This window comes from Indicator indicator, chromosome 16 (genome assembly GCF_027791375.1).
Source record: "Indicator indicator isolate 239-I01 chromosome 16, UM_Iind_1.1, whole genome shotgun sequence".
NCBI lineage: Eukaryota > Metazoa > Chordata > Aves > Piciformes > Indicatoridae > Indicator > Indicator indicator.
Window position 1 is genome coordinate 9,198,923 of NC_072025.1, and position 71,241 is coordinate 9,270,163.

The 71,241-nt window shown below is 38.9% G+C and overlaps 3 protein-coding genes across 3 annotated transcripts; 2 read left to right on the forward strand and 1 right to left on the reverse strand.

The window, feature by feature from the left end:
* Positions 1–2,591: 2,591 nt before the first annotated feature.
* On the forward strand, positions 2,592–25,697 carry CCPG1 (cell cycle progression 1). Its single transcript, XM_054388258.1, has 9 exons — positions 2,592–2,659; positions 5,825–5,896; positions 11,608–11,722; positions 12,569–12,648; positions 12,894–13,098; positions 17,680–17,934; positions 21,014–21,132; positions 22,187–23,589; positions 25,508–25,697. Exons 2-9 carry the CDS (start codon positions 5,837–5,839, stop codon positions 25,686–25,688), a joined length of 2,418 nt encoding a protein of 805 aa, XP_054244233.1. The 5' UTR covers positions 2,592–2,659; positions 5,825–5,836; the 3' UTR covers positions 25,689–25,697.
* Positions 25,698–26,563: 866 nt separating this feature from the next.
* Positions 26,564–35,230, reverse strand: PIGB (phosphatidylinositol glycan anchor biosynthesis class B). Its single transcript, XM_054388259.1, has 12 exons — positions 35,119–35,230; positions 34,903–35,035; positions 34,482–34,602; positions 33,836–33,940; positions 33,529–33,659; positions 32,844–32,984; positions 32,395–32,446; positions 31,770–31,981; positions 30,529–30,593; positions 28,179–28,389; positions 27,251–27,431; positions 26,564–26,694 (listed from the first exon to the last, which is right to left on the reverse strand). The coding sequence occupies exons 1-12, from the start codon at positions 35,228–35,230 to the stop codon at positions 26,578–26,580; spliced, it is 1,581 nt and encodes a 526-aa protein (XP_054244234.1). The 3' UTR covers positions 26,564–26,577.
* Positions 35,231–60,465: 25,235 nt separating this feature from the next.
* Positions 60,466–67,115, forward strand: RAB27A (RAB27A, member RAS oncogene family). Its single transcript, XM_054387773.1, has 5 exons — positions 60,466–60,625; positions 62,259–62,344; positions 62,731–62,834; positions 63,587–63,710; positions 66,043–67,115. The coding sequence occupies exons 1-5, from the start codon at positions 60,473–60,475 to the stop codon at positions 66,239–66,241; spliced, it is 666 nt and encodes a 221-aa protein (XP_054243748.1). The 5' UTR covers positions 60,466–60,472; the 3' UTR covers positions 66,242–67,115.
* Positions 67,116–71,241: the final 4,126 nt, after the last annotated feature.

Sequence of the window (71,241 nt, forward strand, 5' to 3'; positions counted from 1 at the left end):
TTTAATTTGGAAAGCCAATGAAGGAATTAATTTGTCACTTCCCATCAGCAGGCAGGTATTCAGCCATCCCTAGGGAAGCAGGGTTTCATTACACATAATGGTTACTTGGGAAGACAAATGTCATCACTCTGAATGTTACATTCTTCATCCTTCTTCCCCAGCTTTTATATGATGATCATGATGCTACATGGTATAGAACATCCCTTTGGTCAGTTGGGGTCAGCTGTCCCAGCTGTGTCCCTTCCCAACTTCTTGTGCATCCCCAGCCTACCTGCTGGTGGGGTGGTATGAGGAGCAGAAAAGACCTTGGCTTTGTGTTAGCACTACTCAGCAGTAACTAAAACATCCCTGTGTTATCAACACTGCTTCCAGCACAAATCCAAAACACAGCTCCATAACAGCTACTATGAGAAAATTAACTGTCCCAGTCAACACCAGCACATGGTGACAACCTGAAACACTGGACTTGAAGTGGTTCTGTTGTGTGAAGCATTCTGTCCACGTTGTGGCCATTTCAACTACACTCCTTTCAGTAGCAGTTTTAGTGATGAATTTTCCACATCTGTCTCCTGAATACCATTTATGACAGATTTCTATCTTGAGAATATTTATTATGCAGATACATGTTATTCTGTGTAATTTTTACACTTTTGGAACAGGGAGAAGGTGGCAAGTGTTGCTTCCATTTGCTTTATTGACAGCCGTTCAGTGCTGAGGTGAGTCAGAAATGTCTGAAGTAGCTGCTGTTCCTTCTTTCCTACAGGTACCTACTGCATGGCAATGGGAGAATACTGTGTTTGTAGCAGATGGAAGGAGGCCAATGCAGAAACTTCAGTGCCTCAGTTGTGAGGGTACTGGTATGTTTGCCAAAACATGGCAATTTTCTGAGAGGTAGTGGGGGATGAGGAGGGGAGGCTGACAATGGCAAAAAGAAGATTCAAAGAAGCAGATGTTGATTGGAAGTTCCTGATTTTCTCTTTTGGTTCCAGAGCCTGTTAGAAAGTCTGTGAATGTCTGCATAGGCTAGTTGTATTGTAGTAATTTGTTGTAATTACTCAAAGCTATTTTTGATGTAGACAGGCGTATTTTCCCACTGCTATGAAATAGAGTGACTTCTTCAGATGTTAAGGAAGCAAATATGAATGGCATGAACAGTATCTGCCTGTTTAATTGGATTATACTGTGAGCAAATGGATGTTAAACTTCTGACTTCAGTACCTGAGCTGATTTGGTGTGTACGTTGTATCAAAGTTACATGCATTAAGTTGGTATTAGTGTCCTGAAATACAGGAATGTGGAGACTTGACTTTTAAAACCAGAAAATACTTTAATTAAACCAAATAAGCTTTCAGGCCTATGTCTCTTGCACTTAACTCTTTTAATAAAATTAGAGTTTCACATTTATGATAGTAGTTTTGAAAGTTTTATGGGTTTAGGTCTGATTGAGAAAAGTGTATCATCAAATGGTCTTTCTCAATCATGTTCACATGTGTGCATTTTTTTTTCTCTCTGCAGGGAGATAAATAGCATGACAGCCCATTTAGCTTAGTAATCATGGAAAGTGCTCTAACGCGGTGTTGATGAGCATGTGCTAAAACTGCAGTGAATAAGGTACATCCCTTAGTTTTGCTGAGCAAGCTTCAGAGGTGCAATGAAATCTTTTTTTCTGTGCTTCTCAGTTGTGGAAGAGATGAAGACAGCCAAGTTGCTGGTTTACCAAAAAAAAAAAAATCAGGTAAGGCATTCTGACTTTTCCTTTGCTTTGCTTATTAATGAGCCTGTTCTGTCTGAATACGGAGAAAAACATCTTTCTTCTGAGGGTGCCCAAGCACTGGAACAGGCTGCCTAGAGAGGTTGTGGAGTCTCCTCTGGATTTTCAAACCCACCAGGAGGCGTTCCTGTGCAGCTTGCTCTAGGTGATCCTGCTTTAACGCGGGGAGTTGACGAGGTTATCTTCAGAGGTCCCTTCCAGCCCCCACCAGTCTAATTCTGTGTGCTTCTGTCCATTGCTGGTTAGCTAGTTGGGGATGTCCCTGCTCACTGCAGGGGGGTTGGAGTAGATGACCTTTAAAGGTTCCTTCCACCCAGTGCATTCTATGATTGTGTGATCCTGTGATTACACCTGAAAAAAATCTTTCCCCACGCGGTCGGTGCCTCCGAGCTCACTCCTTCATGAACAAGCTCCGTCACCGACCGGCTCGCAAGCCCGCTCTGCAGCCCTCGTCCCTATCCAGTTGCGCCCGCGCCTCCTCTCCACGAAGCTCCTTCGCTCCCTCCGCCGTCCGCTGCTCAGGCAGGCCAAGCTCGGCGCTACTGTCCCAGCCCGGCTCGTCCCTACCGCCTGCTGGTGTGCAGGGGCGCCGTGGGCGCTCGGCCTAAGCTCAGCGGCGTGGCGTTGCCATAGCAGCGGGAGTCCCGGCCGCCCGGCGGGGCGGGGCGGGCCGCCCGCCGCGGCGCACTCTGGGCGCTGTAGTTGGCAAGTGGAGAAAGGCCGGCGGGCGGCGGCGGGGCCTGGACTACGCTCGCCAGGGTGCCGCGGGACGCCGCCGCCCTGCGCAGGCGCCGCCGGGGCGGCCCGGGGTTGTTTTTAACAGCGTCACCGGCGGCAGCAGCCGGTTGCTCCTCGTCTGTGTGGAGCCCCGCTGGGCACCGCACTCAGGTAGGCGACGGGGCGGTGGGGCAGGCCCTGGGGTATCTGTCGTCTTCCGGCCGGTCTTGGTGCACCGCAGCCTCCCGGGGAGCGCGGCGGACGAGGGTGTGGAGAGACTGCCTGGAGCGGGGCAAAGCTTGGGGACGTCGAAACTGAGGCAGCCGCTGTTGGTCGCAGGGAGCAAGTAACTGGGGCGCGGCGGGATGGCCGCGACTCTCTGGCGACCAAGCGGGCACCGCGGGCGGCCTGCCCGCCCGCCCTGACCCTGGCCGAGGCCCTGGCGCTGGTGTTTGCCAACTTCCTTCTCTTTCATCATCTGCCTCAGTCCCTCCGGCTGATGCAAGGTGTTCTGTTTCATAAATGGTGTTATTGTTGTTTTAACTGTTACGGCACCCTGCTGCTTGCTGATGCAGTAACAGCAGTGAGAGAGAAGCAATGGGTGTTGAGCAGGGGATTCCCAGCTTTGGGATGCATTGGCTTTTAGAAGCCACATTTGCCTTGCTGGAAATTGTAGCAAGGAAATAGTCTTTATGTGTTGATAAACATATTAATCAAGAAGAATATTACTTTAAGGAAGAAATTGCAACGCTTAGCAGAAATAATAGATTTGCATGAAAACCTTCAAGTACAATAGCACTGTAATATTCTTTAATTTCTAATGTGCAATAAAGAAGAAGACAACTGCAAGGTTTTACTTGGAATGACAACTCAGCAAACTGTAAAGAGCACTGTTTCCCATTGGTGCCTTGTTATTCATCTTTGCCAACACTTGTGTGTTTTTTAAAAAGTCTAGGATTACCTGATTGAAGACACCTAGGTTTGGTTAGACTGGAATGGTTACTCTTTTGAGACTTGTATTTTTTCTGCATCACAGTGGATGCATAGGATGTGGTATTTATTTTTATATAGATTTGTAGGATGACTTGGTATTACATGATCATCAATACATATGGCTGTAAACGTTTACACCTTGGAGTTCTGGTTTGCATTTTGCTAAGGTTAGAAAAATAATTCATAGTTCTGACTCCCTGGCCACGCTCTCCCTCCCATAAATGCATAACTGTTGAACTATGAAAATACAATAATACTTATCTAGGTAGAAATTGAAAAGAGGATGTCACTGAGAACATAGGACATACATGGGCCTAGAATCAGCTTTGCAGTTTAAACTGGAGTATAGAATTTGAACTATAACTTTCTTTTGCAAAATAATGTCAATAAAGGTAGTGAGAAGGCAGAGCAGTGTTGCTAGGTGTGTGGGATGATGTTTTCTTTGTTTCTTCCAGTCTTTCCTGCTGTCTTGTCCTGACATACAGGAGATGTGGCGTGCTCTACTGTATCCTGAAGTTATCCCTGGTATTGTTAGACTAGAACCTGTTAGCATCCTTTTGATTGTAGGCTTCATGTCAGTTTAATGCTGAAAGCTACTTTTTTTTTTTTTATTATTACTTTTTTTCCCTTTGTTTTGTATCTGTTGCCAGTTTTGCAACATAGCTAGCAATGTTTCTCGATAGGTGGCAAGTTCTGCTGCTGGTAATTACTTTCTTCTGATAGGAATACTGTTGTTGAATGCTTGGTCAAATTCAAAACAATTTAATGACAGCAACAAGATGTTATTTCAGGAGAACTGTGGAATGCAGCCTTTGCCATTTGGGCAGTTATTTTGATGATTGAAGAAGTATGATTTTAAAGAAACCTCTATATATATGTATACACATTAAAAAAAAAATTGACTGAATGCAATAGGAGTTAAGAAAAAACAACAGATCTAAACCAAAAAACTCCCATCTCCCTACCCTACTGCAACCCTGATGTCCCCTAGCTGAGATTCCAGGAAAAGAGCTAGAAAGGGAGAAAAAAGATCTAAAGGAAAGTGACAGCCATAATGAATCAAGGGCTTTATAATGAATGGCAATCCGGTTTCTCTGAAAGTTTGATACCTATTTGAGTATAAATGAGTGTTTTTGCTGTGTCAGCTGTGGTTGATATTGTCACCATTGCCTTTTTTACAGAGGAACCTCACCTATGTTAATCAAAACTGATAAGAGAAAAGCATTATATATTAAAAAAGATGCTAACTGCCGTACTGCAGAGATATGAGACAAATGTTTACTGTATTTTGTTACTATGCTAAATGGAATTGTAAGTTGTGCATTTTGTTGTGCACGTTTTTAGGCACACTGGCATATTTACGTGTTCTGATTCAAGGTTTGCATATGTTTTCTATGTTAACAAATAGGGAGTAAAGACAGGATTGGTAATGATGTAAATAAATTTAAACAAATAGGTACCTTTCTCTGGGTTCTTACTGGAAGTAGCTACATATGGGAAATAAAGCAGCTGTCTCAAATTCTCAGTGTTTGGTCAATCATCATTTTATAGAAGATTTATTGAACCATGATTTCTTTTCCTTTTTTATTACGTTGGATGCACAATGTAACACACAACGGACTAGAAATGTTTCTATTTTGGGAAAGGTTTTTATTTTTCCCCCAAGATAAATCTGGCTGAAGCCAGACAGCTATCATCTGAAAATAACTACCAAAGTCACCTGGAAGTATTGCAACAAATAAAATTTGTAGCTTAAGGTTTTCTTGGTTTTGTAATCTCCAGGTGTTCTGTAAACTTTAGTCAGAATCACTATATTTGAGAGTACATGAAAGAAGTTAATGAAACATGAAGCATTTTTTGCCTGGTAGTTGAAGAGTGTTGGTTCCAAAAGATCTTACTTTATCTCTTCTCAAAAACCCCATGGTGTTCTTCTTAAATAAAGTGTAGCTTCTGTGCATGTAGTGGTTCAGAAATTGCTTCATCTACTGAACTGTGTTTTAAACAATGATGCTACGGACAAGTTTTAAATTTCATTATAGATTTATTGGCTAGCCTTGTGTGTGTGTTTTATTGAGGTACTCTTAAGAGCATTTTGTCTGGCTAAAATAGTTAAGTACCTACCAAAACTGTATTTGCTCCAAGTATGCAAAAATAAGAAATATGTACAAAAGAATATATTTTCTTCCTAAACTCTTGTTTTATCCTTTTTTTTTTAATTCCAGGTGTAAGTTAGCATAGTGTTGAGTAACGTGATATGGATCTTCTGCTTCCTTTATTTTTTTTTCAAGAGAGCAGTGAAATTAATGTATCTTGCATGTTAAAAGATTCTACTTTAACTTGCAGCGTGCTTTGAAAATGTCTGAAAATTCCAGTGACAGCGATTCATCATGTGGCTGGACTGTCATCAATCATGAGGTAATCAATCAATAAAAGTTCTGTTGGTTTAAGACTAGCTGTATGCAGTAAAATCTTATTTCAACTTTATAGTTTTTGTTTTGTGTGGAGCTGGCATATCAACTGAAAATATAGAAGAGAGATTTATAAACAAGACAGCTTAAACCTACTGTTTAAAACCATCTGTCTTTTACTATTGTATTGGGTTTGGCTGAGCTGGAGTTAATTCTCCTCAGAGCATCTTTCTAGTGCTGTGTTTTGCAGTGCTGTACCTGGGTGTTGATAACACACCAGTGTTTTGGCTACTGCTGAGGGAGCACCCATGCTGTGCTTTTCCAACATTTTCCCACCCCAAGAGTGCGCTGAGGGGTGGGCAAGATCTTGGGAAGGGACACAGCTGTGCCAGCTGACCCACACTGGCCAAAGGGGTATTCAATGCCATATGATGTCAGCTCAGATAAGTAAGCTAAGTAAAAGAAGGAAGTGTGGGGATATTCATCCATGGCATCTGAACCCTGCTTCCCGGGAGTGCCTGACCACCACCTGCTGACGGCAAGTACAGAATAACATCTCTGCTTTTGCTTCTGTGCACAGCCTTTGCTTGTGCTTCATGTTATTAAAATTGCTTATACCTTATTACAGGCCTTCTGTTATATTTTCTCCTCTCCCTTGTCCATCTAAGAAAAGGGGAGTGATAGAGCAGCTTTGGTGTACATTTGGCCTCCAGCCAGGACCAAACCACCACAACTATAGCTGATAGAATTTTTGTTACTTAAAAGAATAGGGTTTTTCCTACAGCTGTTTTACTTTGAAGAATTGCTGGAATTTTAATGAGATGTTATTCTCTGTTCAATCTGTCCTGAAAACATTGACATCCAGTGTATCCTGTCAGTTACTGCTAATATATTTCTTCTTTTTTCTCCAATCCTCTCCCCTTCAAAGACCACCCCCAAAAAAAAACCCCAAAACCAACAACAGTCCCCCCCCAAGCCAAACAGCCCGCCCAAAACAAATGACAACCAAAACCTCAAACCAAACAATTAGGAATTATGGGTATTAAAAATATCTCATGCAGAAGGGAATGATTTTATGATTTTTTCCACATCTTTTCTGCCACTAAAGTATCTGATCCTAGTTTCAATAGCTACTGTTAAGGAGCAGCCTTCTGTCCTTACGTTCTGTCTGTCCTATTAGGAAAGAAATAGAGTAGAGACAAGTTTATACTCTGTAACTGGAATAGTAGAAGGGCTCATAAAAATGATAAAGGTTTGTGCCTAACTAGCTGCTTTGGTTCCTGACTGGAATAGTCTGTCTCTGAGTTAAGACCCTGACTGAGCTCAGGAGGTTGAGAACTGGCATAAAGATAGCTGTGAGATATGCTGCATCTGATCTTGTATTGCCTTGCTCTGCTTACTGAAAATATAGGTAGGTAGAGAAAGAAGCTCATAGGCCTATTGGTCTTACTTGTACAATTTTAAACACTAATTTCTGTAGTATGCTCTTCTGCATTGAGAGAAGGAAAGATACAGGGGTTCAGAGGTCTTCAGAAATCAAAGACTGGTTGGAAATCACTTGGGGATGTTCATTTTATAGAGAATATGTAATTATTCCATACCTGAGATGCTGAAGTTTTCCTGAGGTTTCTTGCCTCAAGTGGAATCAAGGGGAAGCTGCAGTGAGTAAAGGAATGCCATCATTTTATTCAGTTTCTAGGGAAATGAAGATGATAGTAAGGCAGGACAGCTCTCCTGGAATGTGAGGTCAGGAATGAGAACTACAGCCTTCTCTGAGCTTAAAATGGTGATGATTGAGAGCTTGCTACACTTGCACTTTGAAGGTCTGGAAAACTGTAACAGCCTTTGAAATGGTAAGGAATTCTGTGAAAAGGATTGAGTTTTGAAGTGACTTTCTTCTGTGTTTTCAGGAGACTTGCAGCAGCTTTTAGCACAAATTCACATTAGCATTTTCAGTTTCCTTAGCCCTTTTGTTCAAGCAGGCATAAAATATATAGAAATAACTTGGATGCTGGCATGTTTTGGAAGAGGACTTTGTAAGGCAGTGCAGAGCTGAGCTAGTGGTGGCAACTAAGAGAATGGTTTCTTTCCACTAGGCAAACTGTTGCTGAAGAGTGATCTGTTGTGTAAGGAAGTTGTGATGGTAGATTGTGTGGCAGTGGGTGGAAAGGGCTACATGCAAGGCATGCTCAGTTGATATGTGGAGCTTTATCAAATTTGTATGGCTTCAGTTGTGTTTCTGGCCATCTGCTGATCTCTGCTGTAGCTTCATTTATTATGCATGCTTTTATTTGGGATGAAGTGCTAGATTTCCCTCATTCTTTGATCAAGTCTGGGGGTATAGCTGTTTATGAAGTCACTATTTTGTCTATGTAGCCCTGGTTTAATTGGTATGTTTCTGTTTCCTGACTAGTTGTATGAAGTGACAATGGCTTTATTAAAATACAAGTAATTTTTAATTCATGATAGGATAAAGGTTGAGACCAAAGAAGAGAAGTGTAGCAATTGAAGGTCTGTTGGGATGGGATTTATTTCCAAGGTGTCTACAGGATAGGTGTCTGAATCTGATAATGGTTTCTGAGGTGGCAGTGTATGCATTAAATCAATACAATCAATGGAAGAGAGAGCAGTAATTCTTGTGCTGAGGTCAGCACTTTTATTTGATCCAATGACTTGGTGTCTTCATTCCACTGACTATATTGATTGTAGAGGTGCTTTAACAATTTGCCCGTGTGTACACACTTGAAGTTAGAGAAGATTAATGTTTTATCTTACTTCCCTTAGCAGTGAAAAAGGCTGGCCCTTAGAGGTCCTAACTGTTAGTGTAGACCTCCAATATTCTTTTCTCCTTTACTCCTGAGGACTTTTGTTATCTCTTCAGACCTTGGCTCTCATGTGGGTATAGCATTGTTTTGTAAACTGAGTGGTTTACTGAATCAGAATCCTCAGAGTAAATGGATTAACTGTTTCCTGGAATGACACCCACGTATTTGCTGTCTGTATCTTCTTATTGCCTGCCCCTAAATGTTTTCAGGGAACAGTACTTGAGATATTTCATTCCTAGGAGAAAAATAGGATATAGTGGGAAGAGATTGGGGTAATGATCAGCTGCTTCTCCTTCACTGCACACTCCCTTATTTGCAGAATATAATTAAAATCTGGGTGATTGAAAAGGCAAGCCATTACAAGCTGGTACTCAAGTTTTGAAAGCTCCATTTAGTTTCCAAAGCAAGATACATGGTTTGTGGCTTATACATGTTGGGCTATGGTTTAATTTCTGTTGGCAACAAGAGATGATTGAAGCTACTTCTTGTTTTGGGTTGGATAATAACTTGGGAATCCTGTCACAAAAAGAAACAGAAAACTCACTCATTCCAGTTCTCAAGACCAAGTGCAATGCAGAAGTGCACATTACAAACTTTTAACAAATGTGAAAGGGTTTAGGAGTTGGCTACAACAGTTGGGTTGTTCAGCTGTGAATTGCAGGCTTCATTTTCATACTTGGGATGGTTATTTTACACTGTATCTGACAGTGAATTACGTAGTCTAAATAAATTAACATAATACAATGTTACGAGAAGACAGGGGTTTGTCTAGCCAAAGCAGGACAGATTTCTGGAGTACAGAGGTTCTCTGTTCCTAGTTACTCTTCCCTGCTTAGAAGTATGAAGAAAGTGGAATGGATGGAGTAGCTAGGTATGGTTCTTGCTCTTGGTATCTGGGAAGGAGGTAACATGTAGACTGCGTACACTTTGGAGAGATGATTTGGATATTTAGGAAAGGGGTGGAGATGAGAATTAGGCAGACTTAGAGTACTACAGTATTACTGCAACTTGTATCAATGATGACCCAGCAGAATCAGTTTCTGGATTTGTTTTGCCATTTTACGAAGGCACTGAGTTAAGAGTGGCAAGAAATGGCAACTGGCTAGAGTGGTTGCAGACAGCTCTGAATGCAATATCTGCTTTGAACAGAGAAGTGATGCTGTGTATTGTTGGACTGCTCTTAAGAGCTTCAGTAATTTTGTGTAGAAGTGTACGAAGAGGAGTAAGGAAACAATATCCTTTCTCAGCCCCTTTATTGTTGATGAAATGGAAGGGTGATATAGATCTAGCCACAGATGAAGCAAACCAGAGACTTCAGACAACCACAGCAGGCTGCATGTGTTTTACAAAAGATGGCCTGCCTTGTACTCAGCCAATTCAGTTTCTTGGTATTTTAGCTAAAACATTAATATATTTTAAGCTGTATTCCTGTGTTTGCCTTGATGTAGAGCCTGGGCAAAGTAAGGTTTTTTTTTTTTTTTTTTTTTTTAATTATTCTTTTTCTTCTTTACAACTTAAAGTAATGGTTCTATTACACCAGAGAACAATTGTCATGTAGTAAATCCGTATGCTTCTGTGTAAAACCCAACCAAACCAAAGGCCTCAGATCATTTTGTGTTTTCTTTCCTGAGTTTTCACTCAGATTTTAATAAGTTACTTGTAATTGAACGGCAAATTTCCACAAAACCATTGAGACGAAAATTGTGTTTGTTCTGTAGTTTAAAGAAAAAACACAATGTCTTTGTCAAATTACTAAAGCAGTTAAATTTGGAAGCTCTTGTTAAAAGGAACATAACTCTCTAACATGGCTCTAGAATATGTCTTGTGCCAACTCATTTTGAGGTATCCAATATTCCTGAAGTACAGTCTCCTCTTAAAAACAAAAGTGTGCATGTTTGCTCAAGTCCTGAAATGAGGCATCTAGGGGAACTGATGTGAAAGTATTGCTACTACTGTAATTTCACACCTGCTGGTGCAAAAATAACTCTCTCTGTTTACAAAAACAGCTCAAGTTATTTATGGATCAGAGTGACTTAGTGTTTTTCAGTTGTTTTGCATGCTTGTAGTTTTCTAATCATTTTACATGTGTTCCATCAATTCTTTTAAACAAAAATGACAATGTGAAGATTAAGTATTTAGTGATTAACCATATTACTTGCTTTCAGTGCCCTGCATGCTCCAAGTGGTGTTTATCTTCAGTTTGTGTTTTGCTCTGAGATTGCTGCTGACACCTGACTAAATAACTGAGGCTCCTTTCTGGATTAAAGGCAGAAATCCAATTTAGAGATTGTATAAATATTTGTTTTCCTGGTGTCAGAGATGTACTGCTAAAACAGCCATTCAAGTTTGCTGACAGGAATTGAGGTGGAGTATGGTTACACATTTTTTTTTTTTTCGCTCTAGTAGTAATACTTACTGGTACTTCATTAGGAGTTCATGGTGGTACTCTTGAGATTCCATTTTTTTGTGGAAGGTGTGTATATTCAGATACAATACATGGACATGTGTGCAAGAAATAGATCCCATATTCAAAACTAACTTGAAAATCTCCTGTTTCTACAAACTCTATTTAATAAGGCTAATAGAAAATAGTTATTTAAAATATATAGCATAGTTGTTAATTGATGCCTAATTGTGTGTTGTTCCCACTCCCCACCTTGAGGGGCCTTGTTTTCAGTTGTGGTCATAAGTATTGCAAACGGTTGTTTCCCTGTAGTTAATTATTTGGTATTTCTCTTGCTTTTATTTGCTTAAAATTTTCTTCAGTTTTAAAGGTTATTTTTCTCTTCTCTTTCTATTATTAATATTCTGGATTTTTTGTAGCCTTTTCCTTCTGCTTTATTGATGGAGAATCCAGTAACCATAATGTTCTTTTAAAACTCTTCAACTCCAGGGTTCTGACATAGAGACGGTGACTTCAGAAAATGGAAGTACAAATGACAGCCAGGAGTTTGTTTCAGAAGAATATGTAGCTTTGCAAGAAGAGGAGCAACCAATTGATTTGCAAGGTAGGGTATTAAGGAGGGGCAGTTCCATACAATAGATACCTGTTGTTGCACTGGCATAAAATTTGCATTTTTACTGGAGTTTGTATACTTCATGTACTTGCTTCATCAGTGTTATGGAAAATACTCAGTCTTCATAGAAGTGTATTTTCTTGAAACAGATTAAATTGACAAAGTGAAAGGCATTCTACAATACTTTTGATGTTAGAGTAGTATGTACTGGTGTTGCTGGAAGAAAGTTTCTAGAAGTGCTATTTGTGAAAGAAATATTCCCTAATGATGTCATAGATTAAATAAGAGTAATTTGGAAGGAACCATAAATGCTAAAAAATAATGTAGTGACACTGTGCTTGAGTTGGAAGGGTACAACTGGTGCATACTAATAAAATGCAAATCCACTTATTTTAATTATTAAGCTTAATACTGCATTTATAAACATTGGTGTGAGAACACAGATGTAACCAGTTCAGTGTGCACTTGATTAAATTGAGCTTGCCTGTGTTTCTGCATGCATAACCTCTCCTTGTAAAAACAATCATAGGCACTCAAACACCAATGACTATCTGGAAAGTGTTTTAATTATCTTAGCATACAAATGTATTGTGGTATCAGCTTACAGTATAGTGCTGTTTTTTTATCTAACTGTGCTTTTCCTTTATAGGTTAGTTGCATTATGATCATTATGAGCATTTGAATTTAAGTGTCCTTCAAACCGTTGTATAATAGAATGACAAGTTGGATTCTAGTGTTTGTTAGAGTGCTATTAAAAATTTGGCATAATTTATGGTTACTAGTTTTAATCCCTTCTTCATTTGTTTGTTTTTTTTTTTTTTATCTTTTTTTATATAGCTCAGGCCAACAGTGATGGAGGGATACCAGTGGTAGATACTACTCTGTCTGCTTTTGAGGAGACACAGACAGTTCCAGAGGTAAATTTTGTTACACAGAAGTTTCTGTAAGCCCCATTTGACAATGCCAAGCAATGTTTTGAAGGCATTAAGAGACTGATGGGTTTTTTTCCTTTTTTTTGGAAGCATTAAGAATTCTTGGTAGGGTTTTTTTTGTTTGCTTGTTTGTTTTTATGTTTGTGTCTTTGTTGTTTGTTTGGTTGTGGTTTTTTTAGTTACTTTATATTGTATGTATCTGCATTTTTTTATGTTGTCCATTTCCCTAGGGAAAGAAAGTAGAAATCCTTGATGATGTGTCCTGCATTGGAACTGTTAGTGATGATTCTGATATTGTTACACTTGAAGCTCCAAAACCAGAAGAAACCCAAAGTCAGGAAGAAGCTCCAACTGAGACTGAAGAGGCTCAAATTTCAGATTTTAACATGGGTTCCTCCTCTAGCAGTCAGTATGCATTTTCCCATCTAGAAACTGGTAAGGTCAATGAAGTACTAGGCAACTGTGTGCAAAAATGTCCCCAAGAAAAAAAAATAAAATCTTTGCTTAGAGAACCTTCTTTTCTGTGGACAGGGGAAAAAAAAAATGTCTTGTTGAGTACATGTCCAAGTATTTTCAGTATCTAGGATAACGCTAGTTGTCTTAACTAAAACTTTGTCAAAAATATGTCTGCAATCTTCCATTTGGAAGCATTCTCACCCATAAAGTGTTTGCTGTTTTAAATATCTTAAATATATTTAAGATACTCCCAGTACTTGGCAGAAATATGCAATGCATGATATTCAGGAGAAAGGATATAAGTAATTGGCTAATTAAAAGCAAACACCCCTCCACAAACCCAAATAAAATTTACTGTTGTGTTACTCTTCTCTAGTTCTTTACTCTCCCTTTAAATTCTGTTTATCTCCTTATTTGTAATATTTTCTGTTCTCTTTATGCTCTACAACACTTTTTTGATACTGAAAGTAAGTTTATTGCAGGAGCAGGAGTTTTCTTAAAGTACGGTTTTATCATAGAAGTAGAATAAAGTAAACTTAAATGCTCATATCTATATAGTATCCACTGGAAACAGAAAATGACAGCTTAGCATTAATTATGATAATTATGATTCATAACGAAGCTGTCACTTTCTTTAAGTCTTCCAGATAATTTTTAATTGAGTTGACTTGCATTTTTGTTTTAGAGCTGATTTCTAAAAATGACTACTTTTTCCCTCCATGTTTTTGTATGCAAAAGTGAGTTTGCTGGAGAAGCTGAGGAAGATTCCTGATTGTGTAAGGGGATGGGGAAATGAGGTGAAAGAGCATGTGTCTCGCAGTCTTCCTTTCCAAGGTGGTGTGATTAAATTTGATCAGCTTGTGTGAAGCTGATTGCTTAAGGCTTGCATGGAGTGTTCGTAAAAAATTACCAGTAGCAATCTCACTTGGTCTTACAGTAGTGACATCCCAAACAGATGCTGAAAGAACTTGGCTAAAGTGTCTGTTTTGTAAAATGCTAAACTTGCATGTGCATTTGGAATGGGCATCAGTAAGGTCTGTAATGCATTTTAGTGTGTATCCTTAACCATTCACATGAATAGTTCTTCTTTCATTCCAAATCTGTGTGATTGGCAAAAAGAATTTCGTCCTAACTTAAGCTGATTTCAGCATGATCTTTAGTGCTATGCATTTGATAGACCAAGTAGTATAGAAAATATGTTCAGTATTTTGGCATTTAAAATAAAGTTTTGGCAGTCAAAATTTTCATACCACTTTTTGGCAATGGGGATCTTTGGCATTCACTTATTATTGGGTTTTCGGTTGTGTTGCAAGAGAATGAGCTTTAGATTTTCCTAATGTAGATACTAGAATGTTCTTCAAGGATTTTCTGCTACTTTTACTTACAAACCTATTTCTATTTAGGCTGTCTTGACCATGCAAACAGAAACAATCTAACAGTGTTTGTGAATGAAGATAACTAGCAGAAGTGCTCACATAGTGAAATATGCTGCATCTCGGCTTAAATTGTGTCTATGCAGAAACAGCAAAGGAAAAATCACGTTCTTAGCTGACATTGTTACTTCATCTGGCTTCTGATGTAGGTCTAACACTTCAGAACAGAAGCTAGAATTTTTGACTGCTGTTATGGTCACACTTTGTTTCATCTATGCTCCTTTTCATTCTGTGAATGTTAGTTCTGCTTTGTACTGAATTCTTACAGCAGCTGTAAGGCAGTAGTGTCATTTTTTTTGCCTCAAAGTGTCATGCTGTTGATGACTTACCAGTAAGTGTTTATGAACGACTCTTACGCGTCTTACAGATTTTTCTCTTGACTTTGACTGTCTAATTTTTATTTCTTTTCCTAGTCTTAGCTGCCCAGTCTGTATCCAAGTATTTCCCATTTGACTAGAAGCAGCTTGCTTCTTAACCACTTTTATATTCTATACCCATTAACTGCTTGGGTTGTTGAAAAAAGAAAAAAACCTAAAACCCCCAAATAAACAACAATAACACCTGTCTTACTCAGTACCTCCTGTATAATCCTTTCTAATGTCTGATCTCTGCATTCTAGTAAAAATGCCTCTCCTGCTTAATTTCTGAATGCTTGTTTTTATTGTCCAGGTTAGGGGAAGTAGTCATCTGCTTAAATGACTGATTCCAAAGTAATGTCCCTTTCTGCTAAGTTGTATAAATGAAGAATCTGCATGTCAAGTAGCTGGTTAGGTTGTTTGTCTCTATTGCAATGTATACTTGATCAGTCTGGTTTGACTGATTGGCTAAAATGGACTTTTTTTTTTGTAAGATGGGAAGTTATCTTTCATTACCTGACATACTGCTTGTCCGTGGAGTCAGATATTAAACATGTATTCAGCTACTAATTGGTAATCGTTTCTAGGCCTGATGTAATCACTTCTGTTAAGTTGGAATTTAAGTGAAGAATCTTAATTGGTAGTGCTTTTCATAGATAACAGCTGGTGGTGCTTAGCATTCTTGTCTGTGCAGTGATGTGTGCATGGCTTCTCTCAAACAAATGATTTTCAGTAGTAAAGTGTTCCAAGGACAGTAACTCTATAGGTTTACATTTGAGTGATGATCTCTGATACAAGAATGAACAACCATATTTCTAGAAGGGCCATTAGCACTGGGTAATTGCAGGCATCGAATTTAGTGTCCAAGCAGGAGCACTTTGTCATGTGCTGGAGGCTTCATTGATCACATCTGTTTCAGGCATGTGAATTAGGTAGATGAACATAGATACTTGAAAGTTTTTTCACCCTGCTGCTGCTTCCCTTGATAGTTGCCTTACACTGGAAAATGCTTTCAAAGGAGGGAGATTAAATAATCATTGCTTATATACTGGATTATATAAATTTATGGGCAGTATGTGGAGCAGGCATTTGTACTGGTAATAGCAACAAGCAATTACAGCTCTGTTGTTATTTTCCCAGCTAGAATATATGGCTTCTGGGCCACAGGAAAATCAACACACAAATGGCATCATAAATAACATTTTAGAAAAATGCTATAGAAGAATTCTTTTTCCTTCCCCCCCACCCCAGTTAGAATTTTTCTTAAAACATCAGTTCATTGAAGATACAAAACTGGGAGGGTTGGCTGACACCCCGTCAGGCTGTGCAGCCATCCAACGTGACCTGGAGAGCTGGGTGCAGGCAAACCTCATGAAGTTTAATAAGGACAAGTGCAGGGTCCTACACCTGGGGAGAAATAACAACATGCACCAGTACAGGTTAGGGGCTGCCCTGCTGGAAAGCAGCTCCACAGAGAAAGACCTTGGAGTGCTGGTGGACAGCAAGTTCTCCATGGAACAAGAATGTGCTCTTGTGGCCAAGAGAGCCAGTGGGATCCTGGGATGTATCAAGAAAGGTGTATCCAGCAGGTCTAGGGAAGTTCTTCTACCTCTCTACTCTGCCCTGGTGAGACCACACCTGGAATACTGTGTCCAGTTTTGGGTTTCCCAGTTCAAGAGAGACAGAGACCTGCTGGAGAGAATCCAACAGAGCCACGAGGATGATTAGGGGATTTGAGCATCTCCCCTACCAATAGAGACTGAGACCCCTGGGGCTATTTAATCTTGAGAAGACTGAGAGGGGATCCGATCAATGTCTATAAATATCTGAGGGGTGGGTGTCAAGTAGAGGGGGCCAGGCTCTTTTCAGTGGTTCACAGTGATAAGACAAGGAACAAGGGATTCAAACTTGAACATAGAAGATTTCACCTCAATATGAGGAGAAACTTCTTTGCAGTGAGTGACAGAGCACTGGAACAGGCTCCCCAGGGGGGTTGTGGGGTCTCCTTCTCTGGAGGCTTTCAAAACCCACCTGGATGCGTTCCTGTGTGGACCACCCTAAGTGATCCTACTCTGACAGGGGGGTTGGACCTGATGATCTCTTGAGGTCCCTTCCAACCTCCGATATACTGTGAGACTCTGAAATCTTGGCCAAGTCAATCTTGCAACACATGAGTCAGGTAATAGAAGGATTTAGAGTATCAGGAAGGGACAAACACAGAAGCAGCTTGGTGATTCTTTTCCTGTGTGAAAATGGCTTTTTTGAAAGGGCAGTAAAGATGTTAATAGGTAGTATATGGTAGATATTAAAAGTAAACTAGTTCTACTTCTTAGGAGCTTTCTCTTAGCAAGCTGTTGCGTTGCTCTTTACTGAGTAATAGAGTAGTTTCGATTTCTATAAGAGTGAGCTGAATTCTTAACCTTTCTACTTGATAAGAACTTGCAGAGATAGCACATCTAGATGCTTTGAGAGTCAGAATTGTCTGAAAGAAACACTTTCTAATGAGTGAATGATAAGGTTTCTGGAAGTGCTGTACTGTTTGTTGCTGGTAAATTCTTGATAATATTTTCCTTTAAATAATTGTAATTTTGGAGGTCAAGGATTCTTTCTATAATATCCAGCATAAACTACTACATGTTGAGAATTTTCGTTGAATTGGTATTTTCTAAGATAAAAGCCAAATATATTTTGTGTAAGTATGATGGATTTTGATACTCAAATTCAAAGCAATTATTAATGCATTTTAAAGACTGCTTTATGTTGGTTTTCAGTTTTTTCGTCTCAGGCTACTAACGATGAATCAAGTAGTGATGAAGCTAGCAGTCAGTCTGGTCCCACCATACGAAAACGTCGTGCTAAGAAGAGGCTGATCTCTAGCTCCGAGGCTGATGGTGGGTCATCTCCTGAACAGGAATCTGAATCTCCCAGAGAAGAGCAGCACAAACGCCAGTTCAGTAGTGGCCTTAACAGATGCATCATATTAGCTTTGGTGATTGCAGTCAGCATGGGCTTTGGACACTTCTATGGTGAGTTTGTAGAATCAGCATCTTAGATATCTAACAAGCACCACTTTATTGTGACTGGGTTTTTTTCTTCTTTGCTAACAATTGTCCTGGTTTGAGGCCAGACAGATCCTCTCTTGCCCCGAGAGGGACAAAAGAGTGACATTCATACAGATGGATTGAAGAGTGATGGAAAGTTTAAATGGAAAAGCAATTGGTGAAGCTACAAAACACTACGAAGCATAGTGGCAAAGAACATTCCAAAGCGTACAGAGCCCCTCACATAATTCCCAAAGCTTCCCAATCCTTCCCTTCTCCCACCTGAGGGTCTACCCAAAACCCCCAGGGCTCTTTCTTCCCCGCTCCCACTGCTAGGCAAGTCTCAGGCTGGCCAGGTCTGAGACTGGCCCCCCTCCATTCTCCTCCTGGCATTAGGTCTAGACAGGCCTAAGAGGCCTTGAGGATACTCCCCCACTGTTACCCGATAAGAGAGGATCTCCCATGGGAGCAGAGAGGGAAGAAAGAGAAAGAGAATGACTTTGCAGATGGATCTGTAGGGTGCAGGATTTATGGGTAGAAATACGCCGTTTCCTGTGTCCACCTTATTGAGTGGACATTCAAGACACCAGAGGTGTAACACGTGGCAGTAGCAGGGGGCACCCAGCCTAAACTGCCACAACAATCTAGACTTAAAATGAGAAAACGCAGCTGATAATTTATGGGTAATATGTAGGGAGGCCTTTCAGCAGTGCAATAGTATTTATTATCTACTACTTGAAAGTTAAAGTAAACAAAAAAATTTATTTTTGATTGTCCTTCTAGATAAAAATTTCTTGTGTGTACCCTTCATTTTTCACGTATTTTTTTTGGAGTAGATTTGTGATAGTGCTTACCATTCCTAAGGGCATTCAGAGAGTTATTTCAGCCTTTTGTCACATGTGTACTCATCTGTTAAATGTAAGAGCAAGGCATATTTTTTTACAGGAGTTCATTTTATCAGTAGTCTTTTCTCTCCTTTGAAGAAAAATATGCTTCAGTTGTCCTTGCCTGCAATTCTAGAGTGGCTTAGGGAATCCAGGATAACAGCAGTTTTTCAATGCATTGCCTGAAGTTAAGCACTACACAGATTATTACTAAAAACAGCAGAACTCATTCCAGATCTAAATCTACATTGTGCAGTCCTGATCTTGTAAGCTGCACGTGTTGTGATAAAAATGCTAGGGGGCATTTATATTTAGTCATTTTGTCTTGAGTAATGTTATATATGAAGGTATGCTTTCATAAGAAGATGTGATTCAATTTCAGACTGGGAATATGATTCTGAATGAATTTGATTTTTTGACTAATTGTGAGGGGTCTACATTTTGACACCTAATTTGACATTTAAACTAATTTTCACTTGACCCTGGTCATCTTTTGTTCTTAGGTAAACCTGAAGGTGAGTGTCATGAGTGATGTTTTGTGGATGCTCTGCTTTCCCTCAGATTTACTTTTTAGATTGTGCATGTGTATGTGTACACACACATCCGTATGTGTGCATACTTACATTAGAAAAAAATCCACTTGTGTGCAGGATTATAGGAATGACTAATACAGTTTGTAAAATACTTTTTACTTTGTATCTGCAGCTAGTGGTGGCTGGTGTAAAAACTGACTAATGTATCTTGCCATGCTAGAAGCAGAGGGGAGCACAATGACTAACCAGTCTTTGATAGTACTTTGTGGTGGTGTCTTGAGCTTTCAGTTGGCTTAATGATGAAAGCTGTCCTTTTAAAGAACTTTGAGATCTATGGATGAGAAATACATTTGGGCCATACTTCTATTAAGGGATTCGCTTTGACTTATTCAGGTGTACAGATTAAATGGACAAAAATTGGCATCACTGATGACAGTTACAGCATGCTCAGCAGAAAGAAGGCAACTCTGCTGCTTCAAGTGGAATTTTGTTGTGTTTATAACTAAGTTTTCTAACGGAAAGGATATTAAACTCTGCTTTCCATCTTCCTGAGTTTCATTTTGGTTTTGTGTGCTTTGTCTTTTTTGGTGTTTGTGTTTGTTGTTGTTGTCTTAGTTTTTTTATTTTTAAACACAAACTTGAAAAGAGAAATCATCTCCCTAGAGGACTACTTTGCATTTTTGTGATTCATCTTGAAACAAACGTCTTTCACAGAAGTCTTTTAATGCTAGGCTAATTATGTGGAAGGGTTACTTTTTATGAAATTACTCCCTTTTTTTGGACAGTTTTTCCATTTGTAGGGTGTCTTCTGTTTAATAAAATGTCACCCCCTCCTCGAAATACAAGAGAATCTTCAAAGAAATAAATTACATCAGTACTAGGATTTACAGAACATGTATAATACATGATAATATACATGTATACATGTATAATACATAATATGTATAATATATGTATGTAATATGTATAATACATAATAATGACTAATAGAATGAAGATTTTTAATTTAATTTATTTATTTAATCTGACAATGGAAAGGCACCATATTTGCTTCCTCTTCAGTCTTAACTGAATTACAAGATAGGACCTGAAAATACTTGCTGCTTTGTGAGCAGTCTGCAGTGACATTGTTCCTGCATGGAAGTTGAAATATTTTGCCAGTATCCTCTTATTCATATAACTTTAACAATAGTAGTTGTAGTTCTGAAATGGATAACGTGTGTCTTGAATAATGGTCTCTTTTTTTTTTTATCCTAGTTGACTTGCATATTACTAACAAAATTACAAAAAAAATTACACACATCCTTTCCTGCATAACTTTTGTTGGTTTGTATCTAATATATTTCTCTGTGTGCTCCAAAATCTCTTAATTTGTTATCCTCAAATAAAAGACAGTGTAACAGAGTGAATTTTTGGGTCTGAGAAATTGTTTGTTGGAAGAAACAGAATCAGTATGTAACAGTCTGGTTTTACAATGTTTATTTCGTTGCAGTGAAACAGTTAATAGTAAGTAATTGGCAGAAGCTGCAAGGTAAGACTGCTTTAGAAATAGAGAAAATGAAGATGTTTAGGTTTGTCTTTTCCTCTGTTTAATGTAAATCAGAATAACACAAGAAAGATTTTTTTTTTTTTTTTTCATCTTTTTAGGTACAATACAGATCCAGAAACGTCAGCAGCTGGTGACAAAGACACATGAATTAAAAGATATGAAAGATGACCTTTACCAGTGCCAAGAGCAAGGAGATAAAATGCATCATAAAGTGGGGGTAGGTATGAGCTTAGCTGGAAGTCATTTGGTTATACTATCATTATGTGGCAATTTACACAGTGAAATAAATTTATCACCCAAATCTGCTTGTTGAGGGTTTTTTGTGGTTTTTTTTTTTTAAGTAATTTCTTTATGAGAATGTAATTTTCCTTTCCCCCAAATTCTTGACAAAGATTTTATATTTTGATCAAATTTTATTATTGGAATGTGTTTAAACATGCTATTTGTTATGTATGTAGTAGAGAAGTTATCTGGACACAGAGCCTGTCTCTTGCCCAATGACATGCCAGCTTGTCACTAATAAAGACATTGAAGTATAACATGCTGGTAAAAATCTATTATAGGTTGTTACACACATGTTGTTTGAATTTGCTTTCTAAACTGTCAATGGTTATTGATTTTTATTTTATTTTTTTTTTAGTACTTTACCTAAAAATACTTTTTAGTATTTTTACTGTTATATCATTCAGAGAGATTATAGGGAGTGCTTCGTGTCTCTTTTTAATGCTGATTAGTAGCATTTATATGTAATTCTCTATATCTAGTTCTAGAGTTTGTCAAGGATGCCAACAGACAGGGGAGATCCTTGTCTCTTAGGATATAGTTACATGAACATGTATTTTCACCAGCAAATTTGATTCAAAATCAGTTCCTAGATTTCAGTCCCAACCACTGAATGTCTTCCTTCAGCTGATGTATTTGGTTTTGTAAACTGCAAACCCAGTTTGCTGAACATAAATCAACAGCGACCATGCACATTTTCCTTTTACGATGTTCCAGTTCATGTACTCAGTTTATTATCTTTCAGCGGGTCGTGCCAGTACAAACGAGGGGTGATGACCTCTGGTTGGAAGAGGGAGCCTATCATGTCATCTTTGTTGCCCAGAAAGTGTTAGCGTGCATACATGAGATAAACTAGTCCTATTTTTTCATCTTGCCACAACATGTGTCACTGGATCCAAAATGACAAGTAAATTCTTTCATGTTTCTAGCTGAAATGGTAATTTCATTAATTGTACTATTTTTTTGTTCCTTTTGTTTGTTTTTATTAGTTTCTCAAAGGAGATCTTTCCACGTGTTTGACCTCTACTGAAGTAGAGAAGAAATCCTTTGAATCTCAAAAAAAAAGTCTTGCTGCTGAAAATCAGCACTTGAGAGAATCTCTAGAAAGGGAAGAAAAAGCTTTGGCCTCCCTTCAGGAAGAATTAAGGAAGCTAAGACAACAAATTAGAAACTTGGAAGATAAAGGCACTAGCACTGAGTCTATTGTAATGGAAAATCAGAAACTAAGGGAGCATTTGGAAGAGGAAAAGCAAAGAAACCACAACTTTCTTAGGCAAAAGGAAACACTCTTTGCAGAGGCACAGATGTTAAGGAGAGAACTGGACAAAGAACGACATGTTACAGAAGCTCTGAAAAAACAGCTGGAACAGTTAAGTTCTCGTCAAACACCTGACAGTGCTAATGATGACGATACATTAAGAGAAAATCAAGAAATAGAAATTTTGAGAGAAAGACTAGTAGAACTAGAAAAAAAGCTAAACTTTGAGCAACAACGCTCTGACTTATGGGAGAAGTTGTATGTAGAAGCAAAAGACCAAACTGAAAAACAAGAAATTAATGAAAAGGGACAAAAGAAAGGTGCTAAAGGGCAAAGTAAGACTAAAAAGAAATCAAAAGAATCATTTTTTGGTTCAGTTAAAGAAACTTTCGATGCTATGAAAAATTCCACAAAAGAGTTTGTAAGACACCATAAAGAAAAGATTAAGCAGGCTAAAGAAGCAGTGAAAGAAAACCTGAAAAAATTCTCTGACTCGGTAAAGTCTACATTCAGACAGTTCAAAGATACCACAAAAAACATCTTTGATGAAAAGGAGAAGTCATCAAATGATAAAAGACACGAGGCAAGAAAGAAAGCAAGAACTTTTTACAGAGAACATAACTCTTATGAGAACCTGAAGCACACACATTACAGGGGGCCTTACATGTCAAAAGAATTCAAAGATGGAAGAAAACGTCAGTTTACATTTGAAGAAGACACAGATTCACAGAAATGTCTCAGTGATCCTTTGTGTAACAGAAAGCATCAGTTTGTCCTAAAGGGCTGCTCTGGTATTTTTGAATGTGCTCATCAAGAATTCATTAGTCTCTTTAACAGAGTATCAGATCCTATCAGGGTGGATGAATTTAATCGGCTAATGAAAAAATATTTGCAGCAAGTTGTACATAACTTTCATCACTGGAGAGAACTAGAAAATTTCATCAATAAATTTTTTCACAATGGGCTATTTATACATGACCAGATGCTCTTCACTGATTTTGTTAACGATGTCAAGGATTACCTGGAAGATATGAAGGAATACCAAAATAATAATGAAAATATTTTTGAAGATTTGGACAAATACGTCTATAGATACTACTTTCATTATGATAATTCACCCCAGTATGGACCGAGGTTTGTTTCCATGTTTCCTGAACTTACTGACATAACGAAGTAGTCTTTATAAAAAAGACAGCAAATATCCTTGTTCTAAGAGGTGGTCTTCTAGTGTGTATGCATATGACTATGTATAGATGCTAGATTTTCTTTAGGACTCAATAAAAATACTAGATTGTGTTCCATAAAGTGGATGTGTAGTATCTTACCTATCAATTTGGTGTGTATTAGTTTGGGCAGCACTACACATCCACTGTACAGAGCACAGTCTTTGTGTTTGTTCTACAGAGTTCTTTAGAAAACTGTAACTGCAGTAGGGTTACTTTAAACTGAACAGTTACGATTGCCTTTCTGATGGAATGAGTAACTATGTCAGGAAAAGCTTTAATAAGGACTTCCTTGTCCTTCTCTTAATGAGAAAGTTTTGGGGATATATTTGAGCAGTCTCACAGTCCAGTTCTGGCAGGTGTATTCCCTGTTGGCTTTTTCAGGAATTCCACTACTCTATTGTAGCTTTGCGTAATACTGTGTTAAATCTGTATGCCCAGAGCAGAGCTACTCCAATGGCAGGCTTTAGTTCAGATCCTTACCCTGACTGAATTTTGTTCAGACTTGCTTACAGGGGTCCTTGGCATAAATTGCTTCCTGTTACTTTCCTGGATCTAATGGTATTCTTGGGGCTTCTATAGAGCAGTTGTGTGCTGTGCTGCCTGGCTGGCCCAGTGAAGCTATATATATTGTGGACTGTTTCTACTGCATAGCCTTTGGTGAAAGAAAATTAAGAAAACAGCCTTAATATGTTGGGTGGAACTTACTATTTCTGGAACATCTATATATTTATGTGGCTTTTAGTATTGTTGCTATTACAAAATTTGCTCTATAGTCTCTTGTGCTAATGTTTATTCAGGTAAGTAAAAATGCCATACATGAAATTATTTGTAATACACAAGTTCTCCTTCGAGCCATAATAGATCTTTTCCCTGTGCTGGTATTCAGTGCAAAGCCTATTAAGTATTTAGTCAGTTGTTCAGTCAAGTTTCTTTTGTACTTGTATTATTATTTCTTATGTTTTATTGCAGCAGGAAGTCTGAATACTTTAGTACTTTGGGTTTACTAAATACTATGTGAGATAGTACTTTTCTTTTCAAAGTTAAACTGTGAGGATAATATTCTTACCAGCTACCAAGCAGCTATTTTAATGTGTAGTTTTGGCAAACACAAGGTTTATGTTTTTATTTATAGTCCCAAGTACTTCTTAGTAATTTATTATTAAAATGTACTGTTTTTAAATAAATATTTAATGTTCCAGCACTTCAGTTTGCATAAAAAATTCAAAGTAATTTATTAATAGTATTATACAACTGCTTGTATGATACTGAGGATGAAAATAGCCTTAGCTTAGCAGAACGCTAGGGATGCTGGTCATGTGGTAACAGCATGTAGTGTAAGGGGACTGTTAGCATGAAAAACTGCAGCAAGTGAGCAAGTGTTCTGCCAATGCCCCCTCTCACTGTACTTACTGTAGGGGAAAACTTCTGCAGTACCCATGTTCACACAAAGCATGCTTTCCTAAAGGTTTGTAAGGTTCTCATTTTTATAAAACTGAATGTAATAAAATAACTGAAAAACAGAGAAATATCTCACTCAAACATTGTAGTAGGGATAATCAAACAGCTTTGTTTTAAAAAGAACTTCAGGCAACCAGCTGCAGAGCGTTTTTATTTTTTAAAAACTGTTTCTTTTAAATAAACCATTTTACTGATGACTTAAATACCACCCCCCTCTATTTTGCTTACAAAAGAAAAGACTAATTTTGTTTTCTTTTCAGTCAACCTCAGCAGGTTAAAAGCTGTTCTTGACAATGTAATTGTGTTTCAAAATGCTTTTAGAGGTGCTTTCATAAGAGTAGTAATAAGCTTTTGTTTATTCCTTGCAGTCGACCTAAAAGACCTTCTTTTACACAAAGTGAAAATTCCAGACATGAAAAACAAGCTCAGAAGCACCACCACCGTACTAAAAGAGAAGGTAAATGGCACAAACATGGTCGCACTAATGGAAGACACATGGCAAACCTTGAAATAGAATTGGGGCAATTACCCTTTGATCCAAAATATTGAGTAATTTATGGTAAAAATTGAGATTAGAATTCACATTCTCTCCAGAAAGTAATTGTTTTTCAGCAAAGCAGCAAGATGCAAGCTTTTTCTCTAAATTTCATTTTTACGCTTTTGTTAAAAGGCAAAGGTCAAGCTTTCTAATTTGCATATTCTGTACTGTTGCTTTAACTGTTCTTTGGAAGTGATGAGTTTGGGTGTCAGCAGTATTGTTACAGAAACTAGGCATGCAATGACTTGTGTATGAAAAATATGCTTAATTGCATTACATTAGTGTAGCTCAAGCTTGAGTCATGCATAACGTACCAATAATTAACTCCAATGTTTGATATACTAACTTTGTCTCATCCTTTCAAAAATAGGTCAACATTATGGTAATGTATTTGTTAGTGTTCTGTAATCTTACACTTCTTGTCTTTGGGGGGTGGGGAGGGTGTTCAAGAGCTTGTTAAATTGTGAAGAATTTGCTGTGCTGCATTCTAATGAACTTTAAGCACTGGAAATGCATATTGTGTAAGAAAATAAAGAGAGATTGTGGGTAAAAGACTTTATTTATAAAACAAACCTAGCATTAGTTGTACAGTTCTATAAAAAATGGTCCAGTCTTGTCTACTTTCTTATGAAGTAGCTACATGGCAACTTTGGTTTTCCTGATGCGTTCTAGCGTTGTAAGGTCACAAATCACCCCCACCCAGCCATACTACTAATGAAGTTGCCTTCAGAAAGAAGTTTGTTTTCAGACAGCCAGGGGCTGCTTAATCCCCATTTGACTTACCCGGTTTCAGACTCACTACTCACTGCAGTACAGGATCTTCTAAGTCATAATACTGCTATGCAAAACTGGTCTTATTAGGTCTTAAGTCTAGAAACTGATCTTCAAGTATGATTCGTTTTAGGCTTTTTTCCTGTAGACGTAGATGTGGCTTCCAACTCGTCCCTGAGGTACTTGAGTGTGAAAGACAGTGTCTGTTTTCTCATAGCCCCTTAAAGCTAGAAATGATGATATTTCCTGTAAATGAACATACATTAGTTTCCACAGACAGGAAGTGTTACTGGGAGCTTCAGAACAGTGTTCCAAAGTCTTCTGGAAACCATCAATAGAATTGCCCCCTCAAAGTTTTACCTTCTACTTCAGGAAAGACTGCTAAAAACCAAGTGGTACCTATCTGTTTAATCCCATCCTGCATGGGTATTTACCAGACACTTGTTTTCAGTGTATGGATTTCATAAAACAATTGAGGGGAAATGGTGCTCTGACTACAAGCATTTTTGCTTGTCATTGCAGGTTACTTAAAAGTATATCGTTGTGGGAACAGGTGGCACATGTTTTAGTATGGCTTGAGAAGAATTCCATAAAGTAGTAGTTTATGGTGTGTAGCATTCATACAGAGGACATACCTACGTGTTAAGTATGTATCACTGAAATGGTATTACGTACTACAGGTTTCAATTTTAATTTAAGCTGTTTTGAAAGCCTGTGGATAATTTTAGAAAAATATTAACTCTCCCTTAATTAATTTTTAATGACCTCAAAACTAGTTTGCTTCATCTTGCAGTTACCATACCTGTTCTAGTACACTGAAGAAGATCAAGTGACTGGGTAACAACGTATCATGGTAAAACTCTTTGTTAAGCCAACCAAGTGGATTAGAGTAAAATACATCTGCTTCATCAATATAGCTCTCATTTCCAGTTAGGTCTGGGGGACATTGAAGGAATCTCATTTTTAGAGGGCAGTGAACATGACTAGAGAGAAAAACAAACAAAAAAACCTACTTGAGGATAAATTTAACAGTATCAAAGATCTGAAATGACTCATCACTTAAAAGATAGCTCAGTCAAAACCGAAACGGAATAATTAGTTGTTTTATTTCCCCTAGAGTCCTATTTTCTTTCCTCTGTATTTCATGCGAAAGCAAAAGTAGACCAAATGCTGTGACTATGTTATTAGCAGTTCACAAAAAGCAGAAAAATTTTCATAAAAATACCACCTGTGTAAAATGACTTAGTTTAAAAGATACTTTTCCCTATCAATTTCACTGCTTATATCTGCTTTAATGTTTTGCTCACTTGCCACAATCTACTAAAAACTTTTTTGAATAGTGACTTCAGTCATTGTATGTTGAAATTACATTTCTTTACTCTCTAGGAGGAGAAGGTAAAATTAATACAATTTGATGTCACAATTAGCCTTTAGTTTTGCTACAAAGGTTACCATAATGTAGCAATGTGACTTTCAGAAGTCAGAAGACTTACACAAAAAAATCCTAGCACGAAGCTATTTTACAAAAACTGAATGAAGCTTATGTGCTGAACTTTATTCTGTGCTGTAAGCATTTGGCTTATTTCCCCTATTCATTCTGTAGTAACTGTATGGAAAGTAACTCATCCTGCATATGTTTATCCATCTCAATTTATTAAGCTTAGGAAAAAAAGTAATTTCTGCCTAAGTGTATAGATTTTAATATAGTATGCTGTGAACTATTTTAATACCTGTAAAACGGAGTAGAGTGGCATGGCATCATGAAGAAGACAGAAGCTTGTGACTGGTAAGAGTCATTACAGAGCTGCTGTATGTGACTCATAACATCAAGAGAGCCTCGCTGGTGAATCAAGCCTGTATACAGAGCTGGGAGTAAGTTTGATAAAAACAGGCAAATTGCTGCAGATTTCTTCCATGCTTTCAGGTGTTTCAAAGAATATCCTACAGAAAAAATTGAGTAAGATTTAGAGATAAGTAAACACTGACAGTACTCCACAGTATTTCAGAAAGTACCATAATTTAGTGGAAAACCGTTACTCAGCTGATAACAATACCTTGCTTTTAGGTATTTTAAGACAATGTGCTTTTAGGCTTTATTCTTTGAATGGAAATTCAGAGGTTAGGCTTTGCCCTTATTAACTTTTGGATTTCCTGTCTTCTGAAGTACAGAAATAGAATTTTAAAGCCAATGCTTTGTCTCTTTGGAGCTTAATTTTAACTTATTGAGGGGGAAAAGAGTTTGAGTAGTTTGGATGAATGGTATGTGGTGATTTAATGTTGCGTTCAGATTCATGTATGCTCAAGTAGAGCCAGAATAAATGTTAACTACGTGTGATTTGGTATGGCTCTGGTATTCTTTTTCTCCAACATCCTGAAAGCTACAGGCATTCCCATACTAAGTTTCAAGCTTGGAAAAGCTTATTCCTCTGTATTTTCCCATGTCCCATCCCTGCCCCTTCTTTCCTACTTTTCTTGAGGGACGTTTCTCCTGGTGGGAGATAGCTGTATGAACCTCTTTCTCATAACCACAACTTAGATGAACCTGGTACAAAAGACAGTTTCATGTTGCAACCAATCTGGAAACCCTTAGCAAATCATGTGCTTGTCAGTATTAGGAGATAAAAATACTTTCTGCAGCTTAGCTCTGTGACTACCTTTACTGAATCACAAGAAACAAATTAGAAGAGGTCTGTTACAAAAGTAAGTAATTAGTCTTCAGTTGGTCTGTTCTGACAAATTGCAGATCTTTATCTCAGATGGAAACAAAGTTTACTAGCTTGTGTGTGCTCCAAACATATGTGGAAACATTCTGTTATAGGCATATTTTAATTGCTTTTATGAAATGCTCTTATCTTAAAGCGTGCTTGGAATTGACGTTGATATTCATGCCTTTATTTGTTTTGCACAATTTAAAGACCTCACTGTCACCACTGAGTTACCAGATGTAACTTTGGTCATCTTTTTCTTCAGTAAAGTATCTGAAGAGATAACTATCTCTTGATAAATTGATGTAGATTACTTCATTCATCAAAGAATATTAACAAAATCCACAGTGGTCTGATTGGAATTTTTCTCCATGGGAGGTAGAATTAGCTCATCTTAAATCTGCCACTGAACTACAAAAAACTAAGTATTTGATCTTAGCAGAGAGCAGAAGTATTGTAGTATGATTTACTTTTGATTAGACTAGTAAAACAGGTTAAAAAAAATTTTATTTTCTTTGATTCATCTGTTTGAACTTGCATTTAAAGTAAAGCTTCAACTTCCAGAAGTTTCAATCTTCCTTTGTAGCTTTTCAGCATATTAGACTTCATATTGTGATTTCATCCTCCTACAGATACACTATTGTCATTAATACCTAGTTTTGTAAAATATAAAGTACGTGCTTATTAGGTTTTCTGTGTTTAAAAGAAAAAAACCCACAAAAAAGGAAAAAGATAAATAACAGAAACTACTGAAGTATTCAAAGTATCAGAAAAATCTTCGTTAGCAGAAGCAGTATGATTTACAATTTAAATTGTGGTCAGATTCTCTTTAACTTAACCATGTGTGTTTAGGGCCCTTGTTCCTGTTTTAACAATTTCACCTTACAGTGCCTGAAGGAAAGAGCTATTACATTTAACCACTCTAGTTGGTCAAAAGCAGACGGCACAACTAGCATCATCTGCTAACACACCTGAATGTAGAAAAGGATCATTTTAATTTTTGAGTATTTTTCTTTTGTTGCATGCTGAAAGGTGTTTGTTAGGAATATTTGAGAGAAGGGGGTTGAAAAATACTGCAGAGACAAAGGCAAAAACTCACTGCATGGTTGGCATTGCTAAAATATCAGAAGTCAATCAATCTCCTTATTTTTTGCAGGAAGTACTTTTATCCATGTGAAGGGGTGTCCACTTATGTTTTCAGTCACTTACTTTTCCTTATTTTGTTTTTCTCCCTTCTTTCTTTTTCCCTAGCCATAAGAAAAGATGAGGCCAGCTCTAAGAATCCTGTCCAATAACTACACTGACTATAATAATCTGTATTTAGGTAAAAATTAAACTCACGGAAGGTTGCAAGACATTTGAAACCAATGCTTACCACAGAAAACCATGCAAAATGGCATTACTGGATAGATGAACCTGAATTCTTTATGGCTCAGCATGCTGTAATAAAACAGATAATAGTACAGCAAGAAAGTGATGCATCAGTTCTGTCGACAAGAGTATGTGGTAGAGCATGGAGGACTGGAAGAAAAGGATTTCCATGTACTAAGATCTCTTGGCATTGAGGCAGTTTAGAATAAAAATCCAAACTGTCACTTTGTAAGTACATAATGAGTACATTCAGTTGAAGACTTACTTGGTCATTTTAAAGCAAGCACTAATACAAGCACCTGGCTACTAGTCTAGCAATTCAGTGGTCTGATTCTGTGACTCCTAGAAATAATTTAGCCACCAATTTGCTCTCTAATAAAACACAGTAAAAAGCGTTGAGGAGAAGCTAAGATTCAAGCACACATTTGTATCTAACAAAGTAACATTCACCTCTGCTAATACGAGTTTACACAATTTCCCATGCCGACTTTTGGGGGGATTACTGCAAGAACTATGTCATGGGAGCCAAACAGGTTCTTAAAAGACTGAAGGAGATAAAGGCCTAAAGCCAGTAGAGGTATATCCAGAAGACAAGAGAGGCTGCAAGATTTGTATCCTCACTACTGATTTGTTGTGTTTTGTAGTAGTAGTACATTTATTGCTGTACCATTTATTACTTAGTATTTGCTCATTTCCTGTATCTCTTCTCCTCTGAACGTGTCTCTCACTAAAGCTGCAGTTAATTCTCATGCCTTAGAAACAGCTTACCTTCTACTTCTCAACTTTGAGACAGATTCCTACAATAAATATTAAAAGCTGTCTGTTCTGGAGTTGTGAATGGGATTGGTGCATCCCCAGTAAGATGAGAGGTTCTTAGGCCTCCAAAACCAAAGTAATAAATGAAATTTTATTTTTGTTAGCAGACATGTAGTAAACACAATTTTATGCCTAGTTCTACTGCTGCTTAAACACCTGCTGAATTAAGGGATGGCTTTTTTCCCCCCACTGAATTTCATGCTGAATTTCTTTATTGTTTAAGGGTCTAATAAATTCTAAAAATACTCCTTATATTATTGCCAAACATATTACATAAAATTCTAGAACCTATTGTATAATTGGCTGCTTGAATAGTTGCAAGTTTTCTGTCACTTAACCTGAATGCTATGTTTTTTTGTTCTAGAGAGGACATGAGCTTTGGAAAAAACACAATTCGTGAAGATAGTAGTTAAACTTAGGAGAATTTACCTGTATACCAACACAGTCCAAATCACTGCCATTAGAAAGATGCGATACCTTTTTGGTGCCAGCACACAGCCATGAACAAAGAAAGGCAGATGGGTACCCAAGATGACTGGTAATCCCTGAGTGAAGTACCAATGCCAAGGATGAGATCCGTAAAACGTTCCCAAATTCTGCAGCACGTTGAATTTCAAGAAGTTCAGCTGAACCAGTACCCACTGGGGAAGTTAGGGGAGGTGGTGGTGGGGATGTTAAATACACATCAGAAGTGAAAAACAAGAGTTAAACGGAATTACAGCATCATCAGAGGCTTTAAATGACACAGCATTTTCACTCATACGTGAATTTTTTTCTAGTAAGACTCATCACAGACTTCCTATATTTAGCAATTAACCACAGCAATGTGTAAACTTTGTAGTTTGTTGATAAGTATTGTGTATCGAGAGCTGAGCATACTGATTTTATGTAACAGTCCATCATTTAGAAGAACTGGGTTTATGACTTAGAATGTATTTAGAGGTCATAGGCCAGACATAGTCACAGAAATAACAGAAGTTAGAGAAGTCTGAAATAGCCATCCATGTTAAAATGCTAAATTCTAGCCTTTTTCTTACAAGTTAAAACAACTTACCTCACCAAAAAACATGCGGTCGATTATTAAAGAGGTTCCTACTGTAACCAATCTGCAAAAATGGAAAGTTGGTTGCACTGATACAGTCCAAATTGGTTTTGTAGCAGATTCTACTCCAAATAGCTGTCACAACTCCCTGATTCCTCCTATTTTTTGATGTTACTCATAGCCATTTTACAGTGGCCAGTTGCCATCACCTGGTATTCTTTGCACAATCCCAGATTAAAATGGAATGCTCTCATGGCTCACCCTTATGACACTTCTCCTAGTACTTTTTTAATAGCATATACCTCAATTGAAAGAAAGAATGCCCCTTATTTAAGCTTTTGCAAAAGGATTCTATTTTCCCCTTGCTTTTACATTACATCAGCATTTTGGATTGTCTGCATGTGTGGTTGTAAAATATTAACCTGTAGCTGAGTCATCATTGAAACTCAGGAAGAACTTACCCAACTGGAATGTAATTGTGTAGGATAAGGTCTGCTTTCCTCTGTTCTTGCAAAAAATGCCTGAAGACCAAAGGTATCCATGGGATAACAGCAGTGGGACGAATAATAATTGCAAATGCTACCAAAGCTAAATATTTGCAACTAGAATGAGGGAATATGAGAAAACCAAGTTACCAAAAGGTTTGGTCAGTTCTTCTGCAGATGGTGACATTTCAACAATGTATAAATACTGCTGTGTCTTTGACCATACTGCAGGTAACTTTGATTCTCTTGACACAGATACTCTGCTTTGCTTGGAAAGGTGCTAACTGGAAGCATGTACTTGCTTTACAATAGTTAGCTGGTGAAAGAAAGCTGTGACTGCAACTTCACCTCTAGCTGAACCCAAACGTTGGTTTTTGTTCTCTCTTCCCCAGTTCCCATTAATTCCAGTTTGTTAACGTTTCCCATAAAGTAACACTTCACATAAGAGAAACAGAGCAGTTTTACATACCAGTTATATTATGGCTGCAAAACAATCTTAGAGGAAATACTGTAACTGCCATTCCTCCCATGATCTAGAGCTCTCGCTACATGAATGAGGTGGTTTTGGTTGCCTTATATTTTAAGATAAAAATCAACATTTTAAAAACTGACATTATCCCAAGCCAAGAAAACCCAGTAGTATTAGTAGAAAGTTTCTCACCTGCTTCCCATCTTGGAACCTTTTATCGGATAGTAGGAAAGAGCAAAAATGGTAAGAAGAGTTTCCATGGTGTTTGTTAGAGTTCTGGTACAGGAATACCATGTAAACCAGGAACACAGCTGGCAGAAGTACTGAAAATAATTATGAACAACAGGATGGAGAAGGAGAATTGTTAAAACAAATTCTGTAGTTCTAAATGAAGGTGTTAATTCTTCAAGGTGTGACAGTACCATTTTGCTGTTGTTTGTACTGCAACAAACGGTGTTTCTCAACACACATAACCTTGTTTTGAAGGCTTGAGACTCACCACACACTTTGCTGTTTCTGCGTTTTCAAGGTGTTGCACTAGTGAGTAAAGCTTCGTATCAGCAAAAGCTGCCAGCACCGCCTGTACAAGTCTAGGGACCCATATCTATGTAAGCAGAGAGAATGTTTTACTAGCGACAAACCTGTAAATTCCAAGTTCAAAGAGAGGACTAGTGAATTAGTGACTGTCCAGATATGAAAACAGTGGTGAGAATTCCCTATAGCTTTTTAATTATTAAGAAAAATAAATAGTGAGGTCCCTTGGTAAAACTAGTATTTCTGCCAAAAGAAGTCTAAAGGTCAGCTGAAAGTGTTCAGCAATCAACAGCAGAGTTCTTTGCCATTGATCTCCAGTAGAAGTCAGAAGGGACTGTTTCTGTCTTTAGTACAACTGTTTCTTATTAAACACTTTGGAAAACTGAACCATGGAGCAATTTTGAAGTAGTGACAAACAGTATCAGTATGAAGCTGAAGGAGGTTGATGCAGACCAAGAATAATCCCTTCTAGTCACAAACATCGTCACAAACATCAGAACTGTAACAAGATCTATGAATGAGTTCTGCACCCATGCAAAACACTTCAGTGAGGTCTCTGTGCCAGATTCAAGGCTTTGTATTTTATCTGATGTGTTTTTCACTATACTCACCAGCAGCTTAACATCATCCATGCCCAGCAGCTGTAAAGCTTTGTAGATGCTTGCAAAGATCAGTGGGTATGAATAGCCTCTTAAGCCATGTGTCCATTCCCAAGTTAGGTACCCATAATTATTAATATTAAGGATAGATAATGAAAAGCTAGCCAAAAAGTTCCATTGGAGATGTGTTTTTCTCAGGCCTTATCCGGGTCGAGACATTTACCCGTGTAGCAAAGGTCAGCGGGGGTTTTGTTACTGGCCAAACTAACACCTCGCTGCCCTGGAAATATCTGCCCTCCTCCCACTCAGGATTCTGCAGCAATGACTGCCGAGTCACGCAGGGACAGCTGGGACAGATCCCCTCTGGCCCGCAGAGAGCGGCAGCACGGGGCCGCGAAGGCCGGCGAGGGCCTAGCACTGACAAGGATATTTGAAGACCATGCGGTGAGCGACCTCCAGCGACTGCCAATACTCGTCCGGGACGAAGCTGGTCTGGACGAAGAAGCAGTTGAGCGTTCGCAGCGCCACGGTGAACGCCAGGAGCCGTGCCGGCCCGCCGGCAGCGCCTGGGAAAAAGACGAGGGACGGTTCGTCAGTGCTCCCTCCGAAGGGCGCCTCCAGCCCCGCCCGTTCTCTCCGCTCCGCTTACCGGCTCCTCCCTGCCCGGCGACCCCGCCAGGGGTGCTGTATAGCACCGACTGCCGCTTGCGGAGCCGCACCACCTCTGGCCTCCTCGCTAGCAGCCCGCCTGCCGTCTCCATCCGCGCCGCCAGGCCTCCGACGGCGGCGGCGCATGCGTGACCTCCAGCCGCGGGGACACGCCGCCACTTCCTTCCGGTTACTCTAGCGAACGGGAGGCCTTGGCTCTGTGGTCTTTCGTCCTTCAGGTGAGAGACGCCGGGTCCGGCACGGCGCAGCCCAGGTCCGTGGGGCGAAGCACTCCTGAGGCAGAAAGAACGCCGAGCGTTGTGCCCCAGTCTCCTCTCCCCGCCGAGAGCGAGGGTGCTGCCGAGGAGCAGAGAGGGGCAGCGGGAGTCTCACGCGTGTCCGTGAGCGCGGCAGCGCCGCCTGGCGGTATGTGGGGGAGGCTACCTCTGCCGCACGTGGCGGTGGCCGTGGTGCTCGGCGTGGCAAGCGGGATCTATATCTACCGGCCAATCTTCCAGCCGCCTAGGTCCCAGCAGTCCCGCGAGGGCGCGGCGGGACCGCCAGCGGATGCCGCAGCGGCGAAGAGTCCCTGACGTCGTGCCAGCCGCGCCGCCACCCTTGCAGCCCTGACCTGCGCTGCTCCCGTCAGAGGAAATGGCGCCCGAGCGTCCCGTGAATTCGGAGCGTTCGTCGCCGTGCGCCACCCGTGGCGGTCCCGAGCGGCCTCCTTTGCAGCCTGGCTGTGCACTGAAGCAATCGGTCGCCGAAGATGTAACTGTATACGTGTGTGCGTGGTACCAGTCTGTAAGGACGTGAATATTGATCTGTACAAAAGTTTGAATGTTTAAAAGTGTGTCTTCACGCCTAAGTTTAAATAACCAAAGAACTGGAAAAGGAAAGCCACTGTTCCACAGTCACTCTCCGTGGTTGTTGGTTTTTTTTTTTTTTTTTTTTTTTTTTTTATTGTGTCTGATCTGATCCTCCTGGCAATAAACACCATTTTTATCTGCTTGTCACAGTTGTAGTTCTCAATCCATTCTGTTGGGAATGCTGATGGCTGAGACTTTGAAGTCTTTGGTTTATATATGCCCACACATGTACCACACAGCTTTCATTCCTGACAGAATGAGTCTAGGGTGGCTATTTACTAGATCGGATTGCCTGAAAGGTTGTACTTGGAGAAGTGTTCAGAGTGTAGCTCATCAGGACAGCATTGATCCTGTAACAGGTGTGGGTCAGTCTGACAGAATCAAAGACTCTGAGAAACTAGATCAGTAGATATTTCAAGACTTTAATAAATCTAAAAGGAAACCCAAACCTGTAGATTTCTGGAGGAATTAGGCAGATTCTGTTTTTAATACAGAACCTGTAGACAGCTTGAGGGAGAAAAAAGTCTTCACTGGGATGTGCCTTTAAAGGCAGTAACAACGTGGCAGCTGGGAGCCCTGCATTAGACTTCCCAGAAGTTAGAAGAGCAGAAGGTGGATCCGAGGTGATACAGGGTGTGTGATAAATGTAATTTGGATATGATGAAATTCCAGAAGCCTGTGATGAGTGCTAGCACAGAACTAATGTGGTGACTTAAGTAGTTCCCTTTGTTTGCAAGACCATTATATATTGAAAAGGCTATTTTAACAAGGGGTAACAAGTCTAGAAGGCACCTTCTTTGCAGCATAATTGCTGGAAGTTTGTCCATAAAGAGAGCAGTTGATTTTTGGAAAAACTCAAGAAAGAGATGTCTGAACTGAGGCAGACAGTTCAAGCACCTGAGGTTAAGACTCTGCTTGCAGAATTCTTGAGACTGCTGGACTTGAAGTTAATTGAGCAGCTGTAAGAGACCTGCAGGGGAAGGCTGCCAGCAGGCGGCAGAGAAACCACGAAATCCACTGCGGTGGACACGAACTTGGCCTCACGTATTTAATCTTCAGAACCTGTTTTGCCTCTCATACAATTTTTTTAAGCTGCCTGTGGCCCCATGGAGGAGTGTTGGAGGTGTGCGGCTGAAGAGCCGGTGCTCCAACGCGAGGCAATTGCTTGTATAATTTATTTCTGCTCAGACCAGGTAATTGAAAATGGCCTTCTGCATGGAAGCAGTCTGAGGAGCGCAGCGCTGCTACCCTGGGGCCGTATCTCTGGCACAGTCAGCGTTACCACGGTAGGGAAGGCCGAGTCGCGCCGGGGCGGTGCTGCCCGGCCGGCCCTGCCCTGCCCGCGGCTGCCCCGCGCCGGGAGGGGCCGTTCTTCCCGCCCCTACTTCGGGCCGTACGGGAAGTGATGTTGTCTTGACGGAAAAGGCACGCTTGCAGCCCCAAACCGGGCAGGTACAGAGGGACGCGGCGCTGCGGGAGCCCCGGTGGCCGGGGGAGGCAAGCAGGTAGGACGGCAGCGAGCCGAGATGAGGACAGCGGGGCCGGGGGCTTGGGACGCTCACCGCCCTGTCACCCTCAGCAGCAGCTGCAGGAGTCACGGGGGCTTCCGAGAAGCGTCCCCGGTGCTAAAGGAGTTAAGATTTATGGTGTCGCATTTTGGGCCCCTTGTCCCAAGAAGGACATTGAGGTGCTGGAACGTGTCCAGAGAAGGGCAACGAAGCCGGCGAAGGGTCTAGAGCTCTTCTGAGGAGCAACTGAGGGAACTGGAGGTGTTTAGCCTAAAGAAAAGGAGGCTCAGCGGAGATCTTTCCGCTCTACAACTAAGGGCCTCTCTTTACTCCCAACTAATATGCAATATGACAGGATGAAATGGCCTCAAGTTGTGACAGGGCAGGCTTATGTTGGATATTCGGAAAAATTTCTTCCCTGAAAGGGTTGCCAAGCCCTGGAACAGGCTGTCCAGGAAAGAGGTCGAGACGCCATCCCTGGAGATATTTTAAAAGCCACGTAGATGTGTGGCTGAGGGATGTTGGTTTAGTGGTGACTTGGCAGCGTTGGGTTAACGGTTGGACTTGATCTGTAAAAGTCTCTTAAAACCAAAGCGATTCTGTGGTACCAGGATGAGTGGTTTGGGCAGAGAACTTGAAATACTGCGGGGAAAAGGTGATTTCCCCTGTGGTGCAGAGCCGGGGGGACAGGCAGGTGTTGCAGGGATCTCTTCTAACGTCAGCTCAGAAGGCGCACGGGTCCTTCTTGCCCACCTGTGCAGCCTCCCGTGCCCACAGGCTTCTGAACTAATGACGTGGGAATTTTAACAACAGGGCCTCAATTGTGAAGTTAAAGGAAAAAGTCTGAAGCCTTGGTCTCTTGGGTGTATGTGCTTAATTTTACAACTGCTGTCTTGGGCCTTCACATATTACAGCTGTAAGACCTGGAAGTTTTCCACAGCTCAAGACAGGAGTTTTTTTTTCATTAAAAAAAGAGAAATGGATTGCGTATCTGAAAAAATCTTTACAAATCTTAAATTATTGAGGGAGAATTATAAGCGTGTTTTATCTGTTTAACCAGAAAATATTCTTGTATTTGGGTATCAACGGATCTGTTGCTTCTCTTTAAATGCTGCATATTCGTTTGACAGAGTCGCTTTGTTGAGAGGGTTCTAGAAGTTACTTCCACCTGATCTGCAATGTTTGGACTAAACTAATGCTTTGATGATCTTGGATCTAAAGAAAGCTAAATCCATCAGAAAAATGTTTTGGTTCTCCCATCTGTCATAAATTGCTAGATTATATTAATACATAAGTGGTATTTTTCTGTGGTGCTAGCAAAGCATAAAGGACATGCCTAGAACTGTGAAAACCACCCAACTTGAATTTTTCTCTCTCCTTAGAGATGCATGAGATGCATTTTGAGCTTTCTGATAGTATTACTCCTCAAACACTTAATGCGTATGAGTTTTTCATAAGGGTTACACATATGCTTGGAGTTAGCAGAACTGCTAGGTCTTACTGGCAAGATGATGTTTCTCTATATTTACAGTTTTTCTTGAAACTCTACAAAATGCATTAGCAGCACTAATCAGTTTCTAGAATCTGTTTGGAAGCTTATTCTTGCATAGATTTGTCTTCTCAGCCCTTGTTTCTTTTCTTACACGTAGACTACTTTGTGACTATTTCAAGTACTCTCCAGCCAGGAAATAGCATACAAGACAATATGCATTTCAAATGTTCATATGTAATTGCAGGGATAATGTTTGTGATGCTAAATGAATGTCTCAAAAGCATGATTAAAAAGACAGAAAAAAGAACAGCATGTTCTTGTGTTTCTAGTTCAGGGTTCTAATTTTCTGTCTACTTAATCTCTTGCACAGATGACTTCTGGGTGGGTGGAATGTGCTACAACACACACTGGTTTATTTTTCCAGTTAATAAAATTTCTCCTCTGCAACCAGGTATCTAAAACCAGGCTGTAAGTGTGGTGTTTTTTTTTTTTTCTATCACTGCTGTTGAACATGGGAACACACTATTTTATCACTTGACTACACATTTCCTTTTCTCTGAAAGAGAAGATTGATGAGATAGAAGAATTTTAAAGTAATCTTGGTGCATCATCTTTTGATTCTTGGTTATTCTGTTTCTGTGAAATACCTGCTGTGCTGGCATAATGACTATTGAGTAGTTTGTCACTTTTCAGCATAACCCTGGACTTGCAGAGCAACACCATTACTCAGAGCAGTCTGTCATAATCCAGAGAGGGCTAGTAAAAATTTAATTTAGAAACACGTAATGCTTGCACTAGAGATGGAACATAAGGAATGACAACTCCTTTTCCCCTGTTAATGTCTCAGCAAATGTAACAAGGTGCATTTAAAATGTATTAAACTTATGATTTAACTAGTTAGTAATCAGATACTCTCTTCTGTGTTAAAGCTGCATGAGTGTATTCCATTGCGCATGTGGTCTGTTCCTGAAAATATTTAAATTTGTTCTGCAGTAATTTCAGAGGGTTACTTGCATATTTATAGCTAAGCCTTTGCTGGGTTGGGTATGTTAAGTGCTCATGGACTTGCTATTGCTCTTCTTGGCTTGCAACTACCACACTGGAGATACAATCATGTTTACAGAACTGACTTAAAACATGGCTGAAAAGTTAAGTGCAACATGATTTAAGAAATGTATAAAAAATGCAGTTTTTTAGTAGCAGAAACAGATTTCTTTTTTCTGTTTATACAACTATGTTCTAAACCAGTCATCATCTGGGAATAGCATCTGGTTATGAGATTTCTTCTCCTTATTTCTTTTTTGCTGCTTAGTTCTAAACCTTCATCCCTGTCAAGAGCTAACCTGAACCATGTTAAATCAGCTGAGATCATACTCCTTTATCTCCAGTAGAGGCAAAACCATAGTGAATGAGAAATTACAGTCCCTGATTTCTTTCCTTGAACATCTGTAGACTGTTTTGTTCTCATACATGATACAGCAGAATTTACTTTTGGTTACGGTAATAAGTGTCTGTGATTTATTTTCCAATCTAATATGCTTTGAAAATTAAATTATGGCATATAGATTAAAATATGACCTATAACCAGCATAACTTTTTTCTGTGATGTTGCTTTGGCTTCAAAGGATTGAAAACACTCTGATACGTACACACACACACACATATATATATATATATATGACAGCTTTGCATAGTACTGGGTGCTGGAATCCTTTGCACATACTGGTCAGCACTTTGGAGCTGACTTGACAAGTTCTTCAGTATTTTAAATGACTGCAAGGAAATAAAAAAAGTGCACGTCCTTGCTTTTATGGCTCTGAAGAGAATATCAAGGTATAAACCAATGCAATGCTCTCTTCCTCAGTTTGCAGCCCATTTCCCATATCTGTTCCATTTCTCTATTTTTGTTACATTTACTGCTGAGAAATGGGTAAAAGTAAACCATGTTAGTAAACTTCTGGAAGACAGTGTGGAGACTGGTGGTAAAGTAGGAAAGAGCCAGGAAGTAACAATGAAGTTACAAAATTGGGAAGAGGAGTACAACTTTTTTAGAAATTTGTGGTTTGCAGTGGAAAAAAAGGAGTTGGTAGATACACAATCGGTGTTTTTAAATTAAAAGTTACCTTTGTGGGCACTTGCAAATAGTTTTTTGAAAATCAGTCTGCACTTCTGCAGTGATTCTGTGTGTAACAGAGACATATGAGTAGAAGTACTGTAAGGACTATACCTAGCTGAAATATTTTATATGCAGATAAAACACTTTGATGGGTATAAGGACAGCTGCTACACAAAGTAGCTCATTCCAGATTAACTTGGAGTTTGTGATTGCAGTTTAGCAGGTGGCGATCCTGTCTACAGCTGTCAGTTGAAAAGGTGATGAAAGGATAAAGGAATAAATAGCAAAACAATGAAGTATTACTGAAAATTGAGGGTTTTTTCCTCTCAGGTAAGGTGAACTCTGTGTTGTTGAAAGGGTAGGTGAGCTTTTGGGCATGCAAACCCCTTCAGGTTTGAATTAGAAACTGCAGAATATAAAACAAAATTGAAAGTAATAGATGTACAATTTCTCTAGTATTTGTTAAGCGTATTAACACACGAGGCAGCATTTGTCATTAGAAGGTGATGAAGGTTCTGTTGCAGAAGTACTACTGTTTTAAAGTCATTCTCCCATTTCTATTAAACAAAAGTGGCAGTGCTGTCATGGTAGCTGCTATACAACCATGAAAGTGAACAGCTTGTGCTTTCTGAAGTCAACCAAGATTTACTCTGAGGCCTGTTTCATTGTTTTCATAGCTGTTGGATATTTCATTTGGTTCTTCTAACGATTCAGTCAAAGCTATAAGGAAAAAAGGTTGCTGTATGAACTGAAAAGGAAGAAAACAATTCTTGCTAGTAACGGCCTTGGGGATTGGGAATATTTGGACGAGACTGAAGGCTACTATTATGATAAGGAGTAATAAATCATGTATGCTGGATGATGGGTAGGAGGAAAAGAAAATTCTTTTTTTTTTTTTTTACTGAAAAATGCAAGTTTTCTTGTGTGTCTCTGCCAGTCTTGCAAGTATAAGGCTTCACATTGGTAGTGGCTAAGGGAAATTACATTCCACCTCGAAATCCTTGCTGATAATTGCACAACTAAGATGGAGTGTGATGCATTTTGAGAACTGCAGGATATCAATCAAAGGTAGCAGTTGTGGGAGTTGCTTCTGCTGGGGAAACTTTTATGCAAAGTTTGTGTAAGAGATGAACTGCTGTTACCAGCTGTTGCCAGTGGGTGGTGCTTTCCCAGTCTGCTTTGAAGCTGAGCTAACATTCAGAATGTGGATTATAGCAAGTAGGATGGGGTTGGGGTTGTTTTTTGTGTGTTGTTTTGTTGTTGTTTTTATTTATTTTTTAATTAAATGTTAATCATAATTCCTCTCCCCCCACCTGTTTGGTTCCACACCAAGCTTTAGATATGACTGAATGTGACCCAAAATACAGACACCAGATTAAGTTCTAGCCCTGCTGGTATCAGCTGTTGCAAAAGAGTGTTTCTCATCCAGCACTTCAAGATCCTGTGCACATAATAACATAGGCTCCACTGACTTTGTCCTCTAACAGTGATTCAGCTTGACAGGTATTCTCTGCTGGGGCATTAACTGTCTGGCTGCACTTAATTTTCCAATATTCTTTCTTGCATTAGAAAGGTGTCAAGATAGACATCTCTGTATGGAGATGGTGTCATCCAAGTTTGAAGTCAGTACTGTCTGAATTTGTTTGTATTTCTTCTGAATTTGATAGCAAAACTCTCGTAATTTTAGTTTGGATAAATGCAGCACTAAATTGTAGTTGTTAAAGCAGTAGGGCTTAAAATGTTCTTTAGCTATGAATTAGCTATTATTTGGCATTTTTCTAGAATTATCACTTTGGATATAGCACAGGACAGGGGCCTGAGCTCCTGCTATGTGTCAGTGGAAAGCGAAGAACAGACTTTGGAATACGTGTGAAAAGAACATGCTGCAAAAGTAGAATCATGCTTTCTAGCAAGTTTTAGAACCCCAACAAACCGAAACACAAAATCCCCCAAATTTGAACTGCTAATACAGTGAAACTCAACTAGGTTTTAGTCTACTCACTTTTTAATAATAGATGTGCCTAAATTTAAATTGCTTTTAAATAGGAATTGTATTTAAATACAAATTAGATAGTAAATGAAAATGTAACTGATTGTCACAGTACACGCTGTGTGGTAGTCTGGAGCAATGCACGTACAACCTGGCCAGCTGCTAGGTGCCCCATGTAGAACTGAAAAACTGTAACTGCCAGAGGTGTGCATCTGACTCTGCTTTATCCAGCTGCCAATTTTTCACAAAACATGTAGGAACTTCATATCTATGTGAAGCAGTGTTAAAACTGTTCAACAGATTCAAGTGTTGGGGGAGAAGGCAGAAATGACAGAAATTCAATGTCTGCCCCTCTCTCTAATAAGCTTTGTTTCCTTGAGAAACCAGGCTAAAAGGCATGCCCTCGTTTCAGCTTTGTTTTTTGCATTGCAAATTTGGCGCTTTGCTCCAAGAAGTCCTTACTGCATGTAATCTCCCGTGTGGTGTTTTGAGCCTTAGGGAATTTTTCTTCAGCTTGGGATCATGAAGAATGGGAGCAGTAATGTTTTTATAGGTGGGAGTCAGACAGGGAGTGGAGGAGGGCAAATGGAACTGAAAGACCTACTTTGGTCTTATACTCCAGAATCACCACCTTTGCAAGCTCACCCATTCCTTTTGCACACTCTGAAGGAAAGAAAAATAACCAGTCAGGTTGGTTACACTTAACTTAAGGAGTCACTGAATAAATGTAAAAATGAAGGTGCTCTTATGTTAATGATGCTTTTGGTCAGAGAAATGGTAGAGGAGAAAAACAGACATCCCAGGTGTTTAGGTAGATTTTTTTATGTTTCCTTGCATGGAAGATCAAACAATAATATAGGACAAAAGGAATACTTTGCAGTAGCTCAGGAGGAGGCATACTAATATAGCTGTCAAATAATGCAAATAACAAGCTTTTCACATTTTCCTTCTGAGAGCAAATGTAAAGTGTAAAAGACACTGTTGTCATCTGATGAGGAAAATGAAGGACCTATTAAGCAGATTTACAAAAGAAGAAGTAGGGGTGTTCTTGTGCTGGAAAGAAAGCCCAGATGTATTCAAACTGGAACTCTGTTGGGATGAGTTTTAAAAAGCAGTGTCTTTCAGTTGGTAATCACATATTGGATCAGGTAGTGCAAAGAACAAAGGCATATTGATTAAGCTTTATCGTGAATCAAAATATGAAAGCAGCTTCCAAAACTGTATTCACACTCTAGGATTGTAAAACATTGATAATCCTTTCTAAGGATGCTGTAGTGGTACAACAGCTTCCTGTAAAACCACTATCTTTTTTAATTAAGAAAAATACACTCACTCATCAACTCTTTTAATACGTGGATAATGATCACTGATCTAAAATGAGATTTGTCATTCTTCAGACTGAAGATAGAGGCATCAGGTTATTAGACTGCTTTGACAGGTTCTTACTAAAATGTAGGGACATTGGTATTTGCATGCATTACTCTTCACCATGTGCTCTCTTAAAGCAATCAGGCATCTACTTTTTGAGTTCTGCAAAATATGGAATCAGCATAAGTCACACAAAAGAGTCTGTAGCACTTTGAGTAATTCATTGATCTTTAGGTTCAATATTTCTAAGTACAGACAATGTAATTTGAATACTATGGATGCTGCCAAAATATTTACTACAGGCAAAAGGATTAATTTGTTAATTTCAGCCAAAGTGAATAATTGTTTGTTCTTATACTAATACATTTTATTGCCATTTTAAATACTGAACTTTTTATTCACGATTTCTTGGTGACTTAGAACATTACATTATACATGTACACTGATTTTTTTTCTATTACTTTCTTTTTATTATTTCAGACATGTAATTAGAGAGAGAACCTGGCTCAGGAGTTAAATTTTCTTTTTTTTTTCTTTCCCTTTTCATTCAGAACTGAAGGAAGTACCTGCGCTCTTGGCTTTGCTTACACTGACATTGACATTAATAGAAAGTGATGTGCAGGCGGTAAACTTGTAGCTCAACAAAACTGATAAATTCTATGTGTTTGGGATAATTTTACTTACCTCTTCTGAGATACTGACAGGTTCTTCAAATATAAGCAAATTTTATTTTGGGAACCAATCTTTTGATGTTTTTCCTGTGAAGAAGTTGACAGAGTTTAGTTTAAAGCTTTCCAAAGTCAAATGCCTAATTACTGAGAAGGATTCCTGTCTTTAGTATGGTGTTCCATAAAAACAAAATTAGTACTTTTTAATTTCTTGATTATTTTAGGGGTAACTTTTTTTTTTGTTGTTGTTGAAGAGACCCTGGTAATTCTTGGAAGCTAGTCAACTAGAGCCTGTCTTAGAGGAGACTGTTTGTTTGACTGGTTTTAAGAAGCTTTATTTTTTTGTATGAAATGTTGACCTTAAATGTATCAGTACTTCCCCTCTTGCAATGGTAAAAGTAAGCTCTGTCACTATTGCTAGAAACTGCCTAGATTGGTTTGTAGTAGAAAGAACAATACATCAGTTTTACTTTATTCTGCAGTACTACTAAGTATTTAGCCAATGTGTCTTTTGGGTAGCAGGAAAGCTTGTTTGACCTACTTTCATTTTAATCACAGAACTGCTATTTTGTGCGTTGATGCTAGCAAAGACAATCTGACTGTGGGTTGCCTTTTTTTTTTTTCTTTTTTCTCTTTCTTGGAAGGATATTGGTTTGAAGAAAGCAGGAAAAAAATCACTATAGAGGATTTCGTCTCCTCCTTACAGGTCTTTTTTGTTCTGTCTTGAGGTACTGGTGTGTTAGTGTGTTTATAGACTGCTCTGGCAGTAAGTAGCAAGCTCATTCACGTGACAGCTGGTCAGTTTCCCTTTGCAGCACATCTCATGAACCCCTCTAATTTTTTTCCAGAATGTCTTTTCATGAGAAGCTCACTTTCTTCCAAGGAAACAACGATAATTCTCTTCTACAATTGTAGGAATCTGCCTGTGCAAATTAATAAGATCTTTTTTTTCCTGTTTGCTTTTTTCTCATCTCTACTTTTTGTATTTTGTAGGGTATTTATCTCACTGTGAACTAATTGCTGCATAGCATGTGCTCTAGGTCTTCTTCGAGTTTGCCACCATGTATGCAAATGGGTTCATAAGCCACGTGTCTCCGTTGCTGCTTTTCCCTCTCTTACATTTAATTCCCTTTTTGATTGCAAGTAGAGGATTTGTGGCACAGATAAGATTTGTGAATGCTAAGTGATAACATTGCGCTTAGCTATCTACAGGTTGGTTTTCGCTCCATAGCATTGCCAGGTCATCTGTTGAATGCACATGTGAAAACTGCCTGTTGGAAGAGAATGCTGAGTTTTTAGAGAGTGTTGGAAAAAGCCATTAACTGGTCAGACTGCTCAAGAGGAGATCTTCAACAGAACTGAGTAATTGAGGAGTGGGGAAAGTGGAGGCAGTTTGCACTGGTGTTAGGCACGCAAACAGGTGAGTTGTTTATGTAGCACTAGAGTCGTTGGACTGAAATGGACTGTTGCTAGATCCTTGTCTTCCCCCCCATGTCCAGTGGCAGATGTCTTCATTCCTGCAAGAACTGTAGTCAGACAGGTGACAATCCAGCATTTTCTTCTAGGGGAAACACCTACTACAAGATAGGCTGTACCCTTTCAGCTTTTCTCAAGACCATGGAGTGTATGAAGGCAGAGATTGTGATGCCTGTGATGAAGAATGCTCCACTGTGTTTGCCTCCATTCGAAATTTTCTCCTAAAATTTTCGACCTGCATAGCATAGATAATTTTTACAAGAAGTCCATAAATTCCAGCTCATCTTGTTCATACAATATGTTCACAAAGCTTCTTTGTAAAAACAGCAGGAAGATTTAATAACTGAACAGGTGACCATTCCTTTGTAGAGTTGTAGCATCAAAACTACACAATTTCAGGACTTTTCTGGTATAAAGTGATTTTACTGGTGATCCTCTCCGTAAACTTAGAAGATGCCCAAGCTCTTACAGCTCCTAAGGCATGTGTAGAAGTGAGAGGAAGGCTTACTGTGAGCTAGCTGCAGTGGTTCCTGTTCCAGTTGCTGCTGTACTGTGTGCACTTCCTGCCACAAATGTGTTTGTTTAAAAACAGAGACAGTAAGTAATCAATCATTGATGCCCTCCCAGTTTGTAAACTGAGGCCATCTGTTTTGGTACTAACTCTGCAGTTATTCCTCACAGCAAGTTTGTAAGGAAAATTAAGCAGCCTTGGTTTGTCTTGAAAGCAAAAGCAGAAGTCTAAGAATTACTTATTAATTGTTTTTCCCTTAAATATGGCAAAAATCTTACTTTGTGAACTCCGTTTACATACCTGGCTGAGACTTTCAGACAGGCAGTTTGTGTTCAGTGTGTGTAACCACTTTCTAGGGCTGTTTGCAACATGGCAGAAGAGTTGCTGCTTTGTCTGTCAACACTTCTTACCCTGTTCTTCCTTCTGCGCTGTGGAGCAGTTACCAGAAATTCTTGGGTGCTTGTGGTCTGAATATTTCTTCACAGTATTCTTCCTAGTGTTGTTGGAAATTGAATGCAAACTTCTTTATTGCAAGTGGGATCAAAGATGTATTTCTATATCCTGAAACTGCAGTGAAATTTGTAGAACATTGGAGCCAAGAATGGGTAGAGTTTTGGAAGTTATTACTTGTAACAAAAAAAGGATTTTAGTTAAATCTGGAAAAATGCTAAGTCAGGATATAAAAAAGTATTACATCACAGCTAGTTGTTTGCCAGTACTGTATGACAAAACTTAGATGTTCATTAGGGAAAGGGCAATAAAAATGGCTGTGATTTGCAGGATAGGAGGGCAAGATAGTTGAGCACTGGAAGTGTGGAGTTGTCTTTGTTACTGGTAGATGAATACATTAAAGAAACATTAAATATTGTAGTAGGCTGTTTGCAGTGATTCTGAAATTATAAGACGGGAGAGTATTCTTAAAAACCTCAATTTCATTTCTGTCTTCTCTGCTCTTAAAACACTGTGAAGAAAGAAACTGAGACAAGAAAGGGTTGTGCAGGGTGATCCATCTTCTGTGAAAGCTCACATCTGCTAAATTTCACATGGGGAGTGCAAAATCCACTTTATCCTCACCGTTCAGTCCTCTACTGTAAGCATCCATAATGTCAAGGGTGTTTGTGAGAGGGAACAAGGCCTCGTGGTGACTGCAGGTGGCTGTGTAGCTCCTCTCCCATCTCTGGGATCCAGCACAGGGAGCTCTGCCCAGCGCCATGATGGACACCAGCGTTTTGGTGCAGCCAGACATGCAGCTCTTGCCTGTTGGGTGCCTGTGGTCTTGTTGAGAGAGTTGGTGTACATGTCAAATCAGCATTCCTCGAAATAATTTAAATGTTTAAAGTGTCTACATGTGTCTCTTAGGATTGGGTGGGGGTGGTCTTGCAGATTTAGCTACCGTGGTTCAGAAAGTTTCTGTCAACATCTTGAGTCTGTTTGTTTGGTTTTTTTTTTTTTTTTTTTTTTTTTTTTTTTGAGCTTGCTGCCATCAGAAGTAGCTCAGCAGAAGGGGCTGGGCATGGATGCACACAAAACCCTGTGGTACTGCAGCTGCTGCCCTCCCAAATCCTTCCAGCTCCTTCTCACATAGTCTCACTGTGGTGTCTGTGCCAGCTTTGTAATCATCGATTTTTTTTTTTTTTTTTCTGTCATCTGTAAAAACATGAAAGCAGACTCAAAATGGAATTCTGTATTAGGTTTTGGGGGCTTTTGGTGCTTGCCATGTTTCACGTAGTAGACTGTGTTAGCTGTATTTTATTTTTTGTATGTAATGAAGCATTGTGCAACTTCCTCTCCCTATGACAAGAAGGGGGAGGGTCAGTATTTATGCAAGGCTCAGTGCTTGTTACCTGGTTCAGGCAGATCTAGTTAGCTTTGCTGCTTAGTTATAGGAGGAGAAAAAGGGATCACTTGATCGGTCTGCAAGACATGCACAAGCACATGACAAGCAGCTGAATGTAATTAAGTGGGTAGGGTGGTTGTGTGGGGCTGGCAGCTTTGCATGACAGTGTGAATTTTAGAGCTATTTTCAAGTACAGTATTTGTTTCTACTTTCTGTCTCTGCTGTCACTACCTGTAGATAAGAAATGGCTCTTTTTGCATGACTATGGTATTCAAGAGATCTGAACTGTGTCAGGAAACTCATCACTGAAGTACTTTTGGAAAAGTATAGATCCATTTGCAGCTGTTAAGCATAGGTATGTAAATGCTTTCTCTTTCTGATTTATTTTCATAAGTTTATTACTTTGTTTTCCTTGAGCTGACAGTTGTTACCTGCTCTTTCTCTGTGAAGAACTTTGAAGCTTGTACTTTCGACAAACTGCCTGAAATACTTTGATTTTGAGCGTTCATCCTCATGCTCTAGAGGGAAAAATAAACTTTAAATTGGGAAGTATACTGGCCTATGTAAAACATAGGCTTTGAATTTAAATTATAAAACTGCAACTTTTTTGGTACATCTTTAGTCATTGGTCTTCACAAAAAGATCAGTCAGATTTGAAGACAAATGTGGCTATGTTTATCAATAAGATTAAAATAAATGACTACAGTGACCAGTGTCTAGATTCACTAACTAAAATATGCCCTTTTTGGTCCCAAGTCATCAGGCTACATTTCCTTCTGTACTAAGTTGAATTTGTTCTATAGTTGGACCTTTAATAGTAAAGTGTACTGCACAAATAGCATTTCATAATAGAGCAGAGTACTCAGTATTTTTCAGTGTTGTACTGCTTGTTTTTTTTTTTTTCATTTCCATGTTCTCATTAGTGATAAATATACTTAATACCCACCATCCTAAAGGATGGGGTTGTGTTTTTTTCAGCTGCACACTAACGTGTTTGTTCTCATGTATACTATATGTACTGATGATAAGAGGAATAAAAATGGAGTGCTACACAGTCTGTTATTTTTAACTAGCAAAAGCAATTGGACTGCAAGGAACCATGAAACCTCATCTAGTTTGCAGTACTTGTTCAATCATATAGTAATGGTTTCAATCTCAAAACTACCTATGGTATAGGGAACATGGGGGTGGGATGTTATTGCAGTGGAAGAAACTCCCTTTGTATGTGCGCATATGACTAGGTCATTCCTTATCTTCCTTCAAGCATGAATTTTTAATCGGGCATCCTTTCTAGCCTGTATGTTTGCGGTGGTTTTTCTAGTCATGGACCAGAAGTTGAGTTTTTGTAGACTGTGAATAACCAAGAAGGAGTTGTTCAGAGAACAGGAAACAGTATTCCACTTCTGTGGGAAGGTCACAAGGCTTTCCCAGGGTTTAACTCATGTCTAGCATAGAGTTATTTTAGGATGGTATTTCTAGTCCTGATCATCACCCCTTGAACTGTGTTTACAAGAAAGAAATTGCAAGTTCGTAGATATAGTTACATAAATATGTTTTCTTGGTATTTCCTTATAGACATCCTCAGTGTATGACAGCTTATGTAAAACAACCAGAGGGAAGCGGTTTTTGTAAACACTGATGCTTGGCATTATGGTTTTTTTCTGTGCTGTTCTGGATAGGTGGTTGTCATAGTTGTTTCATTGTAACCTACATTATATAATGCTTTTTAATTATTGCATTACATGTGCATTTTGAATGTGTGTTACAGAAACAATTTCTAGCACAATTTAGGGTAGTATAAGTTATTTGAGGATTAAATTTTGACAATATTTGGATTCTGTTGTATAGAGCAAAACAATATTCTAGCTTTTGGGGCTGCTCCCTTTCTCTCACCATACTCCCAGCAGGCTTCAGTATATTTGCCTGTTTCAAACATGTATTTCATTACAACTCAAATTTAAACAAAACACCCTTAGTAATTAAGCCTGGTAAAGACAAAATAGGAGTCTAATTCCAGCTGGAATTCTTTAAACATGTCACTAAGAATGGCATAAAAGAGAAACTGTTCAGGTTTGGGTTTTTTGGTGCCTTCAAAAAAAAAAAAATGACCAACGAAAATTTTGAAACTACACAAAATTTAAAGAATCAACTCAAAATATTTTAAAAGCAGTTAATAGAAAAATATCTGGAACACATGCTGGTGGAATGAAGGAAGTAAAGGTCTAACAAAGGGAAGCAGAAATAACTGTTTCTCCTTAAAAAGTTAAGAGTAACTTTCCTTGTTCTGGAATGTTTGACTTCGTAACTAAAAACTTCGTAATTGCTTCTCAATTTTGTTTAAACACTGTGTCATAGAAATAAAATTTCTTGACAAAAAGTCAGATTTGATGCAATTGTTGGTGTAAAAGCAGAAACTGGGATCTTGGTGAGGAGGGAATTCTTTGGGAGTGAGTGGGTTGATGTATGCTAGCACAGCTCTGCTATGAGCACTGCAGCTGTAATGATTGGTGCTAACAGATTTTCTTTATTCACATACTGCATTTATTTTTACTGGAAATTCATGACTGGATTTTTTTTTCTTTGTATAGGAAATCATATGCACTGTTTTAAAATCAAGCTAAGCACTGCAAGCCAAAGTCAACCTTTTAATAGAAGATGAAACAGCAGTTTTTAATGAGTCTTTTCAAATAGAAACTCTTGTTGGACAGTACCATTGCATAATCCCAGTTTCTTGTGACTTGTCTACAGAAGTGCATAGCTGAATAGGTTCTTTTCATCCCTTCTTACTCTCTATATCCTATTTTTAATTTCAGAGATTTGATGACTTTCTCAGTTATATTGCAGAATGTAAAAAGTTGCAAATTGTTATATAAAATTGTTGGTTTGTGTGAGATTTTTGGGTTCATCATAAGTATACAAAGTTTTATGCTTAGTAGTGTTAAGTCAAGAAAGCATAGTCTGAATCCACTGTGGGCTGAAAACTATCTAGGTGTTTCCTTAATGCATTTTTCTACAGGAAACTTGCATAGCTTGCATCAATTAGAGCAGTCTGGCTGGCAATTTATTTTCTTAGCAGAACCTTGTGTAGTTTTTTTCTGGAACTTGGGTTATAAAGGTGGTTGTTCTGTAAGCTTACTGCTGCTGAGCCATTTACTAGGTATAGCAGAAACATGATGAATAATAATTCTAATTGAAGACTTGTAGGGGAAAAGTTAAGGAAATTGCCTGTTATTGTAGGTCAGTTACAGTGAAACTTGAGGACACTATGTTTGCATGAAATGTTATGAAAAAAAAATCTACAGGGAGGCATCTGCAGCATGAAAAGCTGGCAACAGCTGCCAAGTTCCAGCCAGGGCTGTTATTCTACAGCCATCCTGAGACCTTCTCTCAATCTGCAAATAACTAAAGTAAATAGTATGGGCAAACTGTGGCATTAGACTTCTGATTAATTTTGCTATCCTTGCAGGGCTCATGCATATCTCCATGACAAGAATTAAGACATTGTAGTTTGTTGTGCTGTTGATCTGAGCAGTCTTTGCTCTATATAAAGATTGAACTATAATTCATGCTGTAATATGGGATTCTAACCAGAGCAGTAAGATAAACAGTGTTGGTAACTCAGGTTGAAAAACAGTAGGCTTTTTGAATGGAAGCTTTGTGTGGTGCAGTTCAGTCTGCTTAATCGGTGCTTCTTTTGAATCACCCCTTCCCTGAGGCTCTAGAAAAGAAGCTGTGCTAGGATATGAGTTGAAGCAAACATTTTGCCAAAGTACTGTCTGAATATTTTGACAGGCTGCAGAGCCTCAATAGAAAGCTTGGATAGTGTTAATACATGCTGCAGTTTTGGAGCTGTTCAAGTGGAAGATTTAGTGACTTGTTGAAAGTGTGGGATTATTTTTCAGTTCTTATGAAAAAAAAATCCCAAACCTTGTAGTTTTAACTTTGCTTTGTTAGAAGAGTTTGAGTGATACTTCTGGGCCACAAGCATGCTCCAAAATGACTGTGACTTGCTGTCACCAATCCAGATTTCAGCTTTGCTGTCAAACATTGGTAACTTCCTGGAGAGAACAGGTCGTGGCCTATTGAATTTTGCCTGGCTCTGCTGCAGGCAGAATTGACATTTTAGTATGTAGTGGATAGTAAAATTATGCCCAGAGTATTTCCAGCAAGTTATTTCTAATATTTTCATAGCATTATGAAGCATGGAAGCATCATATATGCTTATTATTTCCAGACATGGATACAAAAAAATCCTGCCCTGTCTGACAATATCTCTCTCAGATGGTAGCTATTACAGACTCTGAAATCAAGGGCTCAGATGCTTTTTGAGACCTCTTAGGAGCAGATCATTCATGATTGATTCATGATTCATCTTTCAATGTCTTTGAAGTGCTGTGCTGCCAGCCTGCCGTGCTCTGGCTGTCTCCCCATTGCAGTGGTTGGAGTAGGCCTAAGGACCTCAGGACCAGCAAGGATGCTTCTCTCAAGAGAAGTGAATACTAGCTGTGAGCCTCAGGTTTATCAGTCTAGGTACATTCTTCCAACTCCATCTATGTGTGCCACTTCCTTGCATAGCATCTCTGACTGTGCCTTGTATTTGAAGTCCAATCTGGATTTGAGATTAAGGAGAAGAAGGAATAACCTTTGTCTGCAGGACAGGGTTTTTCCTCAACTGACATTTTCACTTGTTTCCCCATAGATCGCTGTATGTGTATTTTGTCCTTTTTTTGCCAGATTCATTGAAGGAACCCTCCTGATTAAATATGTCATGCTTCAAATTAATAAAATAATAGAGATTTTCCAGCTCATTCAAAATGGATGTTGATTAGTTGTCCAGTCAATACCTTTGATAACCAGTAAATTTTCTTGAGGAATAGGATGTTTCCACTGGTGGCTGGAAGTGTGATCTGACCATGTCCTGCTCCAAAAGGCTGCAATGCCTATTTCTTCTTTGGCAGGTGTAGGCATATTAACTTTTGATTAATCTCTGGATACTTCACTGTCATCTCAATAATGAGGAAACTTTTTCATTTCATGAAGAATAAATAGCCAGAGCAAAATGTAGGAAAAGCTATATACAATGTCCCCCTGTTATTGCTGAGCTAAGTAAAGTGACTTGCACCAAAACAAAGGACAGATCACAATATTCTAGAAAAGCAATAATGATAAAGAATGGTAGCACATAAAAAAAAAAAAGGTGTGTGGGGGGAACTCGCATTGCATCTTCCAATAGAAAACTAGGGTTAGCAAGGAATTGAGTTTGCCTCCTATGAAAAACAAGAGAAGCAGGTATTTCCTAATCCAAAAGATGAAGAAGTGGATTAAAATCAGTTATTTTTGCTATTTATGTTACACAAAAGTCCCAGAAGTCCCATTTTTGGCCAAAATTAAAGCAAGACAGGTTATATATTTTCCTAAGGAAAAAAACAAAGTGCAGCTCAGAATAAATCAGTGAAGTGCTTATTTATTAACTCTCTTCTTCCAGCTTAGCAGTTACTTGAGTTTATAGAAAATTGTCATAATTTGTTTGTATTACATTTGTAAATATCTGGCAGATTTTAGTCAGAGGTACTTCCAATAAAGTGTTGATTAATCAGGGCCATTGTTTAACTCTGTCTTGTTTCAACAGAGCTGGCAAGTGCCTGATGCTGACTAGTTCTACAAGCATTAAGGTGCTACCCAAGCTGTGGAACACAGGGTGAGGCCATTTGCTATGCTTTACCCATATTGGCAAGAATGCAGTTATTGCTTTGCTGTAGCATGATGGGAGTGCTGGTATGACAGTATTAGTGAATTTATTCCTTTGAGGTCTTGATTGCTTTCTCAGTGCTTCTGCTGTGACTGACTTACAAAACAACTACTGTGGTTCTTTAAGTTTGTGTAGTGCCTGGGTGAGAAGCCTTTTCAGTGTGAATTTACTTGCTTTTGCAGAATGACTGAACCTGTACACATGCATTATTACCACGAACTCGTGTTTACACAATGTGTGATCTGCAGTATTACTCCTTTTCTATCTGTCTTTGGACTACTCTTCTCCCAATGCTCTTTAAGCATGCAACGTCAGCTGCTTTTTAAGAATAAAACCGTATTTGGGGAAACCTTCATTTGCAAAGCATTTTCGAGCTCTAAATAGCTTTGACTTTTTCATGGTTTACTTACAAATGCAGCTTATTATATATGAATATAGCAGAACCTTCTAAAGCAGACTCCAACTTCTGCACCTTTTGGACACTGCTCTCACTGTGATAGGTGCCAAGGGATGTCAGCCACTGCACTCCCTCCATCCACTGAGGGTTGGATATCCATTGCTGGGGGTTATGCAGACTTCACTGAGGTTTGCCTCCAACTTCTAGAACACAGCCTAGAGTCTGGTGTTTATGAGCAAAGAGGGCAAGGCCCAGGACACAACTCATTTGTCTCTGTAAGATCTACCTGAAAGCTCAGTGATACTTGCAGAAGGTAGACCCTATATATATGTGGTATCCTAAAATATGAATTAATTATAGGTGTAATATCTGTGTTTTGGCAAATACAAATTAGAATGTGTCTTCATGGTATGTATCTGTCCTACCATGTTAGTCACTGGCTTTTTGGCTGGCTACACTGCAGATCTGCTATGCTGGGGTGATGTCTGAGTTGTGCAAATTGTCATTTCACTTGGTCTGAGGGGTAGGAGTGGTTTGAGTCAAACAAGTGGTTTATCTGATTAATTCTATACAGATTAGTGGCTTTTTGTGCTCATGGGAGAACTGGCTAGGTGGTCTAGTGTCAGGAGGACCCCTCCACTGCTGAAAAGCTTCCTTTGTTAAATATGTATTGCTTTTCTGCAAAAAGGGGTGGTGTTGCAAGTGTGGTCTGGTTATGTCAGATGCAATACCTTATGTTCAAGTCTTTGCCAAAGAGTAATTTTTCTGTTCTTCAGAAATCTATGGTAAAGATGGCTTTCACCATGCTTTGCTTGGGGCACTGTGGTGTCCCTGAGTTGGTACAAGAGAGAAAGAAGACAGCAGTTTGCATTAGAGACTGCTGTAGCCTTCTCAACACCTGAGAGAGAAGTTGGAAAGTTATGAATGGAACTGAACAGCTGTGATCCATATACTCCATCATTAATACATTTTTGTATGAAAACACTTGTAAGGAACAATGTAATTGTATTAAGGTGTGTGGGTGATTTAGCAGATACTTTAGATCTGTTCCTAGGTAGGTCATGCAAAAATCTCTTCTGAAATGCTGCTTGCCTCTAAGAATAAATGTGACATGAACTGTGTCACTGCTTTCCAGCCACGCTGCCAGGCAGCACTCTCCTTAGACAGGGAGCCATGAGGCACACCTCTTTATCTCTGAGCACCCATCAACATGAATGCAAACAGGTGACACGTAAGCCTCTTGTCTGTGTGCCAAAGAGGTGGTGCTTGAGAAGTACTACTAGAAGTACTCTCTCTGGTGTGCCCTAACTATTCCTTTAGCAGAGTTTGGGGTAAGTGGCATCTTTGCTTAAAATTCGTGTGCTTGAGGACTGTTTGATTAAGAGCGTGTTCAGATTTCCTGAATTTTACAATGTGTATGTGTGTACACATTTTTACTTGCAGCTCAGTAGCTCAATGCCTGACTTGTTTTATGTTATTCATCTCTTTGCACTTTCTCCATTTTTCCTTCTCCCCTCCATCAGCTTTGTAGCAATGCAGGAGTTGCATGTTTTGTGCAAGGCCAGTTCAGAAAATAATTCCATCTCCCCATACTGCTCAGGGGAACTCCTGCATGCCAAGCCAGTTCCCTTAATTGATACAGGCAGGAGCAACACTGGTTCTTCAATATTTTTTCATTTGAGGCAAAAATACGAGCCTGTTAATATTGTTGCCTGTTAATGTGAAAGTACTTTGGACTAGGAAATCCACTGAACAAGAGCAGCACTTGCTTTGCAGAGCATCCCTTCTTGGCAAGCTGTGATACAGACGTGTCTATGTGGAAGCTCCAGTGTCCTGTCAGCAATGGAGGAGGCCAGTAGAGTTTTCCCAGTCCTCTTTCATCTGCATGCCAGGCAAAGTACAAAGCCAGAGGTGAACTGGATTTTAAGAGTTTGAGCAACCTGGTTTAGTGCAAGGTGTCCCTGCCCATGGCTTGGGGGGTGAAACTAGATGATCTTTAAGGTCCCTTCCAACTGAAGCCATTCTATGATTTCTTCCTTTTTTTAAAAGGAAAAGTAATCCAGTAAAACAGCTATTTTTCTTTAAAAAAGAAGGAAGTTTTATGCTGCTTATGAGAACTGGAGTAGTTTATAAAAGGCAAAACTGTGGAGGGCTTAATGTGGAGCCTAAAACTGTGTCCATCAGTGAATTTTTTCTGCCAATGAGTTGTTACTCTTAGAAGCAAGATTTGGGATGATAATTTTAAAATTAATTCAGATTTATAAAATATTTTTTTCTTGTACATTTTTCTGATATAAAGCTTAATTTTAAAAAAAGCAAAATTGGAAGGATGAATTTTTGGTACCAGGGTCATGACTTAAAAAAACCTCCATATCAGTTTTTGCTGTGAATATACTTTGCTGTGAATTTATTATTATTTCTGTTATGTAGAGCTGGATGCGTCTGGGCACTAGGACTGCAGGTCTCAGAAGTAAAGGGTGGAGATCACTTTTTAAATATTTGTACAGGGAGGAGGACAAGGCTTGAAACTGCAATGAATGGTTGGTTTGCATGTGTCCAAGGATAGGTTAACTGTGCAGGGTTTCACAAGAACCACTCCCAGGAGATACCTGAATAATAGATTGACATTATGGGGTGCAGTGAAAGGTGTGTCCATTTCAAAAGCCTAAGAAGAAAATCTCCTTCTCAAGCAAAGCCTTTAGAAGTGATTTCTTTGCCCTTCCTCTGAAAAGCTCCTTAGTCCTCTATCAGTAAGTGGGAAATTGTGTTACCAGCCACATGCAGAATTGAGGTGTAGGTGGTTTGAATGATGTTTGTCTGGTCAGATGCTCTACAAATCAGGTAAGACAGTAGAAATACCTTTATACCTTTAGGTTTTGCATCCCCAAGGTCTAACCTTGACCTTTCTGCTTTAACCAGAGCTTTAGTCCAGCTCTGCCCAGTGGACTGGTGCAGCTGAACCCTAAGTGTGTCTGACAGCTCCACGTAGGAGCTGCATTGCCCTTTCTTCCTCTGTAAGGTCTTGCACAGAATGCACAATATATTATCTTTATTAGAACATAAATTAGCAGTGATTAGGTGGCACTGCCGTTTGTATGTGTTACTAAAAGTATGTTCTATATACCAATAGCTGGCTAACAAAATATCAACAAGACAAGGCAAATACTTCAGTGCAGGTGGGACATCATAGTAAAAAGCCAAGAGACTAGCTGGTCTTTGTACAATACACTGGCCCAAAGATTTGCATTTAAGTCTTTTAAGCAACATTTATTTCAGGGGTATTGAGGCTGAAAGAATGTGTACTTGAGTAGAGGGGGAGCTTACACAGCATCTGCCTTTGCAGAACATTTGAGGGCAAAAGAAACAGCACATATGAGATGGAAGTCTAAAATCAAATCCAGTCTTTGGTGAAAATCTCCTTGCTTGCTTTGTAAAATATTTTTCTCTTTCTTCTAGTGCATTTCAATGAAAAGATCTTGTAGAGCTACAAGGTAGGTGATCTGATTTTTACTCCTTTTTTTACCTTCCTCAAAAGAGTAAAGGATTTTAAAACAAAACTGAACTCCCTTTTACTGAAGCTTGTGTCAAATGTATCCTGACTTAAAAATTAAACCATTTTTATATCAGTGGCTGGCTATTCAACTGGCTTACTTGAATATACTGCTCCTTTAGACTGCAGAGTGGATGCAGGCTTGCAGTTGTGCATTGCTGTAAAAAGCTCACGGGTGACCATAACTGTGGGGTTTTTTTTCTTTCAGTCTTTCACTCTATTGTAAAACTTCGTTCTAAAACACAGAGACTAAAGTGTGAGTGTGAACTCTGGCACCTAAAAAACCCCTTTCCTGCAAGGTTTTGCTATTATTGGTGGCATAATGTAAAATATGTCTTGCTTGGGGAAAGGGAGGCTTCAGAACTGAAAATGGCAAAAACAAGTGTGGGATGCTTTCCACTGACTTTTCAGTTGGAGAGTATTTGGGTGTAAATCTGACCATTGTTTGCCTTAGACTGTGGTTAGTCCAGCTGTGGCTATGCCAACTAATCATAATTCTATCTTGTAACTCAGAGTAGTGCTAACACAAAGTTTTAAAGATAGTTATGGTTTTAACTTAATGGTGGTGATTGGCACCCACACACTTAAGAAGTTTGTTCCAAACCTCAAGTTGATATTCAAGAAATTATTTGCTGTTTTGCCATTGATGCAACTACTGCAGTGTTTGACACTAAATGAATAATTTTATCTAATTCAAGCTGCAAGTAGTCCCAAAATTACTCATTTACAGTTGAAACAGGAAATTCTAAGTTTTAAAATGGTATTTTATTTCATCATCTACTTTATTTTTTGTATTTTTGTATCTCTTTCCCTCCATAAGAGACAATTTAATGCCAGCTTTATGTTGGTTTTAGAATGGTTATTTTAGGCTTATCTTGTCATGTTCATGTCTTTCAACACAGTATAAGGCAGCTCTCCACTGTTTGTTTTGGGGGAAGAGAGAGTCAGTAGCTACTCAACAGAAAAGTACTAGGGCACTTCCATCAGTCTTTCTAGTATACATGAAACGTGCCAGTGATTTTTGTTACACCTTCTCACTGTTACTGCACTTTGATCAGACTATATCTAATATGGTTATTTTTTCAAAGGCACAAAAAAGTATTAAGAGAAATTTCTTAAATGTGTATGGGCCACATGAAAATGTGTGACAATTCAGGATCAAGATTTGGTTTAAATTATTATCTATCCACATGATAACCTTTAAAACTTTGAAAATTGGTCCTCTAAACAAAATAAAACCCCAACAAAAGCCAGGAACAGCAACAAAATGTTGCTTGGTTATTTTTTCTTTCTCATATGAAAAGACTTTCCAGACTGAAGAATAGATATTAATTGGAAATGCTTGTAACTTTTATTTAAACATAGTGGGCAGTCTGGAAAAAAAACCTTCTTTTGCATATGTTAATAATGTCACAGTTAAGGTCAGAATTGCACTGTTGGTACCTTTTAAGTAGCTTTTGCCAGCTTCCGTGCAGATTAAAACCAGTTATGCAGTTCATGTTCCAGATGTCTTGAATACTTTGACCTTGATTTTCAGTCTTTCTTGAGGAAGTTCAAATTGTGTTGCCTTCTCTTTCTAGCAAGAGGAATGTACTAAAATTAACTAAGCACTTAGTCAAAGCTGAATTTGCTATTGATAGTAGGCATAATTGAGAGTTAAGATGAAACCAGTTTAAAAGAGTACAGAACTGGTTCCACTGCTGGATGCTTTGTAGTTAAAGTAATGATGTGCATTTTAAACATTTGTCAAAAGAAACCTTGGGAGAATTGTTGACTGACTAAGTCTTTTGCCTTGCTTTCTAAGGTGTCTCCTGAATTCTCACTATGTCTGATGGGGACTATGATTACCTCATAAAATTTCTAGCACTTGGTGATTCTGGAGTAGGAAAGACCAGCCTTCTTTACCAATATACAGATGGCAAATTTAATTCCAAATTTATCACAACGGTGGGCATTGACTTCCGGGAAAAAAGAGTGGTGAGTTTTCATGATGTGCTACTTTAGGATGATGATGGCTCTAACCTATTTTTTTAAAAATGTGTCCTGCCAATCCTTATGTGTAGGCATGTAATCAATAGCTACTGTGTACTTAATCCTGTGACAAGGAAATAATCTCATTTTACCTGGTTATTTTTGTCACTGTCGTGTGTTGCCCCCCCCCCCCCCCCATTTCCCCAAAAGTTACAAGTAAGAAGAGATGATGCTAACCAACCACTTCTGCTGCTCAGGAAGTGTTGATGAGTGTCTGCTATGTAAGTTGTGCACATAGTGCCTGGAGTACCACTTTTACTGTTGAACTCCCTTCGTGAGGAAGGATTGGGCTGTAGTAAAAATGTTTTTGCTGTTTGTCAACCAAAATGTCAAGTGAACAAAGATTGCAATGTTGATTTTAAAACCTGTGAATGAAATAGGATAACATGATACATGGAGTTAATCTGCCTTCCTAGGCAGTTACCACTACCAGAGTCAAATTGTGAAAAATAAGGTAGGTACGTTTATTGTTTTGGTTTTTTCAACCCCTGAATTTATACTTTTGATATGAAGCTGAGCACTGCATTATAATCAATTGGATGCTGGTCCTTACTGCACTGAGAAACTGAGTTGGCACAAGTTTCATTCTTATGTAGAAGTATTAAATGCCTTTCAGTGTAGTCTGATGATTTTTCCACACATCCAGAATCTGGATGGTGTAATGGACATTGTACAGAGTGGCTTTTGATGGATGACATGCATCACTGTAGTGCAAGGAGTGAAATGTCTTGGTGAAATGTGAAACTCATTTCCTGAATAAGTTATTATTTCTTTTGTGGGATAGTAAACATGCTGGGCTTACTTAATCAGCATATTTGATAACTCAGGATAAGAATCATGTAATCCACAAATTCAGCAAGTTTATGTATCTCAAAAGATAATGTTTGGTACTCTGGTAATCTTAGGTATGACAGTTGAAGTTAAAGAAGATGACCTAACATGAAGTGTTCTAAACAAAAAATTAATCTATTTGTATCTGATCCTTCCAAAGCTAACAGATGCACTTATTTATATTATCATGCTGAGTAAAATCTTCAGCTTTTATTACTATCATCCAATTTCTGCTCTTTAATATGATATGATAAGATCTACTCTCAGCTCTTTTTCATCAAACTTTTGGCAGGTAAGAAGAGATATTGTTATCTTTATGAGTACATTCTGTTTGCTAATGAGGTTCTGTTAGTGGTACAAATTTATTGCCAAATTGCATGATCCAATTGTTGCTTAATTATATTTTAATTTGAACATAATACAAGTTAATAGCAAAAAGCAGAAAATCAAAATACTAAAATTAAGATTGCGTAATGAAACATAATGGCTCTAAATATATGTTTTGGGTCCCATAGTCTATTGGATTCTGTTTTTGCAGTTTCACATTTACCCCTATTTTTAAATATTCAATTGGATGCCAAATCAAACTGCAGCTCATATTGCTGTCATATTACAAAGCAGTGGGACCGAGTTGTAGTTTGGATCTTTGCATAAGCAATGCTGGTTTTGCTGCATTTAATGCTTTTAAATGTCAGTTATTTTGTGTTGGGACTCCTAACACTCAGTCTTGCAAATTTACCTTTTACAGGTGTATAGACCTAATGGGCCAGATGGCATTGGTGGCAGAGGACAGAGGATACATCTTCAGCTCTGGGACACTGCAGGGCAAGAAAGGTATGTTTCACCCCCTACCTAGCAAGTAATACAGCTGTCATCGAGCTACATGCAAATGGAACCCAGTACATGAATTCTCTTTATTGACTGTTACTTTTTAATTGCATGACTCAAGAGGGGATAGTGCATTTCCTAGTGATGGAAAGTTTGCCATGAATGCCCATTAAATTACAACTGTAATTTACAATTGTAGAACATTAAAACCATAATTGCTGCTTTTCATCTTTGCAATTCTTGTATGCAGGCCCTACATCAGCAATACGGTTATGACGAATATTTTATTCTAGTTAAATCAGTGTTAAGTTACCTTAGTTTTATGACTGTGGAATTTATATTTTCAAAGTAATTTGTCAGATGAGCCAACTATTTTCATTTTGCTGGTCTAGATTTCGTAGCTTGACCACAGCTTTCTTCAGAGATGCCATGGGCTTTCTTCTACTCTTTGATCTGACAAATGAACAAAGCTTTCTAAATGTCAGGAACTGGATAAGTATGGAATTTTTTTTTTCTTTTTCTTCGCATGGGCAGGGAGTGGGATATGTTTGTAAATACGTAGTCTCACTAAGAAATAAAACTGAGAATACTGTTTCATATAACTTTGTCAGTAAAAGGAAGTAAATGTTTCTTTTGTGTTGTAATTACTGCTAGTAGTAGCTTCTAGTGCTTACCTGAAATTCAGCCTTGCACATTGAACTTGAATCTTAACCTCTATAAAAGCAAGCTGAGACACCATGATGTCCTTGGCTCTGGTGATATTCAGTAATTTGTGTGGGAAGCATGTGCCAAACTCTATTTTGACTCACCTGAAACTTTATCAGCCAAACTTAACAGAAGTCAAACACTAGGCTGATGTGTCTAGGTGAAGGAGTTCCCAAACTGCATCATCCATCAGGAAAGGGAAGTATATCCTTTCCTGGAAGTGCATTGAAGATGCTTGGTGAGCACAACTTCTTAAGCTGCGCAGCTGTGCTAATGTTTTCAGACTTCTGCTTCCCTAGCTTGTTCCCTGAATTTTTCACTAGGTATATGATAGTGGATGTCCATCTCTTCTCTGCCTTCTCAGTGCAATAGCATAAGTCCTGTGCAATAACAGTGAACACACTTGTTTTCTGTGTTTCACAGAGTCTTTTTCCTAAAGGACTCTGTGCCCCCTGAAATGGGGCACTGTGGTAGTGTTCTTAGTGAGCTTTATGTGTGATAGTGGTAGTAAGTTTTGGCCCCTATTTGTGTTGTTGCTGTTAGGTCAGCTACAAATGCATGCATATTGTGAAAACCCTGACATTGTATTATGTGGAAACAAGAGTGATCTGGAAGACCAAAGAATGGTGAAAGAAGAAGAGGCTAAGGAACTTGCAGAAAAATATGGGTGAGTAACTTCCTTCCAGTTACTGCTGTGCTTAAAACAGAACAAAATGTTTTCTGTAATGTCTTTTCTGTATACTGAAAGGTTTTTGTGAGAATAAACATTTTAGAATGCTTAACTGGCTGGTATGATACCATTTTTTACTGTCAATGATTAATGTTTTCTGCATTGCCTGAACATTCTTACTTAATATTGCAATAATCTTGCAGTAGAGATTGGTTCATTTTCTTCTTTCCTTCCAGTAAACAAAGTAAATTTTCACAGACATTCTGGAAAAAGAGGTAGAACTTAGCTGGAGAGGCAGGTGTATGATGTGGGTCTCGTCTTTGCTGGTGCCTGTGTTGAAGCACAGAAAACCCAGGTCTCTTCCAAAGCCATGAGCATTTGGTGAGGTAATGAATATTACATCCAAAAAGAACATCAAGCAATGATATCCTAATTTATGACCAGAGTTGCTTGTTGTACGGTAGCTGTTGTCTCTGGCATGACCATGGAAACATATAGACTCGGTTTCTTAAGAGCCTTGGAACCCATTCACTTGTGTTGAGGGTGTCTGCTTACAGAGTGGTGGGTACTCACAGAAGAGTGCTTCTGCTCTGAGATGTGGTTCTCTAGTTCTCTGCCCCCTCTCCATTCAATCTTCTCTCAGCTGTTCAAGCAATTTTGTTAGGACTGTACCTTAGGTGAATTCTTAGTGACTTAGCCTCAAAGGGGTCAGCTGTGTTTTCTTGCAGGCCCCTGCACCCTCACAGACTCCCAGGGAGTCTGAAAACCAAGTCCTACTAGCAGGAAGACAGGAGAGCCTTGCCCTTTCCCTACAAGCACAGGGCATGTGCCCCTAAAGGAGCTATGTGAAATCTTCGTTCCTAGCAGATACTAATTAATCCCACAGTACTCACACCACTTAAGCTCTTCCATTGATTTAACTTCTGCATTACATTTGCATTTCGGTGTGGATCAGAAGTGCACTTTTGAAGCAAATATTTTGATCCATTTATTGTGGTCTGATTCCTATAGTGGAGAAGTTTTCCTTCTCAGTTGAAAACTGAACTAGGTGATGTGCTCCTGCATTCAGTCTGGAGGAACTGAATAGAGCTGGTTTACAAAACACACATAGTGTGAACAATAGGTCCTCAGTGCTAACTGCCTGCAGAGCGCTGCAAAATCTGAAGCAATCTGTCTATTACAGATAGAGGAATTTAGTGCAATCTTACCTTCTTACTTTATTTCTTTTCTCTGAAAATGCTTGTTGGAAGTTCCTGTCACACAGGCAACAGCAAGTGCATTTAATATTTTAACCAGCTACTTGTGAAGGAGCAAAAACTTCTAAGCAGTAGCAGATGGAATGTGGCCATTTCTTATAGATTTGAAAGAGATCTCTTTGCGTGTGACTTCTGGAGATAATTTATGAAATACTTATCTTTGTGGCTGAAAATGCCAACTTAATTGATGAATAGGGAGCTAAAAGTCAAAGTTATAGATCATGTCAAATCTGTAGGCAGTGAAAGTGCTCTGCTTTATACAGATGAAACAGGAAAGTTGCCAGGAGTCTCTTAGTCCACCGGGGAAGCAAGATAAATCCTGCTGCAGTGAACAGTCTTCTGGTAACAGCAGTGTGAGACAAGGAATGTGCTTTCTGTGGAAAGGCCTTGTAATAGTAAAGTGATGTGTTTTGAAAATGGTTGCAGGAGACCTTACACATTTGAGAAAGTAAGATAGCATTTTTGACTACTCTCTGAATCTTGCAAGTTAAGGAAGAAATACTTAAAATTACAATGTGATTATGTCAGTCGCTTGGGGTGGAACACTGGTGTAGCTACTCTGGCCCCACCATGTGGGGGAGCACTGAGCACAGAAGGTCAGAGATTGCAGACCCACCAGTGAAACATCCTAATCCACAATAATAATGAACACTTGCAATGTATTGTCAGTGCTGAGATGCCCAGAAACTTTAGCTAACAAAGACATAGATGGTTTGTGTAAAGATACACATTTATGTTGTAATGTAGAAATTAATTTCTTCCTCCTAGGGAACAAAGCTGAAAAATACAGACCTCAGGAGCATAACTTTGGGAACTCATACTGACCAATACCTCTGTGAATTGTGGACTCCATGATGTAAATTAAAGAGCTTATCTTTCTGCCCTACCTAGGGAGTCAGCCATTCCTTTTATTTATTTTGCATTTCAGACCACTGGTTGCTTAGTGTCTTTCTGCTGTGGATTAGCAGTAACAGCATATGTGTGCTTTTTAAGTATGTGACAGTAATTATACGTTGTTTTTTCTCCTGTGAATATAAACTGTGATGTAAATTTGTGGGTTTTGTCTTCTGCAGAATACCATACTTTGAAACCAGTGCAGCTAATGGGAATAATGTAAGCAAAGCCATTGAAACTCTGCTTGACCTCATTATGAAGCGCATGGAACGGTGTGTGGATAAATCCTGGATCCCAGAAGGGGTGGTGCGCTCCAATGGGCACAGCTCTACAGAACAACTGAATGATGAGCAAGAGAAAGGCAGATGTGGCTGTTAACACAGTTAATGATCAAGGGCAATGTGTATGATATAGTACAGCTGCAGCTTAACTGTTTTATCTTTTGGACAGATCACATTATGTAGTTATTTGATGAGCTATATTAATTCTTGATGCTAGTTTTTGGTTTTTTCCTCTCAACTCTGGCCTTTGCTTGCAAGGTATGCAGTTTATTAGTGATGGAGAAGAGGTTTAATTTGCTGTAGCACTGCATGTTCTTGTAATTCTCTACTTTGGAGGGAAGGGAGAGGAATTTTCATTAGCAAGTTCAGAAACAGCTCTCTATGGAGGCAATGAGGAAGGGTAGATTTTCAATTGGAGGATTTTCGGTTGCCCTTTGAGGGCTCCATTAACTATACAGAACAGTCATTATAGATAGGATACCGTGACAACTCTTATCTCTACTAACAGCAAGCTTTCCAACCTGGCTCTTGGTTTGGAACAGAAACATTTAAACATTTCATCAATCAGTAACAATTTTAAAGAGCAAGTCTGTTGTTTTCCACAAAACCCTGTGAATAGCTGCTTCTTGCTCTCAAACCATCAGGTTTTTGTGATGAAACCCAGAAGACAGGTATTCTATACAGAACAAAAAACCATGGAGAAGTACAGGGGTGCCCATATAGAGCACTTAGGGTATGTCACGACATTGAACATATCAACTATGACTGTATTATATGAAATACATCCAACACAGATGAGACCTCCTGACAGAATCTGAATTTATAGAACATGCATATACTTATATTTATATGTAAAAGGCATGACTGTACATCTGCTGCTATGTTTCTTTTATGTTACTCGTGTTTTAATAGAAATGTAGGGCAACCTAGATGTCAGCAAAATTTCTTCAGATCTAGTGCTTTGCACTGAATTTGTTTCACCTAATACATATCTGGAATATTTCTTTAAATTGTTTCTTCATTGAAAAAGGAATGATGATTGTCTTCTGATTAGATGCAGTTAAGATACCAGTTCTGTCTAGATCAGTATAAATTTACAATGCTCATTTTGTTCTGCTGGCCTCTGTGTGCTGTCCCTCTTGTCCCCCATATGATATGGTTATCATATATTCATTTATATTCATTTATGTCTTGTTAATTTCCTTTAGGTTGTATTTAAAAAAGAACTGAGTTGCTTTTCCTGTTTCCCCATTCTGGATTAGTTAAATGTCCATTTTGTTTTCAGTGGATCATGTTACTCTTTGTTATTCATTTTTATTTATTCATGCAACCTAAGGAAAAATCAGTATTTTTGGGGTTCCTTTTTCCAGACTGATTTATAAGATGTGCCTATTAAACTGGGTTTTATCCTGGTAGAGGTTGTATAACTGTAAAATATTGCCACTTAAAGACATAATACGCCAAACTGAGTCTTGTTACAGACTTTCCACAGCAGTTTGTTTACAAAACTCCAAAGCTATTACTTCGTTACAAATTATGTATTTATTTAAATATTCTAACTACTGCAATTTCAGGCAGGCATTGCTACCAGTTGTGAACATGAATTGCAGCATAACAAATTTTTTGAAGGACCAAAAATGTTTCTAGAATAGGAGCTAATAAAAAAAATTATATATATATTTGGTGTAGCCTCTGGTTATATTAATAATACAAGAATAAGTGTTAAAATCTGGTTCTTAAAATATTTACAAAGTAATGCATTGTTCTTTAATAAACACACCATGTAAATATTAGATTTTTAATCACAGCCTACACAGAATATTTGAAAAGTGCAATGTAATTTGACTGCTCTGGGGCTAGGACAGAGATTAAAGCAATTTATTTAGAATAAATATAGGATGGTTTTCTTTTGTTACTATACCAAGATTCTAAAACGCCTGTGGACCGGAGTTACTGTAGCTTAATTCAGAGTGCCTTTAGAAGTTACCGTCATGTTTCTGACCAGTAGACTATCAAACTCTGCCATAGAATACAATACATTTCAGTGTCTGAGTTTCTTTTAATGTAACTCTTTGCTTTTCAGAGGGTTGCAGAGAAACTTTGTCATGCATTATGTTTAATGGGAGTTTTTGTGCTTATAGCTCCATCCAGTTCCTGAAAACTGTAAAGATTATTGCAATCAGCTACTGAGTTAAGTGACTACTGAAATGGTGTAAAAGTATTTTCTTTTGAATATTTAGGTTTAAATTGGATATTGACTATTAAATATTTTTGCCATGCATACTATATGTAACTTTACTGTATAGAGTCTACATAAAATTGCTTTGATGTCAGCCTTTTAAATGTGCTGTAAGATTTATCTCTTTGAATTATTGTGTGACAAAACTTTTGTTCCACTTTTAGTTCTCATGAAAAATCATGAGAAGGTTTCTTGACAATGGATTATACTATGCTTACTAGTCTAGAACTGATTTTCAAAAGTAAACAAAGAATTTACATGTGATGAGAAACTGTTGTTTCAAGAAAAGTTATTTCCATCCAGTGTTAGGCAAAAATATTGATCAGTAATGGAACAAAGTTTTGTAAAGGATTTCCATTATGGTACTTTGTCCCAGGATTTTTTATGAATATAAAATAGTTAAACATTCCTGATATGAAACTTGTCAGCATTTGTTGAACTGAATTGTAACATTTTACTCTTGTCTCACTTCAGTATCAGCCTGTATCTTTCTCCACTGTCCCTGTGTGTTGTGTTTTTTATTTTTTTTATTTCAAATGCATCTAAGTTGTCTTCTGTGGCCTAGGTGCTGAAGTTCCTTTCTTGCACTGACCAACTCAGTCTGATGTTGGCCTGATGCATCCTGGGTGATGCCAGAAAGAGCAAAAATGCATAGAAGAAAATAGAGGAGGCAACACTTCTGTATTCAGAAGACATTCAGAAAGCTGCTAATGTGAATGCTAATGTGAACATGTAGCATGTTCAGAGCAAAGGGAATGAAGCAATACATTTTGTAAAATTTGTTGCTTCTACAAAGGTAAGGAGTCTGGTTTTTCAGAATACCTGCTTCCACCAAGAGCAGTGTAAGTTACCAAGTAGGCTGTGATACACTGGAGAGCACAGCTGCTGTTCAGAAGTTCCTTGACAGGCAAGAGAAATGAACTGAACTGAACCTCATTAGCAAAGGCAAGTGTGATTTGCCCTGTCTGGGTTGGAATAACTTCCTGCAGCAGTTTTGCAGAAAAGGGGATGGGCATCCTGTTCAAAAACAGGTTGACCAGGAGCTAGAAGTGGGCTCTTGGGGCAAATAAGGCCAACTGCATCTGGGGTTGCCTTAGTAAAATGAAGCCAGAAAGCTGAGTATGTTTTCCCTTATACTCAGTAATTATAGGACTGCAAGTGGGGTTCAGTGTCCTGTTGTGGATACTCCAGTAGAAGAAAGACGTTGACATACTGGAGCGAGTCCAGCAGATGCCACCAAGATCCAGAGGGCTGGAACACAAGAAGTAGGAGGAGAGAGAATTGGGTTTGCTTAGCTTTGAGAAGGCTAAAGGAGACCTTTCTGCTGTCTTGAAATGTTTAATGGGAAGGTATAAAGAAGATGGCACAGGGATAAGAAAAGGCAAGAGAAAAGATGGTATATAGAAGATTCCGATTAGACGTTAGGAAAAATTGTCACCATACAAGCAGTCAGAATTTGGAACAAGGAGCTGAGGAAGGTTATGGAATTTCCATCCCTGAAGACACTAAACACTCACCTCTATGTGGGCCTGAGCCACCTGATGATAATTTGTCCTACTTTGATCAGGGCTTTGGTCCAGATGACCTCCAGAAATGTCTTCCAACCAACAGGTCATTCCTGACAGCTGTTGGTTCTTTAATATGACTGCATATGTAAACACTTGCAGACCAGAGCTTTGCTGAGGTTAAGGTACTGAGCTGAGATGTTCGGTGAAACAATCCTTGCTGTGTACAAAATCAAACAAATAAGCTTCTTGCTTTGCTGCAAAACCTCTTCTTAGCAAGGCTGTTTTTCAGCTGGATACCTAATTCCCTCTGTGAATAACTGTTAATGAAGTAGAAGTACGTGTTCTTTTTTGATCTGGATTCTGGTTCCAGCAGCCTTCATTCTGTATTGCCTTTTAGATCAGGCATAAACACTTCAAATCCACAACATAATGGCTTGTGCTTCAAGAGGAGATTAATGCCTAGATATGAAAAAAGGAGGGGAAGGGGGAAAACCAATTGTTAATGCTTGTAGTATCACCATGCTCCCACATCCCATCTGTCTGCTGGAGGTGTTGGTGACAGTCTGCAATCTACAGTGTTTAAGTTATAGAAGCCTCCAAAGACTTCACAATATAGTAGTCTGCCAGGAAAAGGCTGTTGTTGGTGAAATAAATACAGCCCATGGGGAAAAATGTTGCATAGGCAGGAGGAAACTAAAAGTAATCAAGCTGAAAAAGAAGGACTGCAGTTGCATATGCTAGAGCACAGCCGCCCTAGACCTAAGCAAACTTGTTTACTCTTTATTTTTGCCTCTGGCTGTCAACTTGGTGTCTTCATAGCTTCCCTCATAAAATTCCTTTGTGTTCATGTCTCCACTGTTTCCTTTTACCAGCTGGGTTGCCACCTCCTGTGGCAGCCACATAGTCTTCCCTTTGGTGTGCAGCATGAGACTAACTAATCCCCCGTACAGTCCTATCTTTCTGTCTCTGAGGCAGTTCAGAGCTGTTCTTCCTTTGGGCTGGGGGTGAGTAGTAGTCACCAGTCATATGCTTTAGAGTGTGTCCCCTGCAACAGGATGTGGCTGAGGTCTGGTTTTGAAAAAGATTGGAGGCAAGTTCTGTGCTGATAAAGTTAGTGATTCTACTATGCTAAAGCATTTTTTAAAATTCCATCTTCTTAATATAGCCCCAAGCTGACTGCCTTTTTGTTGTTCTAGAAACCAGAAGTCACATGCAATTCAATACATGGATTTTTCACCAAATACTCAGGGTTTTTTTTTTTCCCTTAATGAAAAAGCAGTTGTGGTGGTGCGAAAGCCTTGTGTGGTGAGGAAGATTTCAGGCTTTGAGCTGGGATAGCATCCTAAGACT

Coding starts and splice junctions, on each gene's coding strand:
- CCPG1 (XM_054388258.1), top strand. CDS start 5,837: ATGTCTGAAAATTCCAGTGACAGCGATTCATCATGTGGCTGGACTGTC. Junction 5,897..11,607: donor GGACTGTCATCAATCATGAG/GTAATCAATCAA, acceptor CTTCAACTCCAG/GGTTCTGACATAGAGACGGT. Junction 11,723..12,568: donor GCAACCAATTGATTTGCAAG/GTAGGGTATTAA, acceptor TTTTTTATATAG/CTCAGGCCAACAGTGATGGA.
- PIGB (XM_054388259.1), bottom strand. CDS start 35,230: ATGGAGACGGCAGGCGGGCTGCTAGCGAGGAGGCCAGAGGTGGTGCGG. Junction 33,941..34,481: donor TGGATGATGTTAAGCTGCTG/GTGAGTATAGTG, acceptor CTGCTTACATAG/ATATGGGTCCCTAGACTTGT. Junction 27,432..28,178: donor CACTCTACTCCGTTTTACAG/GTATTAAAATAG, acceptor TTTTCTCTCTAG/TCATGTTCACTGCCCTCTAA.
- RAB27A (XM_054387773.1), top strand. CDS start 60,473: ATGTCTGATGGGGACTATGATTACCTCATAAAATTTCTAGCACTTGGT. Junction 60,626..62,258: donor ACTTCCGGGAAAAAAGAGTG/GTGAGTTTTCAT, acceptor TACCTTTTACAG/GTGTATAGACCTAATGGGCC. Junction 62,345..62,730: donor GACACTGCAGGGCAAGAAAG/GTATGTTTCACC, acceptor TTGCTGGTCTAG/ATTTCGTAGCTTGACCACAG.